Below are 72,089 nucleotides of genomic sequence, written 5' to 3' on the forward strand. Positions count from 1 at the left end.
ATTGTAAACACTTTTAATATTCAAATGTCAAGGATGCCTGCGTGCACCAATATCCTTTTCATCAGTCAATTTCTTATTTGCTGACTTAATCATCAGTAAGTCAATTGTAAGTTCCAGTGTAAGTTTTGCAATAAAACTTATTTTCAAATTATATTTGCATCATTATTTTGAATTCATAAGTTCTGCCTCATTTGTTATATCATGTGTAGGTAATTTTTGCAAACAAATTATTGAAACCATGTATTCTAGAGAACAACTCTTTGGCAATATGAAAAGAAAAAAAAAAGGCAAAGGATAACGAAATTGCCGAAAGTTTAATAGGATCTCTTAATAATTTTTTTTTCTACATAGAATAAGTCGGTTGAAAATTTGATAGAAAATGATGTTGGTGAAGAGTTACAAAATGTTGGTGAAGAGGCCTAGCCCCCCAGTTTCGATTGGGTTCCAGCCCTCACTAAATATTTTTTTAAACATATGTTTCCGTATTAAAAAATGACACATTTTGAGCTTTCACACTGGATACCAAAAAACTCTGGACTGGCTCTGCTTCCTACATGCCATACTAAATCTATTATTCATATTCTCAAGGATTACTACAGAGCTAGGTGTTTTGGGAGATTATGGGTATCCCTGGGCAACTATGCTATTTGTTTATTCTTGGTATTCAAGATTGGATGATGGCTAATCTAAAGACAAGAGCAAATAGGACTAATGGCTATGACTAGAATACTTCTTTCATTTTTACATGTTGGTTTGTGTGGAAGTGGAAGAATTAACATGTTTTTTTTAATGATTTTATCATGGCTTTGTATCCAATTGTCTATAATTTTAAGAGTTGTTTCTACTTAAAGTGTCGATTCATTCTTCTAATAAACCTAATACAAGGTTGATCTTCATTACTTGGGAACCTCCTGATACTGTTTAGTATAATCTTAATGTTGATGGTTCAAGAAGGTTTTCTTCCGGTCACATTGGTGCAAGTGGAGTGCTTAGAGATCATAATGGTGATTGGCTGGGAGGGCCTTCTGCTAATTTGGGAAAAATGGATATTGTAACACCCCGCCCCGAAATTTTTATTTTCGGCAATAATTATCGGTGATATGCCATTAATTTCCTTAAGTTCCTTAATTCCACACGTTCTATAACCTGAATTCTCTTAGCAAAGCATAACACTTATATTTGTCAATTTACTACCTTTACTACACTTAAATAAATTTACGATCTAAGAATAATTCTCAACTAAAAATAAAATTCTCGATTATTTAAGGCTGCATCTAACACTGTTAGACTGCCTACGTATCCTTGAGTGGGATCAAGCCTCTCGTAGTTCACATACACTTCCCATTAACTTTAACATCTTAATGACCAACAATCACAAATTCAGTCCAAACACTTTCACCCACCATGTGAAATATAAATTCAGTCCAAACACTTTCACCCACCATGTGAAATATAAACTATGGATTCAAAACATCAAAATTAGCATGAAAAATGGCAGAGTCGGCCCACTAGCTAGGCGCCGCCACACGCGCCGCCACGGGTGGCAGTCGGCTGCCTCGACTAACCGGAAAATCAACTTTTTCCAAAAAAATTCCAAATTTTACAGTCAAGTAGATCTTAATGAGTAGAACAACTTTCATACCTGTGGCCAAAGCTAAATTGGCCGGAAAACACCTCAAATTGTCCACGAACCGTCGGAACCCTTATTTTTAGGTGTTCTTGATTCGGCTCCAAAACAACTCTGACGTCCTAACCAAATCATGGGCTTTGTTCCTAGGTTTAAGGAAAGTGTTTTGGTAGTGGAAATGGAAAGAGTTAGTTTCAGATCGTGGCGAATTTAAGCCCAATCCGTGCACCTCTCTGTACGGGTTTCACCCAAAATCCACCCAATTTGCCTACATTTTCGAACGAAAATGGAAGCGAGATCGATGTTTCTCGAGGTAAGGATCATTTTGACACCAACCTTGTCATCAATGGTGACCAAAGTTGGGAGATTATGCCGGGTCGGGTCACGGGTTGGGGAAAAACCCGGTTTCCCCATCTTTCTCCCCTTTCTCTCCTTTCCTCCAGTCCTCCCTCTCATTGGTCCTCCTCCTTCTTATTTCTCCTCGCCTTTTGATCCCTGATGTCCACATGGCTGATTAGATTTCTCTAGAAATCTGGAGCCTTCCAAATTAATGACCAATTTACCATTTTGTCCTTAACTTTAAACGTTAATAACTCTTTCGTTATAACTCCGTTTCACGAACAGTTTGCGCCCACGTGTTTGTGAGGTCGAGGTTTAATCTCAAATATAAATTATGACCTAAAAAGGTCGACGGATTTTAAATAATTAATTTCCAACTTCAAACTTCGTAACTAGTTTAATTTAAAACTAGATTCAAATAAATTAATATAATTTCTCAATGAACAACATAAAATCTCTATAACACTTTGCGTAACTTATAATAATTTTCGGAAACAAAACTTTAAAATTTCCCAATTCTATTTCCATAATCATAAATCGATTTATTTTCGATTTTTCCCATAATTATGAATAACTATTTCATATATTAAAATTTTTCAGAGTATTACAGATACTATTGATGTCACATCCCAGCCCGGGTCCACCACATCCCGGGCCTGCTCCACCATCGTAGCACGATATTGTCCGCTTTGGGCTTACCATTCCCTCACGGTTTTGTTTTTGGGAACTCATGAGCAACTTCCCAGTGGGTCACCCATCTTGGGAGTGCTCTGACCTCATTCTCGCTTAACTTCGGAGTTCCTACTGAACCTGAAGCCAGTGAGCTCCCAAAAGGCCTCGTGCTAGGTAGGGATGGGAATATACATTTAAGGATCACTCTCCTCGGCGATGTGGGATGTCACAATTGATGTTGAAGCATAGAGTTTATGCTTTTGACTACAACTTGTGCTTGACAGAGATGTTACTAGTCTCAAAATTGAGCTGGATTCCACATCTGCTATCACTTTGTTCAAACAAAATCTGGTTGATAGCTTCCATCCTCTTGATACTATTGTGATCATATGCAAAGTACTGGTGAGTCAATTGGTTAGATGTGAGATGAAGCATGTTTTTAGGGTGAAGAATTATGTTGCTTATCAGTTGGCAAATTAGAGTTTTAATACGGATCTTGGCAACTTGTCTTCAATGATCCCCAACCTTGATTAAATCTTATGAATGATATTCTTGGGGTTGCTAAACTGCTTTTTTCTTGTGCTAATGTTAAGTTAGGTTGTTTGGGGTTTCTAACCCACTTTCTTCTCAAAAAAAAAAAAGTTTTTCAATTTCTTGTACTTTTTCAATTTTATAATGAACAATAGACTAATATTTTACCATTTTGAATGGGATGAATGTGTTCATCTCTTGTACAAATATTATGAAGTAACGAAAAAATGACCATTACTAGCCACTGCATGACCACAAGGGGTGAGGTGGTTCGGTTTGATACAAAAAATATACCTGATCCAACTAGTACTTAACAGTTCATTTTGAATCGATTTTGACCAATACTACTATTGAAAACAAACCGAACAGAACCAAACCAAATCATTGTTAATCAACTTGTTTCGGTCAGTTTAAGCCTATTCCAATACACACCAATAAGAAAACACTCAACGTTTTAAGAGTTTTAATTTTATAATGGCTTATTTACAACAACACCTCTTAAAACTCTTCATTCTCACTTTTGCCCCTTAGACTCAAATTTTCTCATATAATAAAACTCAAATTATGTCTCTCATTGCCTCCTATGATCAAGGATTGTCAACATTTCTGTTAAAAGGTTGATGTGGATTCCTGTATAGGATTCTTTAAATGCTAGTATATTATTCTTACAAGTCATCTCCTAAAATATATATAGGACCCAACTCCCAATAAGATTATGCCACATGTGCAATAAATCTGATTATAAATATTCACTATGCGTTAGTATTTAACAATCAGAGATTATTAAGTTTAAAATAAATGCATATATGAAAAAAATAAAAAATAAATTGATTAGCTTGACGCACCCAAATCAAACCCACATGACACACACGAAACACATACCAAATATATACAAAACACATGAAACACATGAAACACAAACCTGCACACATGAAACATAAACCTTTAATCATCCTTTATATAAGCATAGGTTGAATGTCTAACCATCACACAACATATTACCAATCTTCCAAGTTTCAAAGTGTTTTTGTTTCCTCAAAATCATCAATATCTCATCAATGGGTGATAGAAGAAAGTGTAGCTTGGCAATGCAGATGGTACAATACCAATCAAGTCTTGCAACTGCGGATGCAGAAATGAACAACGAAGAAGCCGAATTTGCAAACTCGCTTATGTAATATAAGCACCATGTCGAATCTAGCCATCATGAGTCTGTCACGGGCGTTCATTTATGCAGCATGATAAAAAAAAGTGTCACGACCGAATGATGAAAGATTATTTCATCGAACATCCAAGATATCTTCGGACGTGGTATCGAATGAGGATAGAGCTTTTTGAAAACATCTTGAACGCAGTTGTCCATGATGGCCACTACTTTGCAAGGAGGATAGATGTCATAGGCCGACAAAGTCTATCACCTCATCAGAAGCTCACATCTGCATTTCGGATGCTAGCTAATAGGTGCTCTGCAAACTTAACTGAAAAATATTATCGACTTGCAGAGAGTATTACTATTGAGAATCTTAAGCGCTTCTGTAAGGCAATTGAAGCCATATATGGAGACACATACCTCCGCAAGTCAAATCGTGAAGACTTGAAGATGCTTCTATGCAAGGTAGACAAAGAGGCTTCCCTGGCATGATAGGAAGTCTTGATTGTATGCATTGGAAGTGGAAGAATTGTCCTACTACTTGGGTTGACCAATTTAAAGGCCATCACAACAAGCCAACCATCATGCTCAAGGCTATAGCATCTTACGACACATGGATTTGGCATGCATTCTTCGGTGCTCCTGGATCAAATAACGATATCAATGTTCTTTGGTCTTCTCATCTATTCGATGATGTTGTCAATGGATGGGCACTGGAATAGAGGTACAAGGTAAATGGTAATAGGCATGAGCTAGGTTACTACTTAACTGATGGTATTTATCCTAGTTGGTCTACTTTTGTGAAAAGTTACTCTGATCCCAATAGTGCGAAAAATAAATTATTTTCGCATAACCAAGAGTCTTACAGGAAGGATGTGGAGAGAGCGTTCTGGACCATACAAGCTCGATGGGTCATTGTTAGAAGGGCTGCATGATTATGGAATGTGGAAGACCTTCATTCAATCATGATGACTTGCATGATTTTTCACAACATGATTGTGGAAGATGAATACGTAGACATTGAAGAAGATTATGGCGAAGATATGGATGATGACCGACCAACATATGCGAGAGTTATAGCAAGAGATGTTGAATATCTCGTTGCAACCACATACAAGACCCGACATGGTAAGGTCACAGTGAGTGAGTATATAAGACGTTTAAATAGAATTCAAGATCATCAAGGTCATGACACGCTCTAAAAGGATTTGGTTGAGCATATATGGCGCCAAGAAAGAGAACGTTGATGATGGATAATCTTAAGTGTATTAATGCGTTAGTGTTGGTGTATTAATGTGCTATGTTGGTGTATTAATGTGTTCTTGTGTTAAATTTAAGTGTGCTATGTTGTTATTTTATGTAATAATTTTAAGCGTACTATATTGGTATTTTCTAGTAATAAATTGAAGTGTCTACTTATGACTAATCTTTTGTCTAGTACGTTGTCAAAATTATTGAAGACCGTTTGAATTATTGAAAGCATCTATTGTACATCAAAGTGTGCAATAATAAGTACAATAATTATTGAAGGCCTCTAGATTAATAGAAACAATAATTAATAAACCATAAATTTAATACATGCGATAATTAATAAGTCATAAACGACAATTAATAAATCACATAAACTTAATATAATTGATAATTCATAAACTACATAAACTTAATAATGATATCCACCATCTTAACTTGGTGGTGGACTTGGGATATAGCCTTGAGATGAATCATCATCTTGAAATATACTCCTTGTGGCATGCCTTCACAAAATTTCCTTTTGCTTATCATGTAAGAAATTCTTCCTCTCTGGAGTGTATTTGTTGAGGTCTTCCATCATGAAATTACATTCGAACCTTTCTTGCTCCCTATCTCCTTCGTGCGTAATGACCAAACACATTCGGGCTGCTTCTTCCTCCCGAGAGCTATGGCTTTCAGTCAATCTTGCAAATCCAGTAGCAATTTGTGCACTAATAAGATCTTGGGACTCCTCTTTTCTCTTTGCTTCATTTTGCTTATATCTTCCCGGGGGCCTTGCAAAAGAAGAAGTTAGGGTCAATTCATCGACACCTTCATTGACATCATTTGTCTGTGCGACTTCACTATGAAATAATCTTCCCCATTGTTGGTCCGCATCGGTTCCTCACCTCGGACAATCCTTGAGGACGTTCCAAGCATGATGCAACTTAAAAGCTTAATTTTTTGGTGTAGTTCTTGTCTTGTAAATTGTCATTGCTTTGTCACCTTATGCAAGAAATACAGAAAAATAATTAGTTGCAAAATAATATTATGTACATAACAAATAAAATATCAACAAAGAAACTCACAACTTCTGCGGCGTTCATTCCACTAGCCATGTCAACCACGGCTCTCTCCAAGCTTCCCTTTCTTAAAGTGAACGCTTTTTTGATAACCTTGCACCAATTGTAAACACAACCACCTTCCCTTTGGCCGGCGTTGGAGTTTTCATTGAACTTATCAACGATTTTACCGCACAAAACCTTTTTGTTTTGATTCGTGCCAACAGCACCCACTTCGCTAATAGAAACCCATGCCAAGCAAAAAAGCAACATCTTCCTCAAAGGTCCAATTATGACCTCTAATATGCTCCTTTACCATCTTGAAAATTTTGGAAATGGGAAGAAATGGTAGAAAGAAAAATTGGAATAATTGTAGGAGAAAAGTGAGTTTTACGTGGATGTTTGAACATAAGTATTTATAGAGTTTTTGGGTGAATTTTGAGTTAAATAATTTTAGCTGTTGGATTTAAATTTGGGTCATTAGATCTTTATTTTTTTACGGTTAAATTTGATTATATTCGATCCCAGTGATTGGATTCAATAAATATATAAATATAAAAAAAAATTGAATGTAGGCCGTTGGATCAACCAACGACTTGTTTATGTAAACCGTTGGATTAAAAAGAGACTTGTTTATGTAAACCGTTGGATTAAAAAGAGCAGTTGGCTCTCTAGCGCACGTGGCTGACATGCCCACATGGATGGGGCCATGCCAGTCTCAGTCTTGGTGCGTCGCCCGCATGGGGCACATCTCCTGGGGAGTCTGGCGCTTAAGCGCCAAGTTTCAGTCTCAATGGTGGGGCCCACACCATTTTCTGGACTAAATATGGGCCGGTTTTTGGCTTTTTTTTTTTTTTTAGGTTTTAGGTTTTAGGTCCAAATTAGAATTTGGGTTGGAATGGATTGGCGGGCGGGGGGTGTGGGGGGGGGGTAAAAATAGGTTTTAAGCCATGGGTTGGAGTTGGCCTTAAGAGGGCATCTGGTTGCAACAACAAAGAAACTAAGGAAGGCATCTGGTTGCAACAGCAAAGAAACTAAGGAAGCAACTTTAAACTCTCACGCTGAGAGAAACACACTCACAATGGAGAACTCTCACACCGGAGAGAAAGGATTCTCAGTTTGCCTCATTTTAGTCATATGCTTTCTAACTTATCTCGATCTAGCTTGTGTGAGTTGATCTACTATCCCCTTTCTCTTTCTTGCTCACAGTCCCATATCGACATCGAATCATCCGACGGCAAAACGAGCAAGGTAGTCGATTTGCTTCTATTTGTTGTAGTTAATTTAATTTAGGTTTGATTGCTCTCTCTAGTCTCTTCCACCTCCCCAGCTTCTTTGCTTATGTTTTTTGCAATTTAATTTAGGATTTAGTTCTAGCTAACATGAATGATGAAGCAGCGATTTGTTAGGTATTTTCTCAAACGGTGTTTAATTGGCAATCAACGAACAACTGAAGGCTAAACACAGACTCGATTCATCACTTTGGTAATCATAGCTCTCTCTCTGAACACAGATTCGATTCATCATTAAGGTAATCATAATTCTCTCTCTCTCTCTCTCTCTCTCTCTCTCTCTCTCTCTCTCTCTCTCTCTCTCTCTCTCTCTCTCTCTCTCTTCCATCGTTAATGGTTCTACCACAACATGATGAAGCAATTTCAGTTTTGGGGTTTGAATTAAGTCTCTAATTTTAATTATTATTATTATGAGATCCATGAAGCAATTTCAGTTTGGGGTTTTCTTTATCATGGCTTGATTGGCAACGTATTATGTGAGCTAAAACCAAACATAGAAATCATTGCTTGCAAGGGTTTTGAGTGTTACACCCAATTTCTCATTTTCTTAAGTCCTCCCTCCCTGTTTTTTCCTCTCCCTTGCTCTCTCCATATGATTAATACTGTCATTGATACGAATACATGTATCTAGTGGCGGATCCATATTTTAAACTTGAGGGTCTCAATAATAAAGGTTAAAAAATTTGTAGACAAAAATAACATGAAAAAATTAAATGATAATACATTTTATTCATAAATCATACTTAAAACAACATTACAAGCTGCAAAATCCTATTTGTAAATATGCTATTCAGACCGAACATAAAACATATCAATAATGAACGTTAAATCTCCATCAATTCTCGATACACATCAATTTAATAAAAAGAAAATAAGACTTGGCCAGAACAGCGTTGTTTTGGGCCAGGTCATTTTGAAAAAACATTAAAATACATGACCAAAATGACGTCGTTTTGGGCTAAATCATTGAAAAAAAATCTATTCTTTTTTGTGGTAGTCTTCTTCCTGAAGACGCGGACGCCGATGCATAGTTGGAATTTAGAGCCAGAGCCAGAGGCAAGAGGCCCAACCTTATACTTCAGGAGCCCTGGGAAAATTCAATCAAGGATTTTGGATCGCCAAGGTCCCTTTATAGACACGCTCTACATGTGTCAGTGCATTGCATACGTAATCGATGGAGGTTGTTGGTGAGGTTAATGCTCACACGGGAGTTACGGTTGTGTTGTATCTTCTCTTATTTCCCACTATGACAAATTATCACTATTAGAGCATCAGATGAGTACCGGAAAAAGGAGAAGGATAAGAGGCTAAACAAAGTCACAAGGCTATGAACAACAATAGATATGTAGCCTGTCGTCCTTCACCAAAAAAGAAAAAGGCGGCCCATCGTAAGTATCCCACTGTGGGACAATGGCCATGGCCAAATTCCATGCTTGAGCAACAAGACCTTTTTCCTAAATGTCTTTTCTTTTGAACCTATCGTAATGGTGTTAGGGTTCCAGTGTTCGACAAGCTTGTTGACTTGGAAGCGTTTTGGGCTGAATTGGAGTGGGACAAAATTTTCATAGAGGAGAAGCTAACTCAAGTAGGTGGCTATGCGGTCGGGGAGGGAAAACCACCAGGAATGAGCTAGGAGAAAGACGGCAGCCTATCATCCCGACTTTGGAGAAGTGAACCTACCCTTGAAATAGGTAGGAGGTTAAGGACTTAATTAGTTCCATCTGTGCTCTGCTGTGGTAGTGTGCTAACTACCTACCTTAATTTCTAGCTAAATAAATAGTCCGGACTACTCAATAGTACGTGAAATCAACGGTTAAGACTTGCCTTGGAATGACTTAGAAACAAGCGTTTTGCAGCCTTCACTAGAGGAAGGATGTCGAGAAGAATGGGGGTTGTGATCACTACTTCACAGGCCACCAGCCATTTAACATTCACTGTGCAAGCACTCTGGGAGAATCACATCAACTTGTTGAAATCACTCATTCAAATCCAAGGACAATCCATCCCCACATGTGACCTCTCACAATTATCTGTATCATCAAGCTTTCTCTTCTTCCCAAAACTCTCCAATTTTTTTTCTCTAGTCTTCCAAGTACTTACCCAAGCAAAACACACCCAAGCAAAGTAACCGCATGAGTGGTGCATTCCTTGGAAACATGATCTAATGAAGGCATAAAGACTCAAGCTTATATTTATAGTCTTCGAAACTTGAATCTACGGACTTGATTACAACTACCGTTAGATGCTTTATAATGGCCTTATCCATTAACATCTTCATTGACTTCTGATTACCAGCACCTTCCTTAGTCCTCATTCGATCCAACATGGTTAGACCAGGTGGAACTGTAATTAGTTCATCAAAACATTTGTTCGTGTATAAAACTCTTATTACTCTCCAGTTAGGTGTTGGTGTGGGTATGCGTTAGCAAATTCTGATTGTCGGGCCTCCGATCCTATTATTCAGAGAATTGCCAAAACTTCTCCAGCATGATGTCGTGTTTACATATGAAGTCAACGAAAACTGCTAGAGTACCATATCACCGGACAAGGGCCAAGTCACAGATACTCTCGGTCTTACCCCGTAAGTGTAAGCGAGCCTGACCTCTACCGTCTCGGCTACCGCTTGAACATTGCAAAAGCGTTCCATCTCCTTGATCTCGTGTATCCTATTTTAACATAAGGAGAAACATATATACCTACAAAGTTAGCTGGTTTGACATGATGCACAAGGGGGTTTAGAGATCCATGAGATGAACACTCGCACGGTGTTCAAGCGGTTGCAGAGACGGTAGAGGTCGTGCTCGCTTACACTTACAAGGTAAGAGTGAGGGTATATGTGCGAGACATAGCGGTTGCAGTAGGCAATCCTTACACCTTTCGAATACAACCGCACATCGTCAAGAAAGATGAAAATACGTCATGCAATGAAAGGGAGATAAATGGTTACATACTTACCTGTCTAGTGGCATCGCTACCCCAGCAGTTTTCTTCGACCTCATATTTAAGCATGACGTCATGTTGGAGAGGTTTTGGCTGTTGGAGAATGGTTCTCTCAAAAAATAAGATTGGATGCCTGACAATAAAAAATTGTTGACACTAATACCCGACCGAAGAAGAGCAAGAGCTTTTATACAAGACTATAGATGTTTCAATAAACCCATTACAATTCCGCCGGCCTAATCATGTTGGATCGAATGAGGACAGGAGGGTGGAATCAATTCAAAGACAATGGAGATGTTAATGGAAAAGGCCATTGCTGAGCGTCCAACGGTGGTTGTAATTATGTCTGTGGATAAGTTTTGAAAACTATAAATATAGGCTTGGAGTCTATGTTCCTTCACTATATCATGTTTCCAAAAAATGGACCACTTATTTGTTACTTTGCTTGGGTGGGGAACGAAAAACTGAAGAAAAGAATGAGGTGCTATTGGATTGAGAAAAATTATCAAGGGATCTAGGATACCTTTCATCTACTATATTGCCTTTCCAATTTTTGGGGAGGAGAAAATGTGCTACGTAACAAATGAATATGTTTATTTGAAGAAAAGGTGTTGCATAAGAACTAAAGACATCAATCAAAGTGATACAAAGTAACCAAGTCAAAATGGCATCTCATGGATTATAGTTTGAAAAACAATGTTGTTTCCGAAAGCTCTTTTGATATATGTACTAATTGGATCATGATTGTTGTCAATGTTAAGTTATGACTCATGTTTAATGGTTTGTATGAAATTGAGATTGTGATGGATGGCTGTTTCCTTATGTACTGAACTCTTTTTTATTGATATTGAGACTATGAGCATCTCCTCTGCCTCTCTCTCTCTCTCTCTCTCTCTCTCTCTCTCTCTCTCTCTCTCTCTCTCTCTTTTATCGGTGGAAAATATTGATATGCAAATCTATGGAAATACCGATTGATATATCGTTATCGGTCTTCGATTAATTTAAAATGGCACTGTAATCTATGGAAATACCGATTGATATATCGTTATCGGTCTTCGATTAATTTAAAATGGCACTGTAGGGAAATTTGCTCAAGGCAACTAATATCGATATTGATTCTATAAATTTGCATATTAATATTTCTACTGATATTTTAAACATTGTATCATATATAGGTGGAGGTAGAGGAAGAGGAGATACTTACAATCTCAATGTCAATAAAAAGGAGTTAAATAGAAAAGAAAACAGCAGTCATCTCAATCTCATTTTCATACATATCATTTGACAAATCATATAATACGAGTCATAGCTTAACAATGAAACCAATCATAATGAAATCTAATTACTACATATATCAAAAAAGCTTTCGGACGCGAAATTGTTCTTCAAACTATAATTCATGAAATGCCATATTTCGACTCAGTTACTTTGTAGCACTTTGATTGATGTTTTAGTTTTTATGCATCACCTTTTCTTCAGATTAAAAAAGATTAGACCGTCTTCATATGTTACATAATACTTTTTCTTCTTCTCAAAAATTGGAAAGACAATATAATGGATGTAAGGTATCCTAGATCCCTTTATAATTTTTCCCAATACATTAGCACCTAATCACTACCCCATGAGTTCTTGATTAGCCACCAGAATCCATATCATCAAGCTTCTTCTTCTTCCCTAAACTCTCCATTTTCTTCATTCTTCTAACTTTCTCAACTAAGCAAAGTAACAACATAAGTGGTCCCGTTATTAACCAAATAAACTGAATTAGTTGGAATCAGGTGGGACTTATCTTCAAAACAGTTAGAGTTAGTTGGAGTTAGGTGTAAAGGGTAAAAGTGTAAAATTGTGCAACATAGTCTCAATATAAGCATTGTCTTAGAGACTTAGAGGTTCATGATGTAATATTTCCTTTTTACTCAAAATATATCACTGAAAGGTTTCTCTCTTATTTTCTTCTTCTTTGATTCCTTTAGTTTCTTCTTCCTTAAGATTTCTGTATTTCAATAGCGTTAATATGGTATCATCGCCAGCATTGGCTCACTGCCGTTGTCGACCCTAGTTCTTCCGCTGCTACACACGATCGAAGAGTCCGAGAGGAGTTCATCGCATCTGCTCTGGCGATTGAGGTTTTGTTCTTCGGGTATTCATTCTGGCTCCAATTCAAGTGACATTGTAAATTTTTCTGTTGAGTAATTGGGTTTCAGTCCTGATTAAAAGGTCAATTGGGTTTCAGTCCTGATTAGAAGGTTAATTGGATTTCAGTCCTGATTAGAAGATTTCGATCTCAGAATTTGGTGCATGTTGTGTGTTTGATTTTGCTTGTATTTCAAGGGATTTCGCTTGTATTTCAAGATTTCTTCAAGCAAGTTTCAATCTTTCTTGATTGCAAAGGGAGTTTCATAAGGGAGTTTCATTCTCTCTTAATTTTCTTTCTGGATAGCAAAGATTGGGGGTTTGTGTGATTCTTGAAAATGTGTGTTTTACATCAAGGAGTCATGGCTAATTCTACTGTCAAATTTGAAAATTTGTTGGGAATTATCACTATAAAGTTGAAGGATGATAATTTTGCGAAATGGGCATTTCAGTTTAAGTCGGTGTTGAAGGGGTCATAAATTGTTTGGGCATTTTGATGGCACTACTGCTTGTCTGTCGAAATTTGTAGTTTGTACTGAGGAAGGAGTTACTTCTGATCTTAATGATGCATATATTGAATAGGAGTCCACATATATGGCACTGTTAAGTCTTTTATTAGCTACTTTGTCTGATGAGGCTATTGAATATGTTCTTGGATGTGTGACTGCGTACGAGGCTTGGTCAAATCTTGTGGATCGGTTTGCTTCCGTGTCTAATTCTAGAGTTAATCACTTAAAAACAGAATTACATACAATTCAGAAATGAGGGGGTTCAATTGATAAATATCTGTTAAGATTGAAGAATATAAGGGAACAGTTAACTGCTGCTAGAGAATTCATTTCTGATAATGATGTCATAATTGCTGGTCTTATTGGTTTACCAAAAGAGTATGCTATAATTCGAATAGTGATATTAGCCAGAGAATCATCTATTTCTGTTAAAGAACTTCGAGCTTTGTTGCTTGGGGCGGAAAAAGAAATTGAAGGTGAATCAAGTGGTCCTTCTGCATTATATGTTAAAGGTTCTCAAATGACCCCAGGAGCTTCTTCTACTTCAGGGTCTAATCCTACAGGATATAGTCATTTACCTGGAATAACTAGGGGTATCCTAACTCCTAATTCATATCCCTATTCAATTGAGCCTTATTCTCAGCCATACACACAACCATACCCTCAACCTCCTCTGCATCAACAACTTCCGTCATCATTTGTTTTACCACAGCCTTCTATGCCTTAACAATTTCCTATGCCTCAACAACCATACTCACAACCTCATATGCCTTAACAATTTCCTATGCTTCAACAACCATACTCACAACCTCCTATGCCTCAAAAATTTCCTGGTACTGTTTATCCTCAAATTCATTATGGTGTTGGCTATATGGGCAACTTTTCAAATTCTAGCTCAAGACCTCCATTTATACCGAAGCCAAATTATAAGGGTAATAACAGTTTCAAGTCAAATGCTGGTTTTCAAGGCAAAAGGTACAATACAGATTATTCTTCTGGTTTTTCATCGGGAATACAAGGCAATTTGGTACGAATGTGTGGAATGGGAATACAGAAAACAGGTCTTCAAATGTTATTGAGTGTCAAATCTGCAACAGGAGAGGACATACAGCTGTTAATTGTTTTCACAGGAATGCTACTACACCAAGTATTGGTTTTCAAATGAAGTGTTAAATTTGTGGGAAACGTGGTCATTCAGCTCTTGATTGCTATCACAGAGGGAATTATGTGTTCCAAGGTTAACAACCACTTGCACAGTTCACAGCTATGACAGCCCAGCAAGCAGAACAACAAATTCCTCAGGATGCTTGGATTGTTGATACTGGTGCATCTCACCATATCATTGCTGATATCAACACATTGAATCAAGTTACACCATTCCAAGGTTCTAAAACAATTTTAGTTGGCAATGGGACAAGTTTATCTATTGAAAATACTGGTGCAACTACTATTAAAACTAACTCTCATAGCCTAGTTTTTAATAATGTTTTACATGTTCCAAAAATTGCTTGAAGTCTGCTATCTGTACAACAATTGTGTGTTGACAATCATAGTTCGTTTGTTTGTGATGATAATGATTTTTTTGTGCAGGACAAGAAGACAAGGGACATACTGTATAGAGGAAAGAGTATCGCAAGACAATTGTTTCAAATCCCTATTATCAAGCAATCAAGAGGAGTTCAGTCTGTGATTCAGCAGCCTTATGGTTTTCTTGGACAGGTGGTAAAGTCAACTCTGTGGCATCAACGGTTTGGTTATCCATCCAATGAAATCATATCCATCATGTTGAAACGGTCAAATATACCACTAAAGTTACATATGAATCATAGTATGTGTACTTACTGTATTAAAGGAAAAACGTGTAGGCTTTCTTTTTTCTCCTAGCAGTGATAGATACTTCTCACCATTTGAAAAGGTGCACTCAGATGTATGGGGCCCTTATCCAGTCAAAACAATAGAGGGGTATAGATACTATGTTACTTTTATTGATCAATATACAAAGTATGTCTGGATTTTTCCATTGTATAATAAATCAAATGTCTATGCAATTTTTGTGAGTTTTTACAACTAGGTTTATATACAGTTTGGTGTTGCTATTAAATGTATACAATCTGATGGTGGGGGTGAGTACACAAGCCATTCCTTTAAAGCTTTTCTTGCTGCAAAGGGTATTGGACAAATGATTTCTTGTCTATACACTCCACAATAGAATGGAGTAGTTGAAAGAAAACATAGGCATATAATGGAAACTGCCATTACTCTTCTTGCTCAAGCTGCATTACCACTTGATTTTTGGTATTATCCTGTGCACATGCTTTGTTTTTTTATCAATTGAATGCCTTGCAAAGTGTTGTCCATGGTGTCCCCTTATAAGAAATTGTATGGTAAAGATCTTGAGTTGCAGAATTTGAAAGTATTTGAATCAGTAGTATATCCTTGGTTAAGACCATATTCTGAAAATAAGTTACCACCTAGGTCTGATCAATGTGTGTTTTTGGGTTATTTTATGGGATATAAGGGTGTAGTCTGTTATAATGTACAAGGCCAAAAATGTATTGTTTCAAGACATGTTATCTTTGATGAGAATGTGTTTCCTTATGCATTGATAAAATGTAAAGTTGAATGACAGAGAGTCACTTCGAGTTAACTTCAATGTAGCACTGTGGTAGTACCAGTTCCTGTACAACACAGATATTCAGCTCATGTGAATACAATGCATTAAGAGGGTAGTATGGATTTATTTTTTGGTAATGGAAATTTATCTGCAATTCAAACTCATGCACAAACTCCAGTTTCTACTTCACACATCAACAGTTCTTCAGAACAATCAGGCACTGGAACACAGGGATTTGAAACTCAAGCATCCACAGACACTCTTTCCTCTTCTCAACATACAGTTCCCTTGCTTCCTGTCCTTAATCCATCTCAGCTTCAGGTAATTCTTCCTCTGTCTATTCCAAATGCACAAATTCAATCTCAGTCTCACAATCATACTATTCAAACTAGACTTAAAACAGGTGTTATTATGAGACGAGATTACACATCATGTCTAGCTGCATTACCCGAGTTAGCATATATTCAGTTTAAAGCTGATGATATTGGAGATGTCAATGGTCATATACCATGTGGTTTCTCTTTTCTGGCTGACATACATGAGGTAGAGGAACCAAAGAACTTAAGAGTTGCATTAACTATGTCTCAATGGCAGAATGCTATGCAAGAAGAGTATGATGCTTTAAAGTCACAAGGTACATGAAAATTAGTCCCTCCTCCAAGTGATAGAGTTGTGATTGGCAGTAAATGGGTTTATAAAGTGAAAAGAAATCCTAATGGGACAATGTCAAGGTACAAAGCTCGATTGGTAGCAGAATGTTTTAGTCAAGAGCAAGGGTTGGATTATTCAGAAACTTTTAGTCCTGTGGTTAGACATGCAATTTTGAAGCTTATTTTAGTATTGGCAGCCCAATACCACTGGAATTTAAGACAATTAGATATTAAAAAAGTATTTTTGCATAGGGAGCTTGAAGAAGAAGTATATATGAACCAACCCCAAGGTTCTGTGGATCAACAGTACCCAAGTCATGTGTGCAGATTAATAAAATCCCTATATGGGTTGAAACAAGCTCCAAGAGCTTGGAATTCTAAATTTACAAGTTTTCTACCTGCACTTGGTTTTAAAACCTCCATGTCCGATACAAGCTTATTTGTGAAGGTGGATGAGAGTGATGTTATTTTACTCCTCTTGTATGTTGATGACATCATTTTAACTGGATCTAATAGTGAGAAAATTCAGTTTGTCATTAATAGTCTTGCAACTGTGTTTGATTTAAAAGATATGGGAAAGTTGACATATTTCTTGGGAATCCAAATTCAATATCATGCAGATGGGTCTTTGTTTGTGAATCAATCAAAATACACAAAGAAGTTGTTGAAAAAGGCTGGAATGGAGTAGTGTAAACCAACCTCCACACCTTCCAAACCTCACTCACAGCTACTTACAACTGAAGGCACACCATTGTCTGATCCTACCCACTATAGAAGCCTGGTTGAGGCTTTGCAGTACCTGACTTTTACCAGGCTAGATATTGCACACTCAGTGAATGTAGTGTGTCAGTATATGACCAATCCTTCGGAGTCTCATATGTATCTGGTGAAAAGAATTATGAGGTATCTTCAGGGTACGTACAACTGTGGGTTGACATACATTCAGTCTTCTGATTTTCAAATCAATGCTTATTCTGATTCGGATTGGGCAGCAGTTATCAACACAAGGAGGTCCATTACTGGTTATGTTTTTTTATTTGGGATCCAATATGATATCGTGGCAGTCAAAGAAACAGGCTATTGTATCTCGAAGTTCTACAGAAGCCGAGTACAAAGCCTTGGCACATTGTGCTGCAGATGTCTTTTGGATTAAATCTCTGCTTAAGGATGTTCATCAAGTTCTTACACAACCTCCTACCTTGCATTGTGATAACCTTTCAGCTCTGGCATTGTGTTCCAATCCAATGTTCCACTCGAAGATTAAACATTTGGACACAGATTATCATTTTGTAAGGGAAAAAGTTCAAAAATGGGATCTTCGTGTTCAATACATATCAACACTTGAACAGGTAGCAGATGTATTCACAAAAGGTTTACATAGTCCAGTGTTTATTCAACATCGTCATAGTTTACATATTGGAGTCTTTGATGTTGGTCAACAATCTTTACAAGCTCGAGAAGCATCAAGTGCAGCAGATAGAGAACATGACATTCCCACCAGTTCTTCATTGCAGATGCAAACAAAACTTGGGAGTTACCAGTTCTGTTTGAGGGGGGAGTATTAACCAAATAAACTGAATTAGTTGGAATCAGGTGGGACTTATCTTCAAAACAGTTAGAGTTGGAGTTAGGTCAATGAGAGATGAACGCTATTAAAATGTTGAAGCGGTTGTCGAGACGGTAGAGACTGGGCTCGCTTACGGTAAGACCAAGAGTATCCATGCGAGGCTTGGCGCCTTTGCGGTAAGCAATCCCTACACCTTTCTAATACAACCACACCCTGCGAAGAAAAATAAAAATGCTTCATGCCATGGAGGGAGATAAATGGTTATGTACTAACTTATCTGTCTGATGGCATGGCTACTCCAGCCATTTTCTTCGACTATATGTAAGCACTACATAATGTTGGAGAAGTTTTGGCAGCTGAAGAATGTTCACACCAACACCTGACCAAAGAGCAGTATAAGAGATTTTATACACGACTATAAATGTTTTGGTGAACCCGTTATAATAGTATACAAGACTAAGGAGATGTACACCTGGTTAGACCATTTTGGATCGAATGAGGATTAAGAAGGGTGCTACAAGACTATGGAGATGTAATGGGTAATCATGTCCGTAGATTCAAGTTTCGAAGACAATGTAAGTATGGAGTTTGATCATTTACTAGATCATGTTTCAAAGAAGAGACCACTTATACTGTTACTTTGCTTGGGTAGGGAACTTGGAAGACAGAAGAAAAGAAATTGGAGGGTTTTGGGTAGAAAAGGAAGCTTGATGATATAGGTACTTGTGAGTTTTGGCTAATCAAGAATTCATGAGGTAGTGATTGGGATGCTAATGGATTGGGAAAAGTTATCAAGGGATCTAGGATACCTTACGTGAACTAAATTACATTTTTAAGGAGGAGAAAAAGTGCTACGTAACAAATGTAGACGGTCTCTTTATTATTAGAATAAAAGGTGTTGCATTAGAACTAAAGAAATCAATCAAAGTGCTACAAAGTACATAGTAACTAATTCAAATGGGCATCTCATGGATTAGAGTTTGAAGAACCATGTATGACTGGCTGTTTCCTTTTCTTTTCTATTTCTCTCCTCTACCTCTATCTATATATTGTACATGATATCCCTGTTATGTTTCGTAACAACAACTGGAGCATCTTCTTTGTTGGAAACTGGCTTAATTTGAGAAGCCCTTTTTTGGTGAGTTTTGGGATAACCATCTCTGAGTTTAATGTCACCAAATAGGTTGGCTGCACACTTTGGTTCCTTTTTCAGTTTGATAAAAGGGAAATTTCCCAGAGAGCACCATTTTTGTGATTTTGTGGTGCCGTACCATTTGGAATACGGCGATATGAGCAAGCTCTTTTGTCTATCATGACTTAGTGTACCAAATAGGGTTGGCTGCACATTTTGGTTCCTTTTTCAGTTTGATAAAAGGAAAGTGTCCCCGAGAGCACTATATTTGTGATTTTGTGCTGCCGTATCATTCGGAAGACGGTGACATGAACTAGCTCTTTTGTCTATCATGATGTTGGGAAAGAGCAACCAATTTGTTAGAGATGTTCTCTGTCCTGGTGTAAGTTGCTTCTCTTACTTTGTTCGTTGTACAGTAGATGCAAGACTGAGTTAGTTCTTCTCTTTGATCCCTTGTGTATGCGAGTTTGGTTCATATCTTTGTAATAACCCCATCTCTTTCCTGTATTTGTCTGCAAGCAACAATCTGAGACTTGTTCTTGGCTAGTCTCTGTGTGTTCTGGGTGTTTTTGGAATATGTAGTGAGAGCTTAAAAACTCTTTTGTGTTCTCCTTTGTTATTAGTGCATTTCCTCACCGTCTCCAGACCGGATGTAGGCTCTAACATAGCCAAACCGGTATTTTTACTATATGGACGATTTCTGTATTTGTCATATTTTGTCTCCGCTTATGTATTGATCTTATTTTTGTTGCTTCCACACAAGAAGTTGAATCAAGACCATGTCTTTGGTTGCTTCCGCACAAGTTGAACCAAAAGCATGTCTTCAGATGCTTCCGCACAACATTCTTCAATACTAGAACAAAATTAGAATTGCAATGACACCTGTAGAGTATCATAAAAAACAATTACAGAGCATTTCAGGATCCTATCATCTTCCTCATTTCTTTTTTCTTTGAGGGGGCAGCAACCTTATTCTATACGTCAGCTGCATCCTTCTGCATATCTAGCTTTGGCACGAGCAACCGCGCAACTGCATGTAAAATGCAGTGGACTGACCAGTTAGTAGAGACATTGCGCTTGCATTGCACCTCGGTTGATCGCAATTTCGATTACCTTTTCTTGCACACTTTTGGAGATACCATGGTTCCAACATCTATAAAGTGCAATTCCGATCAACAAAACAAAAATCAATGAATGAATATACATAATAAATGTTGATTTCTTTATTTATTTATTTTAATCACAAATCACTTCTACTCATTTATTTTGTCTGTCAGACTCAAATATCATATGGATATCTCTGTATTGCAAACTCAAGTTTTTCTTCATGTATTGAATTTGCCATTGCAGAGGAGCTTGCATGACTTGGGGCAACCATACATACGTGTGCTCGAAATGGAGAATTGCTCCACGAGAGGATTCAAGAGTGGAAGAGTAAGGGGTTTGAAGTGAATGGCTCAGTTTGTTATCTCACATCTAAATATCAGAGGGAGGAGCTCATAAAGATTGTCTCATCTGTTTTTCATGGCTAGCTTTACATCCTTTTAAGTTTATTTCACTGTCGTTGTTATCTTGTTTTCTATGAAGCACGGATACTTTAGTTTGGTCGCCTATCTGATACCTTTATACTTTAAGATGAGAATTTTAAGAGGAGAAAAAATTATAGAAAACTTTTTTAATCCTTGGCAAAGATGATTTTTTGATTAAAACCATGAGTAAGATCAAAATCTAATTTTAGTCCCTTGATACATTAATAACCTCATTTATTAATTATATTTTGATTTTTTAATTATTTATCTTTTTCTTTCTAATTTTTAATGTATTAATTTTATTTCATTATAATTTTTATTTTCATTTCATTCATCGTAATATATTTTGTTGTGAACATTTAGATAAACTAATTTTTGTTATACAATATATTTTGATGTACTTTATCTTCTTCATTTAGGTATATTAAATTCATTATAATATATTTCGGTGCATACATTTAGGTACACACATTTCGGTACATATATTTCGAATACAAATATTTAGGTACATTAATTCAATATAATACATTTTCGGTACTAACATTTTAGTGCATACATTTCGTTACATACATTTAGGTACATTAATTTAATATTAATACATTTTGGTGCATATATTTGGGTACATACATTTCGGTACTAACATTTAAATATATTAGTTGAATAATAATATATTTCGGTACTAACATTTAGGTACATTAATTGAGTCTTTCAAGTTTGAAGAATGTTAAATAAAACTAATAAATTAAAAAACTCTTTTTGGTAAAAAATAAATTAAAATTTGTGTATTAATAAATTTAAATATTTAATGGGAGACATTAAATAAAATGCACATTAATTATTTTGAATTAAGGGCACATTATCGACTAAAATCAATATTTAATCTAACACCAGTTTTTTTTTTTAAATTTTAATCTTCTTGAGGGATTAAAGTTCAAAAACCCCGAAAAAAAGTAATAGAAAACAAAGATTTAGTTGAAAGTTATGAATACAAAGAATTTGCCTCTAATTGAAACATGAATATAACTCTCATACTTGAATGAACTTGAATGTGGATGTTTTCCTGTTAAATTATGGGATAAATTACACAAAACTACCTTAACTATAGGTCGAACAACAATCTCATACCTTATGTTTTAAAAATTACAATATCATAATTCACCTTATGAATTTGTTACAATGTCATATCTTCGTCAAATTTTCTGTTAAATGCTGACGTGGCTTGAGGTGGAGTCCACTCTCTAATCCAACTGGATTAAAAAATTAATTAAATATTTAAAAATTAAAAATATAATTATATAAATATTTTTATTTAAAAAATATAGGACCCACCTCTACAAACCCTCACCTTCTTCCTATCCCACCCATCTCCACCTCCCTCTCAATGGCTCTTCTTCTCTTCTCCAGCAACCTTAGAACAAGTGTTGCTCCATCGCGACATGGGCCTTTTTATAGGCATCTCAATTCCCAAAGTTCTCTGCTTTCAAAAGGATAGCTTTGAAATTGGTTTCTGATTTTGAAAAAAAAAATTGGTTTTTGATTAAATGGGGTTTACCATTGATTGCAATAATATGCATTTTAATTTGGGGAATTTCAAATGTGGATTTTTGCCCAGATTTTCTTGAATGGAATCAGTTTTTTAGGCCCGAGATCCCAACTCGAATTCTACCTCTTCTTGCCGTCGTCTGATTTTATTTTCTTCCTCTGCCCGTCCTCACCTTCTACAAGCCTCGAGAAGGTCTTTGAAATACCCAAACCCTACAAACAGTTTCAGATTGCAAGCGAGGGTTGTTGGGCTGGTGCTCATGAAGGTCCTTGATGGAATTGACGTGTGCAGCTGCTTGCTTGAGAAGAAGGAAGTGCCCCTTTTTAATATTTTAACTTGGGTGGTGTAAACACGAAATATTCCTTAAACGAAAGAGACAAGAACACGTGTACAAAATAATATTTGTATTTGATGATTTTGGGTTACAATCTCTCTCAAATTTGATCCTTTGATTCGATCTCCGTTTGTTCTTGAATAGTTCAAAACAGTTGGTTCTTCTACTTGAATGCTTGATTCCGTATTAGTAACTATGTTTTACAATCCTTGTAAAAGTGTGACTAATAAGAAGTAGAAGATATATGAGAGAAGGAAAATGTGCTTCACATTCGGAATGTGAATAAAATATAGATCTTTGCGAAAGCAAATAGTACTTACTTCCTCATATGAACTACCAAAGAAATTGGAAAAACCAAAGATTGTCTTTACATTCCAATTTTAAGGAATTTAATTCCGTCACTATAGTAGAAATGGATAAATATTTTGTTTGACAAAACATTGTTCTTTATTAATCAATGATTGGATTATGGTAATCTAATTGATTGTCTCTATAGTAGAGATAATATGGTGGTGTTAACTGTTTAGAATATAATGATGCTTAAAACCCAAAAGGTTGCAAGGTAGTGACTAATCCCAACTAAGTTGTGATACCTCTAAAACATAAGTTACGAGTTGGTGATAGATGGATGCTTTGGATCGTTAGATCCGGATCCAATACCTTCTTGTTAAAATTGTATAGAGGTGAAATGTTCGAATCTTTATTCTTTTGGAAAGAAGAAAGAATCACAAAGTTGTTGAGGTTAATTCACTTAGATGTTAATGGCACTTGTCCACAACATAATACTACTCATGTTGGATGACATTCACCGAAGATCACTCTCGGTTGGACTATAGTTTATTTTGAATAAACACAAGTCCGAATACTTTGCAAAATGTTTCAAAGAATTCAAGAAATGTAAATTGATGAGTAAGACATCTAAAGTATTTACCTCCTTAGATTTGATCCAAGGAAAAGTAACACTTTAGATGAGTTTCCTTGAAAGATATCAAGGAAAATAGCATCATAAGATAATGTATTTCTCCATTAGGAGAAGAACGAACACGAATAAGATTTAGTTCGTTAGATGTTATCTATTACCCATATATAGGATATATACTTCTAAAACAATATGATTGTCAATTAGAAGATCTTCCAAAATTTTCATAACTCCATAAGATGTAGTTGGAAAGAAAGACAAATCTTAAAACATGTTAAGATTTGGGGTTGTGTGCTAATAAGCAATATTTGTTTGATAACAATCTTGTGGGATATCCTTAAATTAACTTTTGGATATCACTTTTATAAACCAACTAACAAATGTTGTTTTGTTGGGTAGTTCATTGTAATCCTACAATGTGATTTGCCTAAAAGCAAATGAACGAGAGATATAACTCAAAGAATGGATTCTTTGAGAGACAAGAAAGTAATCAACAAATATTAACAACCTAGTTCCTATATCAAAAGCTCCAAGGTAGTCGAGAAGGATTTATAAACCGTCTCAGTTGAATGGTTTGAACTTTATGACTATGTCATAGAGTTGCACCTCTTAATTCGAAAGAAATAAGAATGAAAATCCTTATGACTACATTGAGTGTATATATGATATATACTCAAGGAAATGGTAAAGTACCATTTGATCCGAAATAATGAAACCTTCATAAGCTAATTGGTAGCTTAAGGTGACTACAATCAAAGAGAATGGTTGACTTTGAAGAAACGATATTTGAGATAGTCTAGGTTTCAATTAATTCGAAGATTGCTAGCTACAACTAAATTGTGATTCAATAATTGGACATTATATGGGTTTCCGAAACCATTATTAAGATAGTCTTGATAATATATGTCTAAAACTATAAATCACAAGACATGTAAGTTGTAGAGATCCATCCATCATGGATCTTAGCAAGCTAGTGGGAGCTATAAACGTCTTATGAGAGAAAGGTCAAATCGTTTGATTTCTCATAAAGATGTAAATGAATCTTTTGTTTACTAGGTTTACAAAAGATTAGTGGGAGTTAATCATATTCCTAAATTTGTATATATATATATATATATATATATATGTGATATATATGAATGTATATATGATATATTAATTTTGGAAATGAAAAGAATACTTCTTCGTTAAAGTTATGACTTTAAGCATTCTATAACGATAGAATGTATATGGGAGACATAGTATATATACATGGGATGGAAATCTATATTGATAGATTTTAGGATATAATTGGATTATATCAAGCCCTAAATATAGACAAAAGATGATAGGATGTTTCTCATATGATGATGAACTTCAATCAAATGGACAACTCTAGTAAGACTAAGGAGTTGCTCTTCTCAAAGAGAATATACTCTTTGACTCCCAAAGAAATAATGCGTAAATAGAATCCTTTATGCATACGCAGAAAGGTGATTTATGTATTTCATATTGTATGAAAAACATTGATATGAGTTGTACCTAGAAAGGTGCACGACGATATCAGTGCAAGCCCAGGATCAGAACCATGGCAACTGTCAATGGAGTCCTTAAGTATTTAAGAAATACTAAAGGATAGATTCCTCAAAGAATGAGGAAGAATTAGAGTAACGTAATGGAAGCGTAAATGTATTAGATTGTGAATCTAATCCATCATTGGATGTTTCTTCATTATGAATGAAGAGATAAACAGATATCTCTTTATTATGACTAAAGAGATATTTGGATGGAAACATTAAAGTAATGACTTTAGTGTGTTCCATTATGAATGCAAAATATATTGTCATATGGAAGCTTACAACAATGTTGTTTGGATGGGAAAGTTCATTTATGAACTCTCTATTCGGTTCCAACCAGAAAGTGTATCTAGTGTACTGGCACTATGACACTAATGGGGCGATAGCTCAAGCCTGGGAATCAAGGTCTCATCAAGGTCCGAACTCAAATGAGAGACTGAACCACATGATTGAGAATCATGTATAATGGTGACGTCGTTATTCTCAAGGTTGCTTCTATGGATAACATATAGATATCCATTGTCTAGGCCTACTATTTAGCCATTTATGAAATGACTACAGAAGAGGTATCATCACAGATGATCAAGCTGATTGGCTCTAGTGCAAGTGGGAGATTGTTGGAAATGTGCCCTAAAGCCAATCATATGATGATACTTTACAGACATTTCACATGTTAAATTAATCTAGTTTAAATATAAAGGGCAAATATTATTGTTTGAGCCGTCTCATATAAATGTTATATGCTTAAACGATAAAGTCCAAGGAATATGTGATTGGGAGAATGCAATCTAATGAAGTTAGATTCATGAGACCATTCTTTCGTAGACACATCCTAAATGTTCTTGATCATAGGATCGTCAATTGGGCATTGACAGTCCGTCAAGATCGGTACGTGCTATGTCTTCTCTCAGGGAGAGTGACTAGTCTCGAGTCATTGGTGTGTGTGACATCAAGACAAGTACGTAGGTGCTCAGTAGAGAATGAGTTCACTGAACGCGATCAACGAAGAGTTCTCATACTCATGTCACATGAGAACTCATTGTTGGGATAATGCAAAGTAGTCCTTTGACCTGAGGCATCACAGTTGTCTTGTGGTTAAGTCCTTGATCTTTGATTATGTCAAACGTCATTCCATTGGAGTGTCCACGGCATCGTTGGGGTTAAGCCACTTAGCCATGGAGGCAAGTGAATGCGCAACAAGGGATCTCTAACCTTCAAACCGTTGGGGGATAATACTCTATGATATGATTTAGAATCTCTGGCCAGAGTATGAATGAGATTTAGGAATACGTTCCAAATCACATTCAAGGTAATCATATAAGCACACGAATCACATTGGATAGTAGACATGAATAAATAAACTATCAAACCAAACAATGTGGTCAAGAGTATTGTATTAGAGAAAGACCGTATTGCATTTGTAATCCCAAACTGAATAGGTTTTCTCTACCTCTTCTGATTAGCTTGGGTAACCATGATATGCTGCAAGGTGTCACTCATGGTTTGTGGAAGCCCTAAACGTGTGTAATCACTAAAGGGAGAATTGAAAGTAAGTTTCAATTCACAATCGATGTAAAATGGTTTTAATCGCCCACTGCCTCGCTAAAAGGAACCTAATGAATCGCACACCGTGTAAGGTGGAGATTGAAGAAATAATGGAGATGAGTAAGAATGATTAAATGGTTTAATCATTTATTTATGGCAAGGATTAATTAATATGTTAATTAATCAAACGAATAAGTTCGTTAAAGACCTCGGGATAGTTTTGGACCTTAAGGCCCAATGGGCTTCGAACGTCAAGCCCATTAACTTAAGTTGTATGACAACTTAATGAATAATGATTCACAAAGGCCCAATTAGTCCAAAATATCCTAATGGCCGGCCATATTGTTTAGGGTAATGAACTTGGACTTATTTACAAGTTTGCCACTCAAATGAATAAAGGTATAAATATGACTTTATAGCCAAAATTCATTAGGTTTTTCTTTTGGAGAAAATTGGTGAGAACTTGTCTCTCCATTTCTCTCTAAAGAGGCCGGCCACCTTGGGGGGTGCATCTTGCAATCCCACTACTCCAAGGTCACTCATTTCTTCTCCAATCTCTCCTTGGTGAAGAGACTTAGAGGTTCTCAATTTTGGGAACTTGGAGAAACCTATTCTTCCATCCAAATCCATAGATTTAAGATGCAAGGAATGAAGGCCCTCTCTTTGGGTGATTAGCCTTTGCTTATACAAAGAGGAATCTACAAAGGTATATTTCTCAACTCACTTTGATTTGAGTTGATTAATGGTTCACCAATCTACTAGGCTTTGAATTTCTTGGTTAATGTTTTGTTTTTAAGTGCATGCAAGCATGATTCCGCCTTTAATTGTTAATTGCATGCTTATAGATGTTGCTTAAATGAACATGTTTTCACAAAATAATCTTTCAGGTTAGTTTTGATTGCGAGCCTCAAGGCCCCTTTCAAAACTAACTTTGTCCTCTTCTTGCAGCACATCAGCAAGCAAGAGCCTGATGACACCTCCAAAGTGTCAATCCCTTGGGGAGCTGTGCTGAGAGTTGAGGAGGCCTCTCCGAAGAAATCTTCGCCCTAACAAGTGATTTTATCGAGAATACGAACCCAATTCCATATTTCCAATCGGTGGACTCTTTTAATAGTTTGTTGTATGCGTTCTACTTCCCTTTTTTACCCTTTAGCTTCAATATTTAACATTTGAATAATACTAATAAGGCAAAAGAAATCTTTGATCCCCATACGAACTCTAATCGGAAAGAATTTTAATTACTCATTATTTCTACTTAAATTTTACACAGTTACGCATACAATATATTTTTAACTACAATAGTAATAAAATAATTTCACATGCATTCCCTCTAGTCTACATTTTAAGTTTGTTCAACTTTTCTATTCCACTTCTGTATCACGGTTTCTACTCGATTTTGTGAGTATTTTTTTACATAAACACACTGTTATACTTTTTTTTGTGCAACTATCGCCCAATCAAATAGTATCTATTTATGTTGACAAAAAAAAAAAAAAAAAACCCACTATCTATCTAAACTATACTAGCATCTCACAATTGACCCAAAAAAAAAAAAAAAAATTTGCACCTCACAATTACCTTTTACTTGTGTTGTATAGGTGTTTGGACCCGCTTTTGCAGACACTCGGTCCATATACTCTGAACTGTTGAATGAGACAAGTATCAAGGATCACAAATAGTTTCCGAATAAGGGTTGAATCAATCGCATAATTAATCTAGGTTCAGTGTCCTAGTCGAAGACGGGGAGACATGGCGCCGATAGAGTTTCGGCTGAGAATAATTTCTAATAATACTCGGAGAATATTCCGAAGAATCAGAACATCAAACTAATTTGGACATTTTTGTTCTACCTTCTCATCTTAGGATTAATTTTTTGTTTTTATTTCTTTATTAAAAGAAAACTGTGAAGTGTGTATGAAGACGATTGTCAAGAAATTAGGATATGTTGTAACCACTCCGAAATAGAGAAGTGAGAATTGCACGATGACTATTTTGGCGCGTGAATGACTCTCCAAGATAATGTACCACTGTTTCACACGGTTCTGGAGGGCCTTGGTTTGAGACAAAACAATCCTCACTGCTTAGCAGTTGTATTTTAAAAAAGAATGCTGGTTGGCTGGTTCAGCACTTGATTTTGACCGTTTTCTTCATCAATCTTCTACTTTGAATTTAGCAGGAGGATGGACGCTCAATCAGTGGCAGTAGAAAATTGTCATTTCTTTAAAAAGGTTCACCAATTGCCACCAACATTACAAGGAAAGATCATTACTATTGTAGTTAAGGTGGCGAGGTCACAAATCTGATGAAGTATCCTATAGTACTAGAAAAACTAAGCTAGCCAACTCCCAACATGACTATTTGCATTGGAAATTGTGTCGACGACCTTCTTGGGTTTTTAAGTGCTGAGGTTGGTATCATAGTCGATGCTTGGCGAGATAATATAGGGTTACCTTTCATCCAATATTTGAGATGTTGGTGCAAAGGCAATTGGGATGTGTACGTAAACAAGGAGGGTGGAAACATGAAGGGGTTTTGTATGCAGCGAGTTGTTGGAATGATGTTGTGTGTTTCGTTCGGTGGTTGTTGGGCATAAAGTGAGAGGTAATGCAAGCATAATCTATATGTTTATATTGAGGTTTGCTTCTATTTTTGTGGTTTTTGTCCAACATGGTTCACCTTGATGTTTTACCACAAGAAGTTGTCATTTTGATCTGTCTGTATCTCTTACTTTGCAAATTTTCCTATTATATTTTTCTAGGATGTTTGCTTACTGATGCAATATGATTCTTTTGATAATGATATGAAAAAATGGGATGGGAGGATCCACGTATGTGTAAGGAGGTAAGAATGGCAACAACTTTCATTTTGTGAGATTGAATATTTGAACCAATCTGCCAGGTTGACTTGGTGACTAGGCTTATAATTAAGTTAGGTTTTGTTTCATGTCCAAATATCTAGAATCTGTTTTTCGTTTTGGTTTATCACCTTCAATATCTTTTTCTATTTTTTCATTATAAATGGATTATCATCTTCCTACACCCAGTAGATTTGATCATAACTTATGCGTGTTTTGAGGCATCAAATGATCAAATCTGAACATTTGATGCCTCAAAACATGAATGAGTTACGATCAAATCTACTGGGTGTAGGTACGATCAAATCTACTGGGTGTAGGGAGATGATAATCCATTTATAATGAAAAAAAAAAAAAAAAAGATATTGAAGGGGATCAACCAAAATGAAAAACTAATTCTAGATATCTGGACAAGAAACAAAACCCAACTTAACTATAAACCTAGTCACCAAGTCAACCTGGCAGATTGGTTCAAATATTTAATCTCACAAAATGAAAGCTCTCGCCATACTTACCTACTTACACATACGTGGATCCTCCCGTCCCAATCTTTTCATATCATTCTACAAAGATTTATCAGAAGAATCATATTGCATCAGTAAGCAACATCCTGAAAAAATATAATAGGAAAATTTGCAAAATAAGAGATACAGACAAATCAAAATGACAACTTCTTGTGGTAAAACATCAAGGTCAACCATGTTGGACAAAAACCACAAAAACAGAAGCAAACCTCAATATAAACATATAGATTATGCTTGCATTACCTCTCACTTTATGCCCAACAACAACCGAACAAAACACACAACATCATTCCAACAACTCGCTGCATACAAAACCCCTCGTGGTCCCCCTCCTTCTTGTCTACGTACACGTCACAATTGCCTTTGCACCAACATCTCAAATATTGGACGAAAGGTAACCCCATATTGTCTCCCCACATTAACAAGATCAGGAGAAACATCGACTACGATACCAACCTCGGCACTTAAAAGCCCAAGAAGGTCGTCGACACAATTTCCAATGCAAATTGTCATGTTGGGAGTTGGCTAGCTTAGTTAGTTTTTCTAGTACTATAGGATACTTCATCAGATCTGTGACCTCACCAGTTGAAATGTCTTTCTCAAAAATCATATGACTTGCCCATATTTTCGTTGTCACATCTGCACCACAGGCAGTAATTAAAAAACATATGAGGAAAACCAAAGCACACACGATCACAAAGGACTATGCAAAGCATACTGACCTTGAAAAATGAAACTGAGGAATTGTTCAGAATAGTTGAAGGAATAAACGCAGGATGAGACATTAATCAAAGCACCATAAGCGCCCATTTTTTCCTCCAACCCCAATTCCCAGACCAAAGACTCAAACTCCGATTTCACAAACAGCTTTCCCTCAACCTCTTCCTCAAAATTCTCTAGCATCTGATAGCCACTAACACCGGCCAACCTTTTTGACCCTTCAACCTGTTTGTGCAAGTGGTCCCTTAGAAGTGAAAGGGTCATAAATGCTTCTTTCACAGTTGTGTAGTTATAGGGGGCCGGGACAGGGTGTAGTTATAGGGTGCCGGATCATACTCTTTTTCAGCATCAACAAGAAGACCAAGACTGAATGATGGCTTGCAGCCCCTGGAAAAGGTTATGGCAGTAGATGCTCGACATAATATTGATATAACAATCCGCAATCGCTTCAAATATAGAATCATCCATGTCCCAAAATATGAGGGGTTCAAAGCATCTGTCCAAAAGACTTTCAGTCACTCCAACCATCTCCTGCAACTCGCAAGTAGTAATGCAGTGAACCGTGAACATAATATTACAAAAAGAAAAGAAAACGAAAGAAGAAAATAGAAAACAAAAACAGCAAACCTTAAACTGATGTGAACAATGAAAATTAACCCAATTCATTGTTGCACAGTTTGGAATAAGCTGTAGTTGTCGAGCCATGAAATAAAAGAGATGGAACAAAGGGGCCACCATATCTGTAGCATGAGCCAATTGAATTCTTCTCCCATCCTCGGAAGCTGCTCTTGCAAAGAGTTGAGCAGCACTTGTCAAATTCAACACGAATTGTGAGGCTGGAGTATGATACTCTTCATCCACCAGATAATTGACATTTTCCTCAAGCCGCATATCAACCTGCATAGGCTCGATAAGAAGAATATAAGCTTAAAAGCTAATAAGTGAAGTGCAGAATCTGAATGAAAGAAGCTAGTATGCATTAATTGTCAAACTGCAAATGAATTATTCTTCTTCTTCATTATAAGTGGTTGAACCTTCTATTGAAGTTTGCAGTTTCTTTGGACTGTTACGAAGAATGCATTTACTGAGATACATACAAATACAATTGTGTTTCTTTGAGTTTTTCATGGGTTTGCCGATAGGACACAATTAAAGAATTTTAAACACGTGCCTTAATAAATAAATAAATGAAGACTTAATTATGCTTAGTCTTTCAAGCATGTGCCACAATTTTGAGAAAAGATAAAGCTACACGGTGTCAAAAGAATCAATTATTTAACGAGAAGCTAATAAGAAATAGACTAAATGGTAACTTAATTGGTTTATTTTTCTTTCCAAGATAATAATAACTAAATGCATAGAGTAATTATGATTAGCCTCTCAAACACGTAATTTTATAAAGAGATAATGCTACGCCAGAGGAGATAAAAGGGTGAAAAAGAAAGAAAGCAACTCTTGATAAAAGTTGTGGAGCCAAACAATACCAAATCGACCCTGCATGTTACATTTAACTCCCAACTTGGCAACATTTGAAAATGAAAGCGTCTTGAATTGGGGATGCGGGGTATTGATCCCCGTGCCTCTCGTATGCTAAGCGAATGCTCTCCCATTTGAGCTACATCCCCTTCTTTCGGTTAAATTTGAAAAATGAAAAAGAAAAAGAAAAAAAAAAAAGAAGATATGATTTAGAGGAGCGGAGGGGTGGATTATTTGTAAATGGGTTTCCATAATTACAAAAATTAAAAAAAAATAATCCACGAATCTTGTATTATATAGAACAATTATTGATCAAATCTAGGTTTATAAACATGTATATATATATATACAAATATATACATGTATACAACAACGTGTCAGTTTACCTCGCAACTGCTCTCGATCTGTCGAAGTCCATTAGCTATATCGGCAAGTGTATCCGGCTCCATTGGCTCAGCAGCAAGATCGTTCATGGACTCCAACCTAAATAAATGCAGAGCAGTAACCATTTTAAATCCCTAAACAAGTGAAATTATTAACACAAACAAACCCTAAAGTAAGTCACTCGAAAGACGCACTTGTTAGCAATCTTTTGGATCATGTATATTTCTTTGCACATATATTTTTTCAAAGTTTCCGCGCTCATCATCCCCGTGCATATTCCTATACAAAAGGGAGAATACATCGCTGTAATTACTTGATCCTCGTTTACTACGTTCCACAAACGAGTAGCAGGTTTGTCATTTGAGTTAGGGTCGACGAATCGTCGCCCCTTCGACCCGTCCATGCTAATGTCCGTGACTAAATTCCAGAAAAAGCAAAAGAGACTCAACTGAACTCATTGGAGGTAAGGGAGGCGACGGCGGTTCATTCGCCTTTCTGCCTCAAAAGTCGGAAGGGATTCGGCTGCCCTACTGTAGAACTAAAGTTTGGGCTAAATCACCTCTCGGTGCCTAGGCCCACTTTGTGAACCAAATTTCTCAGGCCTCCCATTTGGTGGAGAAATGTTTTATTGTGCCCGAAACACGAATGACACTCCACGTTTCATTATATAAATGGAGAAAAATTTACTTTTCCTGTTGTTAATCTTTATAACATAAATATCTCACCACTTATATATTGAGATGTGATGTAACACCCAATATTCCAGGTAGGCCTGCCAATTCCTGACACAACCCGATAACCCGACACTAGGCCTGGCAATCGGATCGTGTAAGTCGTATTCGTGTCGTTTTCATGTAACACCTATTATCTTAACGGGTCGTGTCGTGTCACACCCGTTATCTTAACGGGTCCTTAACAGGTCGTGTCACTTTACCCAACCCGACCCGTTATGACCCGTTAAGAAAAATATATATTTTTTCTTAAATTTGCACATACCACACATTGCCATATAAATATTACTTCAAAACATTAAAACACATTTTTTTCTTAAATTTGGACATCCAAATACCCAAAAAAACCATTTTTGTCAGTTATTTCAAAAACAAAAATTAATACTTGATACAGAAAACTTAAAACTAACTGAAACCATGACAATAATTTGATAAAACCGATCTTAGTTAACTGTATAAAAATATGCAGATACTGTATGAAAAAAACAAAATTTTTCTGAAAAAATACCAATTAATTAGCAGCATACAAGAATATTCGAAATCCCAAAAGTCCTAATTCAGAGTCCCTATTCAAAATCCCTAATTCAGAAACCTGAATTTCAGAAATTCCTAATTCCAAAAGCCCTAATTTAGAAACCCTAACCTTTTTCAGTGAGGACTCACTGAGGAGGAGTGCGGAATGAGACCAAGAGCTCGATTCAGGAGCCGGATTTGGGTGGTACTGGTATGGACAGTGGGCGAACCGGTGAGGAGTGAGTGAGGAGACTGAGTGAGGGTGACAGTCTGGGTGAGGTCGAGACTTGAGGACGACAAGGAGAGTGAGCCGGTGAGGTCACTGATCTGAGACGAGGTGAGGCCCGTGAGGAGGGTGAGGCGCCGCGTTCGCGTGAGGCCTCGAAGACGAAGTGATGAAGTCGATCGAAAGAGACAGAATGACTTGAGTCTGAGTTAATGAGACAGAAGAGGAATAGCCTACAATGGACGGCTGAGATTCAATCTCAGCCAATCCAATGGTCATCAATGTTTTAAATTTAATTAAATATATATATGTATATATATATAATTATGAAATGGACGCCTGAGATTAAATCTCAGCCGATCCAATGGTCATCAATTTTTTTAATTTAATTTAATATATATATATAATTATTATAGTTTTTAGGGGTATAAAATTGTTAAATTAATATATATATATATATAATTATTATAGTTTATTCATACTTTTATTAAGTATAATAACATAAGATTTTGTGATATCCACTAGTGTAAATATTCTAAATTGAAGATCGAATTAATTCATTATATTCATATAGGGTCAAGGAATGTAGTTGTCAAAAAAAAATCGGAGTTAAAATGACCGTTAAATCGTGATTTTTCGTTTATAACCGTCGAAAAGTTTTGTCCCGTTACTTGCTCTCTGAATGTTTGTTTTTTGCAATTTTTGGTGTATGCAATCTCGAAGTATATACAAACATGTTTGACGGTTGGATCGTTGAAACTAGTTTCGTAGAATGAGTATCCCATCAAAACAATAGATTCACTAATACTTAAGAGTTTATTCATACTTTTATTAAGTATAATATAAGATTTTGTGGTATCCACTAGTGTAAATATTTTAAATTGAAGATCGAATTCAATCATTGTATTCATATAGGGTCAAGGAGTGTAGTTGTAAAAAATCATCAAAATCGGAGTTAAAATGACCGTTAAATCGTGATTTTTCGTTTATAACCGTCGAAAATTTTTGTCCCGTTACTTGCTCTCTGAATGTTTGTTTTTTTCAATTTTGGCGTATGCGATCTCGAAGTATATACAAACATGTTTGACGGTTGGATCATTGAAACTAGTTTTGTAGAATGAGTATCCCATCAAAACAATAGATTCACTAATACTTAAGAGTTTATTCATACTTTTATTAAGTATAACATAAGATTTTGTGGTATCCACTAGTGTAAATATTTTAAATTGAAGATCGAATTCAATCATTGTATTCATATAAGGTCAAGGAGTGTAGCTGCAAAAAATCATTAAAATCAGAGTTAAAATGACCGTTAAATCGTGATTTTTCTTTTTATAACCGTCAAAAAGTTTTGTCCCGTTACTTGATCTCTGAATGTTTGTTTTTTGCAATTTTTGGTGTATGCGATCTCGAAGTATATACAAACATGTTTGACAGTTGGATCGTTGAGATTAGTTTCATATAATTTGTATCCCATGAAGTTCAATGGTGTGTGTGTGTGTGTATATATATATATTTATTTATTAAGTAGATTTAAATCTATTTATTTTGTATGTATAATTATTATAGTTTTTAGGGGTATAAAATTTAATTTAAAAGTTAATATATATATATATATAATTATTATAGTTAATATTTTGGGTATAATTATTATAGTATATATAATTATTATAATTATTATAGTTAATTTAATATATATATATATAATTATTATAGTTTTTAGGGGTATAAAATTGTTAAATTAATATATATAATTATTATAGTATTTTTTTAGGGTTATAAAATTATTAAATTAATATTCTGCTTATCGTGTATCGTGTTACCCACGTGTATACCCGAACAAACCCGTTATCTTAATAGGTGCTTATCGGGTTACCCGATAACGACCCGTTTCGTTATCGTGTCGACCCGAACACCTGTTAATTTCGTGTCGTGTCGTGTCGGGTTATCGGGTCGTGTCAGGAATTGCCAGGCCTACCCGACACGACACGATATGAAATTAACAGGTGCTCATGTCGACAAGATAAAGAATCGGATCGTTATCGGATAACCTGATAAGCACCTGTTAATATAACGGATTGGTTCGGGTATACGCTTGAAAAACACAATACACGATAAGCAAAATATTAATTTAATAATTTTATAACCCTAAAAAAATACTATAATAATTATATATATTAATTTAATAATTTTATATCTCTAAAAACTATAATAATTATATATATATATATATATTAAATTAAATATACATACCATTCAATTTCTTAAGTGTTATAATACAAAATAAATAAATTTAAATCCACTTAATATATATATATATATATATATATTACAGAGCTACATTCTGATTTAACGGTTATCAACGAAAAATCACAATTTAACGGTTATTTTAACTCTGATTTTAATGATTTTTTATAGCTACACTCCTTGACCTTATATCAATACAATGAATGAACTCGATTTTCAATTTAAAATATTTACACTAATCGATACCACATAATCTTATGTTATACTTAATGAATGTATAAATAAACTCGAAGTGTTAGCGAATGTATCCAATAGGATACACATTCTACAAAACTTATTTCAACGATCCAACCATCAAACTTGTTTGTATATGTTTCAAGATCGCATACGCCAAAAATCGCAAAAAACAAACATTCAGAGATGAAATAGCGGAACAAAACTTTTCAACGATTATCAGAGAAAAATCACGATTTAACGGTTATTTGAACTCCGATTTTGATTATTTTTTACAGCTACACTCCTTGACTCTATATGAATACAATGAATGAACTCGATCTTTAATTTAAAATATTGAATACTACAAAATCTTATGTTATACTTAATGAAAATATGAATAAACAAGTGTTAGTGAATCTATTGTTTTGATAGGATACGCATTCTACGAAACTAATTTTGACGATCCAACCGTCAAACATGTTTATATATACTTCAAGATCGCATACGCCGAAAATTGCAAAAAACAAACATTTAGAGATCAAGTAACTGGACAAACTTTTTCGACAGTTATTAACGAAAAATCACAATTTAACGGTTATTTTAATTCCGATTTTGATGAGACTTTATATGAATACAATGAATGAATTCAATCTTCAATTTAAAATGTTTACACCAGTGGATACCACAAAATCTTATGTTATACTTAATGAAAGTATAAATAAACTCTTAGGTGTTAGTGAATCCATAGTTTTGATGAGATACGCATTCTATGAAACTAATTTCAACGATCCAACCGTCAAACTTGTTTGTATATACTTCAAGATCGCATACGCCAAAAATCACAAAAAACAAACATTTAGAGATCAAGTAAATAGACAAAACTTTTCAACGGTTATCAACGAAAAATCACGATTTAACGGTTATTTTAACTCCGATTTTAATGATTTTTTACAGCCACACTCTTTGACCCTATATGAATACAATGAATGAATTCAATCATCAATTTTAAATATTTACACTAGTGGATCATGATGATCGATGAAAATTGAGGATTTTGTAAAAGGAATAACATGCAAGCTTTGAATTTTATTGGCAAGGTTTAAACTTTTGAGAATGGCTTCACAACCTCAAAAACAAAAACTCTTTCATTTTTCATATCCTTGCACATTTCATATTTTTTAATAGACTAGTAGTGTATGGATGTTTATTTATTAGGGTCTTATTTTCGAGCGTAGATGTAGTACTTAAACGACAAATGTGTTTTAATGTTTTGAAGTAATATTTATGTGGTAATGTATGGTATGTGCAAATTTAAGAAAAAAAAATATATTTTTCTTAACAGGTCAAGTCACTTTACCCAAAGTGACCCAAGCTGTTAAGGACCCGTTAAGATAACGGATGTGATACGACACGACCCGTTAAGATAACAGGTGTTATACGAAAACGACAAACATGACTCGTTTGCCAGGCCTAGTTCCAAGCACACTGAGAAATATCTCCATTTGGTGTCCTGGTTTTCACGAAACAAACTAAAAGTATATTTAACAAATAAAACTTCAACATTTTACTATTTTGAATGTAGTTGCTTTCCAGATGCTCTCGGATGAATAAAACACATTTAAGTCGAATAAATTCAACACAATTATGAACAAACAAAGGGATACATGAGTGAATGAGGTCGATAAGATAAGCAGTTTTGCTTTTACATACAGAAACATAATAGACAATGTTTTTTAGCGAATTATGGACAAAGCTTAATATTCAAATGCAATGAAGTGGAAAACAAAATCCAATTCTAGGATGAATGGGTGAGCATGACTCTCAAAGCTGGTTTATGTTTAAATTAGTGAATCACCATAAACTTTGCTGGTTGATTTTCACTCATGGCCTATTTTTTATTCAAGTTCCTGTAAACAAAATTGGTCTTTTAACATGCTCTTTTCTAAATTTAAAAATGATCGTTATTGGTAAATAAATTCAAATCCCAAATCAAAAACTCAGTATTGGCCACACAAAAATAGCTCAAATTGATCATTTACGAACATTGACCATAAATCAAACACTAATTTACATTAAGATAACCAAATGATTGATGAAAACAAAGCACATTGAATTGAATTACACAAAGAAATGGACAAATCGAACAGAGAATACCTGCTGATACCTGCTGAGGAAAATCACCATTTTCCATCTGTGAATTGATTATCAACTTTGCTGCACGATGAAGACGTGTAGGGTCTCTTTCTGCCTGTCCTGCATGAATTAAACCCATAATAGCCCAAGCTGTGTGCACTAAATTTGATCGGTTTCTTTCAAGAGGAACGTACTCCTGTATCACCCGCAACAGAGTGAAATATTTTTGTTTAAGACAGTGAGATTAATTATGAATCCTAGAGCTAGCTTCAACATAATCCACCTCCCATATCTTACCTTTTTGGACATGAAAGGTAGCTCTCTCCCCAACCACCGTTCTCTTTCTGGATTGCGAGCAAAAAACTAATGGCTTTGCTCATGGCTGCACAATTGCTGAAAGTCTTGCCAGCAGCGGTTAGCCCCCCAAGAGCAAACCAGGTACCATATGTGTAGCAAACTCCCCAATTCCCGTACCTGTGCAAATGTTCTTAACTAAGTTATTTTTCTGCTCCAATTGTTAATCAAAGAAAATGTATATAATCAAATTTTGATTTTAAAATATGATATACCATGAACCATCTGCCATTTGTGTATTTTCCAGGTACTGTGCAGCATTGGTAATAAATTGATCAATCTCTTTCTTCCTGGGGCCAGGTCACAACTTCTTAAACAAAACTATAGCCTGAATTGCAGATGAAGTACATTCAACATATTCATGCTCAACCACAATGTCAGCGAAGAATTCTGTGGGATTCAACATGAGAAAAAAGAAAAGAGAATATCCAGTAGGTATACTAATTAATAACGCCTTCAAAAACTTTAGTTTCATACGCATCAGACTAAGTTCAACAACATGACTTCAATTCTTTAAAATTCTTACTTCTAACCATTCTGCTGCTCCTGCTGGTTCCCAGGTTGCTAAACCACTGTTCTTACTCTACAATGAGCCAGAGATTTTTAATGAGTAGAGAGACCTAATAGACCATGCAGTGAAGAATAAATGTCTTGAAATGCTAAAAGATTTTTAAAGTAAAGCAGCCATGCATTAGATCCAAATTTGATTACGGCAGGGAACCAAAATGCAACTAAAACTCATATAATATTTGCTTTTATATACATTCAAGTGAGCTGGCATAAAAACACATTGTTTAATGAGTGGGAAGAAATTGAATGTCTTTGATTAGAAAGAGATGGATTCCAAAAAAGTTCTGTTTCCTTAAGAAAATGCAGTTCACACAAATAATATGTGTCCTGCAGTGTAGGCAGCCATTTCAACAGGTAATTAAAAACATAAAGGGTTGAGGACTTGTTCAAGTAGCTAATTTTGTAACCACAACTGTTCAAAGGCAACCTGCATTGGTTCCATTATAATATAACAGAATAGAAACTCTCAGCATAAAACAGTAAGAATGCATAGGGTCTGATTCTTAGAGCATACAAAAGGAAAATTCTTAGAAATATAGAACATATAAGTTGGAATAGGTTTAGCAATAGTTTCTTTCAAAACCTGTGTGGAACATGTAAAAGAAGACAAATATAGGAAAGGAGATATGGCAATCCATAGAAATAAAAGACCAGCATAACTAAGTAATTCTAGAATACCATACCTCAACAGCAATGCGGCCTCTTAAAACCCGCCCTTTATCAATTCCCCACGTGAGACATTCAGTGTTGCGTTTCCCTTCTTTATTAGTAAAATATATATCAGGATTCTTTTGGCCAATTTCTGTCACCCAGTGAGGAAGTGGGATATGTACATCATCCCCGACATTGCCTCCACACTAGTGGAATGACATCACGACCTACACCAATATACAGTAGGACAATGCACACCATATCCAACATGCATATTCAAAGAAAATATGTAAAGCAGAAAATCTCTCTTTTTTGAAATGAGTTTAACTGATAGCCTCACAAACTAATTTACAAAAAGGAAAGCTAGCAGTAGGTTACTTTTCAGCAATCTACTCAAGACTATTATGCCCCTTACCTAAGACAACAGTCAGAATAAACTTATTTTATATACAATGCAAGCCAAAAGAAGCAAAACCCTTAGCTAAAATCAAATGAACTTGCCGAAAAGGGAAGTACCTTCTTCATCCGGGTTTTGATTTCAGATTTCTGGGATTTGTTGTAAATCCTCCTCTTTTCGGCCTTCTGATCTCTCTTCACGGCAGAGTCAGGCTTCTTCATGGCAACCTCACAAACAACGAAATGTCAAATCGGCCTCTGATGTGGGCTCACAGCCACATACCCTGAAAATAGTCAAGAACCTGCCCCAACAATTAAAAACAGACGAAGACAACATGATTGAAGAACACAGATCAGAATTAGAAGTGATCTAATTTTGGGAAAACCATATAGAAGTTACCTGATGCACTTAGGAATCGTTTTTTACCAGCTTCGACACGGCCTTCATGCTATATGAGAGAAAGCTGAAGTTATAATCCTCCAATGGTGCCCTGCAACCTCAGTTTCATAACTCAAGCCCACATGTGAATAGCCAATGTTTTTCTTCTGTATGTAGAACCAAATTGCACTGCATATTCCTATGAAACAACTTATTGCTGGTTTGTTCAAGATCTCAAAAATCAATGGCCTACCCATCTGTGCCAACCCTTATTTCTCAAGGATGTTTGAACTCAACCTATACTATCCCAAAACCACAACTTCCACAACTGTAGTAAGCTGCAGACGAATCAAGACCACTTTTGCACTACCAAACATGGCATGTATACAGCTCCTTCAAAGTTCATAAATCAAAGGGCTTCCTCAAAACTGCTTAACTGTTTTGGAAACTCAGAAAACAGTTCATAGATTTAGAATTACCCAGATCAAATACCTTCAATAAAATGTGATGATTCACAACACCCACCACCCAAAATGTGCACAAAACATCAACCCTAGAAATAGGAAGGGAACTTTGGGATTCAATTCAAAATCACCTCTCTAACGAATTTAATAACCTCTAGGTTCCTGAAATAATTAGATCAGAGTAATTAGAGTTTTGCAGACATGGAACTTACTTATTCACAATTGTATAGGGAGTGATAAAGGTCGAAAAAGACTGATTAGAACCTTAAAACGTATGAAAATAATAAGGGAAAATGTAATATTGGGGAAATTTGTTAAGAATTGTCGTGAATGAAATGAATCTGGATTCAGAGAACAATCTAAAATTAGGGTTTTTATCTTCAAGTCAGATAGAGAGTGACAGAAATAAACCAAGATCAACACATGAATGGACTTAAATTTGTAATTGCGTAAGACCCCAAATCAGTGAAATACAAGAGTAGTGAGAGTGAGACGAAGGCAGATGCTGTGCTGTGAAGAAGATCCGTGGAGGAAGCAGATGGCTGTGAACCAATTGAATCCTCAATGTTTTCTGTGAAACAATCGAATCCTCAATTGAATCCTCAATGTTTTCTCTTATATATGAATCGTATAATCATGCTTGCACGTTCAGCAATCCGATTGTCTGTTATGATACCAACCGGCGCCGGAGAATCAACCAGAACCGGTAGCTATGAAAGGGAGAGAAGGTGAAAGGATAGAGAGAGAACCAAAGAGAATTATAAATTGATTTTTCCAAAAGTTGCCATTACAAAAATTTCGGGAGCATGTATATCCCACATGCCTGCAATTCCCCAATACAAAAGTGCCACCTGGATAATGACTGAAAATTACTAAAACTTTCTACTAAGTATTGGCCCATTACAATAGAACCCCATACTTTTAACCCCTTACAATTATGCCTTTTAACTACCTTACACTTTAGTCCTCACTACTATTAACTAAAACCTCACTGTGACTAAGGCAATCACGATTAGTTCATAACAATACCTTCACCTTAGAGAACCTTGTCCACAAGGTTTTAGAGAGGAAATGAGGGATATTCGGCTTTGAACTCATTAAAATCCTCTCAGGTCGCCTCTGATTCCTCTTGCTCTTGCCACTGTACTAGTAATTGAACTCCAGCAACATCTCCTTTCTTATAGATTCTCCTTGCCAACACTGCAACAGGTACATTCCCTACTAATCCATCTTTATCAACCTGTGGCAGGACAGTCTGTGGTGTCACTCTAGTTTCCAGGTGTTTCTTCAATTGACTCACATGGAAAACAGGGTGGATTTTTGTGTTTGGTGGTAGGTTCAGTTTATAGGCCACATTTCCAACCTTCTCACAAATCTCATAAGGACCATAGTATCGTGGCAGGAGCTTATGGTAGCGGTGAGGAGATAGGGTCTGCAATTGATAAGGAATCAGTTTCAAATACACAAATTCCCCAACTTCAAATTGCCTCTCAGTTCTTTTCTTATCTTGCTGCACCTTCATGCGATTCTGAGCCAATTCCAGGTTGTGTTTTAGCATGGATAAGACCTTATCCCTTTCCATTAAACCTTGTCCCACGGCTTCCACTCTTGCAGTACCTAATTCATAGGGTAGAACTTGGGGAGGAGGATAGCCATAAACAAGTTCGAAAGGTGTGAATTTGGCAGATGAGTGGTAGGAAGTGTTAAAGCACCACTCGGCCCAGGGAAACCATTGTACCCACTTCTTTGGTTGACCCCCCACAAAACACCTTAAATAGGTTTCAAGACACCGGTTCATCACTTCAATCTGCCCATCAGTTTGGGGGTGGTAACCAGAGCTCATACATAGTTTGGATCCTTGTAATTTAAACAATTCTCGCCAAAAAGCACTGACAAAAATAGGATCTCGATCACTGACCACTGAGCTTGGTATGCCATGAAGTTTCAACACATTGTCAATAAAGGCCTGAGCCACTGTGATTGCCGTATATGGGTGGGACATTGCTATGAAGTGAGCACTCTTGGACAGCCTGTCAACCACCACTAATATCACAGATTTTCCTTTGCATAAAGGCAGTCCTTCTATGAAATCCATGCTAATGTCGGTCCAAACTCTTTGGGGGATAGGCAAAGGTTGCAACAACCCTGGTGGAGAAATGGTTTCCACTTTGTTTTGTTGGCACACTTGACATTTTGCCACATAAGTCTTGATATCTCTCTTCATTCCCTGCCAATAGAAGCCTCTCTTGACCCTTTGGTATGTTTTAAGTACTTCTTGGTGACCAGCAGAAGGAGTACAATGGTATTCTGCTAAAATGTTCCTTTTCCACTCAGAGTGAGGACTCAACACCACTCTGCGTTTGTAAAGCAAAAATCCGTTGTCAATAGTGTACTTGCCCAAAGAAGAATCACTTGTGCCCTTGAGTGCTGAGTCAAGAACTTCTTTTTTCTTTGTTTTGATCCACTCATCTTGTTCAGTGTTTCTTCTTAAGTCATCAATCCATTCATGGTATGGGTAAGAAATGGCATAGCATGCTCCCGTTGACTCCAACGAGTCTTGTAGCCTAGGCACCCCATGTAACTTGGATAAGGCATCGGCTGCTGCATTTTGGGAGCCATTTTTTAACTGTATCTCATAATCATACCCCAACAATTTAGATACCCATTTCTGTTGGATTGCAGTATTAGCTCGTTGGTGTAGGAAATATTTAAGACTGTTATGATCAGTCTTAATTATGAAATGACGGCCTTGTAGATAATTCTGCCACTTCCGTACTGCATAAACCACTGCAATTAGTTCTCTTTCATAGGTGGAGAGTGCTTGATTTCGTGGACCTAGTGATCGGCTTGAAAAAGCAATAGGCCTTCCTCCTTGTTATAGTACAGCTCCAATACCACAGCCTGAGGCATCACACTCTAATTCAAAAAGCTTGGAGAAATCGGGTAGTGCCAACACCTGTGGAGAAACCATAGCTATTTTAAGCTTGTTAAAAGCTTGTTGAGTGTCGGCATCCCAATGAAAACCATCATTCTTTGTCAAGTGGTATAAAGGCTGGCAAATCTTGCCAAAGCCTGGTACGAATTTGTGATAGTAGCTTGTTAAACCCAGGAACCCCTTGAGTTCCTTGATGTTTCTTGGTGCAGGCCAACTTTGTATAGCTTCAATTTTTTGAGGGTCAGGTGCCACTCCTTCCTTAAAGACAATGTGACCCAAGTACTCAACTCTATTTTGGCCAAATAAGCATTTAGATTTCTTGAAGAAGAGTTGATTGGTCTGTAATATCTTAAACACCATCTGCAAATGGGCTAAATGGGATTCCTAGGTCCGACTATAAACAAGAATGTCATCAAAGAAGACTAACACACATTTTCTCAAATGGGGTTTAAATAAAGCATTCATTAAACCTTGAAATGTGGCAGGGGCGTTTGTAAGCCCAAAAGGCATAACTAGGAACTCATAGTGTCCTTCATGAGTCCTAAATGCAGTCTTTTCAATGTCCCAGGTTGCATTAAGATCTGATGATATCCAGATCGTAAGTCTAGTTTAGAGAAATAGAGAGACCCATGCAACTCATCCAGCAGGTCATCAATAAGGGGTATGGGATATTTATCCTTAATAGTGAGGGCATTGAGCTCCCTATAGTCAATGCACATTCTCCAAGTGCCTTCTTTCTTTTTTACTAGTAACATAGGGAAAGAAAATGGACTATGGCTTGGCCTTATGAAACCTGCCTCCAGCAACTCCTGAACTGCCTTTTCTATTTCTGTTTTTTGCAATGGACCATAGTGGTAGGGTCGGATGTTTGGGGGTTTGGCACCTTGCACCAAAGGAATATGGTGATCATGGTCTCTCGGTGGAGGAAGCTTGGTAGGTAAGACAAATAGTGCCTCAAACTTACCCAAGAGTTGCTGCAGCTCCTGCAACTGCACTGAACTTAAGTCACAGGATTCTAGTTTCTCTTCTTCCATGAAATACAAAAGTAACCCCAAGTTAGAATTAACTAGCTCCTTGTGCTGCAACTCAGGGTGATCAGTTTCTATATTGTCTTCCACAACTTCAGAATCCATCACATCCATCATCAATAGTTGTTTAAAACCACACTTATGCCCCATTACCCATTTATTAGGGCAAAACCAGCATTCCCCTCGCGCTCTTTTCCTCTGGATCTCCTCCGGGGTTAGCTTCTTAATAGCAAGGTTGCTAGTGTGTGGCACAGTATGGGAGGAAGGTGGAACAATGGTTGAAAAGGGTTTAGAAGCTGTATGGTTTCGAGAGGGGGCCGATTTTAGCTCTGTGAGCTTGGTATCAAGCTGCACCGCAATGGCAATCGCCTCATGGACATTGGTCGGTTTTAACAATTTGACATCATAGCGAAGTTCTTTTTTCAACCCCCCTAAAAAGCAACTTTGTAACAGAAGAAGGCTAATATCAGGTGATCTAGTAGCTAAGCGGCGAAATTTAATGATATAATCACGAAGAGTACCTAGCTGGCAAAGTTTGAAGAGAACCTCGGCACTATCGTCGAAAGCAGATGGGCCAAACTCGCGACAAATGGCTTTTGTAAACCCCAGCCAAGTGGGGGTGGTGGTGATGCAGTCCATCAAACGGAACTAGTAAAGAAGCGCACCTTCAAAATGAAAGGAGGCCGTGAGAACACATTGAGCATCTGGAATCCCATAGAAGGAGAAGAACTGTTCGGCTTTGTAAATCCAAGCAAGGATATCATCACCGTCAGTGAATCTGGGAAAGTCGAGGCGCTGTTGCCACGGCGGCCGTGGATTCGGAAGGCCAGGATGAGGCGGTGGTGGGATATGAGCCAGCTCAGTAGGAACAGGTGGATCTGAAGTAGTTGGGATGGATGGACCTTCACCCTCACGACGAAAGGTGAGTTCATGGGTGAGCTCGCAGCGGAAATGCTCAAAATACGCCGGAAGGCGCGCATCGAAATACACTGGAAGGCGCGCATCGAGTTGGGCTGGAAGCTTAGCATCAAAAGCAGAGTTCACTGCCTCGCGGATGATCGATGGAAATTCAGATTCGAAAGCAGCAAAGCAGGCATCCATTGTGGAACGAGTGGTGGGTTTGGAACGGGGCATACAAGGATGGGAAAATCCAGGAACGAAGGGTGATACCAATGTTATGATACCAACCGGCGCCGGAGAATCAACTAGAACCGGTAGCTATGAAAGGGAGAGAAGGTGAAATGATAGAGAGAGAACCAAAGAGAATTATAAATTGATTTTTCCAAAAGTTGCCATTACAATAATTTCGGGAGCATGTATATCCCACATGCCTGCAATTCCCCAATACAAAAGTGCCACCTGGACAAGGACTGACAATTACTAAAACTTTGTACTAAGTATTGGCCCATTACAATCGAACCCCATACTTTTAACCCCTTACAATTATGCCTTTTAACTACCTTACACTTTAGTCCTCACTACTATTAACTAAAACCTCACTGTGACTAAGGCAATCACGATTAGTTCATAACATTGTCGGTCTTTCAACACTTTGGCAGACTTAATCAAATAATAATTTCAATTTTTAGTATAACGTGTGTTACTTGAAGTATATGCGTAGAGTATTTCTTTTTATATATGATTTCTTTTCTTTTTTTAACAAATGATATTGTCCATACTAAGGGGATGAGGTGAGTTTAACCTCACAATAGGCTAGCAATAATGTAATTTAAATTCGCTTTTGGCAATAATCGAAACTAAAACCTCTCACTCACAAGTGAAAAGAAATATCTTTAAACTATTAAGTGTCTTTGATATATGATTTGTATAATCATATGTTTGAACGTCTCTTAATCGGTTATTTTTTCTTATATATGGTTATTCGGTTATATCAAACCCATGCACTTTTTTCTAAGTTTTTAGTGAATAGTGAGTTGACATGCAAGTTTGGTATGTCCAAATTATCGATATAAAAATTAGCGTATCGGAAATTTATGTATTAGCTTACCGACGAAATTTATTTATTAAAATTATTGAATTATCGATTTAGCATTACATAATCATATTTATGTTATCTGTTCATCGTATACTACACTAGTGTTAGTACTTGTTCGGGCCAATGCCAGTCTTCACATGTATGTTCACATCACACCGTACGCTCACTTTGAATCCATTGTAGGTGTCAATCCAGTCCTAAATTGCTATAGGCAATTAGGACTCGTATATGATGCGCATAGCGCCAGTCTTCACGTGATTGCAGTACTAGAGCGTAAATCATTATTACACCCAATCATGTTCGTGTTAGAATACCTCTGCATGAGCTCGTGTGTCAGCATGTGTCAATGAAGACTCGATATTATATGTTCATTTATGCGAGATAGTGTGACTGTTAGATATTATATGTTCATGCTCATGGTTAAGACGTGGGCTTATTCGGTTTGTTGCTTTTACGTGCAATCTAGCGATTTGAGGTCGTGGTGGAATTGAGACCCTTTTTTCAACTCTTGTCACCCATTCCGTAAGCTTAAGGGTATTCTTCAACCTTAATCATTAGGGTGACTACTTTTGGTTTTTTTAATAGAAATTACATTCTCTCTCATTGCCCCACATTGCTTAATATCTGGTCCATAGAGACCCTTAGTAACACTACTAGGAATAATAACTTGGGCGACGGAGGGGAAACTGTCGCGCAAAGGGAAAAACTATCGTTGGAAACATTGGGCAGCGAAGACTCCATCGCACATATTCTGTCGCGCAAAGGTTGTGACGTTAGGCATTGCGTGACGAAGGAAAAGTATTTGTTGCGTAGAATGTAGATCGCACCACGGAAGTCATGGTCATTGCACATAACAAGCGACGAAACTAGGTGTCGACCCCCAAATTGTTGCGCGACGAACACTACTATTCGACCTTCAAACTTTTGTACGACGGACATAGAAGCCATTGTAGTGAGAATTTTAAATTCGTTTTTTAAATAATCTATTATTTATTTTTAAATTAGTTTTATAAATAATTTATTATTTATTATTATTTTTTGTTTATTTAAAAATGAATTTAATGAAAATAAAAATGGTAAATGTAAAGAAGAATATTGAATTGAAAAAATATTGTAAATGTACATACAATCGAAAAAAAATTTTAAATTCAAAAACAATTTAGAATAAAACTAAAGAAAGAAGTCCACGACGTCACAATCGCCGGCTGGTGGGGTTGTTGATGCGCGTGTGGGGGGGGGGGGGGTTGGGAGGTCGTAGTTGCTGCGGCAAGAGGCTAGGAGGTCATAGCTGCTGCGGCAGGGGGCTGAGAAGATGTAGCTACTACGGCGAGGGGCTGGGGGGGTTGGTTCTGGAGTTAGTTAAACATCGGGGAAGTGAATGCCAAAAATCTGAACTGCGCGACGTAATTGGTTCATGAAATTGTTTTAGGCCGCTATCTGAGACTATTGGGTCGCAATCCTCTCTTACAAGCCCGCCACTACAATTGTCAGTGTTTCGACCTGTCCAGTTCTCTGCCTGGAGGATAAGACAGACAGGTCCCGAAGGCGGGCTTTCCCAAGCCCCCGGTGAACATTCACATGCCGACGACCAAGGGTCTGATCAAGTGTGTCGGTCATGATCTGAAACCTAACATCTTCAGGGGGAAACACCTCCTTGATCGGGGTCTCTAGGGGAAGCTGAGAAGCTACCTCCTCCAGGACTGTCTGGCCTTACTCCACCATAATGGACTAGAAAAATGAAAAAAAAAACAAATTAATATGAATATACATGTGATTAATATTAATACAAATTGAATATTATAAATTTGAAAGAACTTACATGAAGTTACTTACTCTGTCAGCTCATCCCTGGGCCGAACGTACACCTCCTTGAACATGTCAATTTCAAGAAACTTTGACCCCCTTGAAATAATTTAAAAAGTGTTAACATAGATTACCAATTGTGTAATAAAGAGAAAAAGATTGAAAACTTAAAATAAATATATGGTTATCTTACGTTGCTCCTCCAACATATAAGAGAAGCGTCGTGACCCGAATCGGTGAAGAACTTTCTTCTTCGACCGATTGATTAAGTTTGCCTTCACTTTTTTCTGTTGAATTGAAAAAAAAATGTATTAGTTTAGATATTTATAACAAATGAATGAAAAAAATGAAATGTTCCTTTAAAATTGTAATTTTTTTTATTAATATATTATTGAAATATAAATTATACGTACCAAGTATTTCTCGTCTTGAAAATGGCTGCAGAGCCACTCCCATTCATCCCAACAATCCAGCAACTCTTTAGGGCACCCAAATTCTAGAGCGACCTCTAGACCATCATATAGCTCATAATGCTTGTGGAGGTCGCTCTTCCATTGAGTAAACCTACTGGAGCAAAGGTCGTTGATGTACTCCATTTGGTTGGAATCGAGGTTGGATAGCTCATAGTGATGCTGCAAAACTCAACAAATAAACAGTTGTTAAAATTTATAATCTTTGTATACTTTAATAAAAATTTAGTTTTTGAGGTTGAAAATACTTACCGATAATTCATAAAGCATGGCGTCCTTGGTTTCTTATGGCACAACTCTCTATGACTCCCACTTGAGGGGGCAATGGTTTCGGATAACGGAGCCAACGTCGGTGGCCAACGCACTATGCTACTCCTTTGTTACAGCCGCACGATGTCGAGGATCCCACGTAATGGTGATCTTCTAGGTCGTGGTGCGTGTGGTCTGAGAAGTCTTTTGGAGTCTACAAGGGCCCCTGGTCTTTCGGCAAAACCTCCCCTAAAACTATAACATTTCCTAAAACTTGCAAACAATATAACATAAACAAACACATCCACCCAACAATTCAAACAATTTATGCCAAATGGGGACTTTAAAACAAAATTTACAACTTGTTAATATGACTTCTCAGTGCTACTTAACAATGATTAATCTAAATCACAATTCAAAATAACTAGCTAGCATGCATGTTATTCACTTCCCCTATTGAAATGCAGAAATGAAACTAAAATGCTCTAATTTTTGTTAAGGTACTTACAAGATTGCACTGCACTGCATTGACTGTGCAGATTATGGTAGCTATCGGTGCAGATTATGAAATTTGACAATGGGAGGAGCAGTCCTTAGTTAAGTTGGGTAGTTTCAACCTACGCTCATTCTCTAACACATACATGATAATATGCTCTTTATATATAAATTTGTATATGCGTAAGGCGGCTGCTAAAGAAGAGGCATTTTGTATAAACATATTCTACAAAGGATGAGAGATTTGTGGTTAATGTTACAGTGAACAAAATTATACTTACAACAGCTAATATATGCTTCCTTTTATATCACATTTGGTTGTTTAAGGAGGTGTGTTTAGCTCTTATGAATCATACAAGTTTCTTCAAAATTCAAGAATAGTATTTAATTATGATGCTATTTGAAAACAAGCTAAAAATGATTATTGTGCTTGAAGTACCATAAGCTGGTGTGTACAATTAGGGTGGGCAAACAGGTATAGGAACCGCAGGTCAGGATGGGTACGGGTTGGTTTCTAATATTTTAGAAAACAAACAGGGCGGGTCGAGCCGATCCCTTTTCATTTATGGGGTAGGCCGAGTCCAGACACTTAGAAAAACGGGTACCCAAACCGACCCGTTTCTAATTATAATGAAAGGGCGAGATTGAATGATAACCTATCATCCAATTTCAACCGTTGGTTTCTACCCTAGTTTCTACCCGAGTCCAAGGTTCCAGAATTTACTCTCTCAGTTTCAGCCACATTTCCATCTCCCACAATCTCTCTCTCTTCTCTCTCCTCGAACCTTCTTCTTCTTCTTCAAGTTCTTAATCCCAACTAGGGTTTTCCACAAATCATGCATTTTTAGCCTTTAGCCCAAAACCCCAATTTGGATTTTGCTAATTTTCTCTACATTTTCGCCGCGAGGACTGGACCTATGAGAGCGTCATCTTCTCGACGTTGAGGAGGTAAAAGCCTTCATCGTCATCTCCATCGAGTAGTTGCAGGAGGTCCAAGACGAGCTTGAGAAGGTTGTACCTTCATACATATCTCTAAATATCCTTGTTGTGCCTGCATAATTGAACCAAATGGAAATTTTTACATATCCTTCTGTTTCGGAAATTTCTGCATATCCTTCTATTTGGGAAATCTCTGCATACCTTTCTGTTTGGGAAATTTCTGTCAATTCAGTGTTCTTGTTTTTGAAATTCAATTGATTTCGAAGGCATGCATGAGTCGAAAAGGGATTCGATTTTTGGGTTTTGGTTTTTTAGATATAGGGAAATTAACCTAGAAATAGATAAATATCAGTGAGCGAAGTTACTAGAACTTCTTCTTTGAAGTGTTTTCAAGTTGCAATGATAGGGAAGTGGACGATCCCTTCCATTCTACTTCTGCTCTGCCTTCTCTCACTCCTCCCTAGGTGAACGATCCATTGTTATGAGTAAATGTTTATGAATTTGAAGTTTGTATCGGAGATTTGATATTGATTTGGGTCAAGTCAAAAATTACAAGCCAATGCGGAGGCTAATTCCGACGAGCTCATGAAGCTTAAGGAGTAGACCGGCGCCGTTCCAAAACCAAAAAATAAAATAAAATAAAGTAATAGGACTTGTGGACCTGTCTCGAACCAGCCTGTTTCAAACGGGCCGAGTTAGGTTTGATTCCTAAACTCTAAATCCTTTTACCCGGCCCAGCTCAGCCCGTTACATTTTAAAACGGTAGGGCCAGGTTCCTTCAAATTTAGGCCCAGCCTGGCCCGTGCCCAACCCTAATATACAGTCAAGGATATATAATCAGTTTAAATGAGCATGTCCATAATTATATGGTCCCTATTTTTTTTGGTTAAATGTGTTTGCATATAAGCTATCTACACTAATATACACCAGAAGAAGAGGAGAATGCGGAAAGGATGGAGGGAGCGAGCTTACCTGTTTGGGACCCCTCTTCATAGACAGAGGAAGCGTCACCAATCAGCTGAGCCTCCTCAGAAGTCCGAGCCCGTCGATGAGTCTGTCGGGCGCTTCGGACAAAATGCATCACCTAAAAAGTCGATGACGTAGCAGCTGTAGACACTGTTAACCCCAAAGACGCGACCAGAGGGACACCCGTCATGGCCATATCAGGTGTGGAGGTGGCAGCAACATTACCTTCTAGAAAAGGTATCTCACTGCCCCTACTAGGTGCCTGCCGGTTTGATATTAAGTTTGACATCTACAAAAAACGAGCATGAATTTGTTTATATATCATCTTATTATATGCATTTCATTTCACATATATAAAGTGAATGAAAACAACATAAGAACACCAATAAAACCACAAACCATCATTTATTCAACACTTGAAGCCACTAATTATAACTTATTCGATCTTTCAAGCACACAAACATCACACTAGATGCTTTATGTATCCAAAGAGTGATAGAAGCTTAATTTTATTTTCTGAGTTAAACAAATACCAAAGCATTTCACATAATAGGTTCCAATATGAAGGCTTACTTTGTAATGTATGTTAATTATAACCATCTATTCATAAAGACAATATGAAATCCCCAAAAAACTGTATAACACATGGAATTTCTAGAAGATGTCATTGTAATTTTAAAAAACCTCATCTCTAGAGGGTGGAGAATGTGACATATCATAAAACAAATAAAGCTTACAACCAAGTTACATTGGGTCAAAGATTCATATGAATGATAGAGAGTATTATTCATTCAACTAAAACTACACACATTCTTCCCTTACATGCATGTATGGTTATCTACATGTACAAACTATGGAATTTGAAGGATAACTATGAGAAGAAACTAATCCCTACCCTCTTTGTTGTGTCTTACTCCATAACTTACATTGATCCATGCCCACAACCACCCTCTCCTCCTTGTTATGATTCTTGACTTTGATCTAGTGATGTGATAAAAGAAAGGATGAAGAACAAAGAATTGGGGAGATTAACAATGGAGAGATTTCGAAAAGAAATGTTGCTCTCTGCAAAATCTAGCAGAGCATATTCTATTACTTCTCTCTCTTCAAAACTCTCACACTCGGTGCTTACATAACCGTTAGAATCCATGGTGAATTCTCTCTCATTACTAAACAATCTCAGCCCTTCATCTAGCTAGTTGCTAGGATTACAACACCTAGCATTATTTGCCTTACACCGTATACTCCTGCTATAAATTTAGCAAGAATCACAGATTATGTAGCACCGCATCTGAAACTGAAAGGGGCATATGCTTCAAATCGTTCTCATGTCTTACAGTAATGCATGATCACCGAATGCATCTCCCAAATGGAAATCTCTATAAATGCTAACCTTCTACAGAATTTCATTTCATGGACCTCCTACTCCTAGAAAGTATTGTCATGTTACGAAATTTAAGAGATTTCGAGTGTGAAATTCCATTCCTGGATTCCACTGTTATAATATATGTATTGGTATTGTTAAGATTTTATATTATTTCTTGAGAATTTATTTTAATTTGTTTGAATTTAGATTTTAATTAAAATAGTTACGAAGTTTGAAATTTGAAAATTAATTATTTAAAATCCGTGGACCTTTCGAGGTCACAATTTATATTGTTGAATAGATTCTGAGATCACGAACGCATAGATGAAAGCCGTTTGCGAGTCTGGATTATAACGATATAGTTATGGACATTTGAAATCATTTACTAAACTATAGTTGTTAATTAAATAAATTTCGACTTTGTGGGAAAGAGGCCCAATCTTGTAAGATTTAGGGTGGACCAATAAGACAAAAAGGGTAGGGACTTAGAGGGCAGCAGGGGGAGGAAGGAAAAGAGAGGGGCAGAAGAGGAAAAAAAAAAGAGAAGGGGGGAGACCGTTCTTTCACATTCTTCCTGGTTTTGCGAGGGAAGAAAAAGAAACGGGGATGAGGTGGCTCTTCCATAGCTTTTGGAAGAAAATCCTTCTTTCTTCAAACAAAAATCGAAGAGAGAGGAGTTAGAGAATGTGATTGTGAAGGAAGGATTCAGAGATTTGAAGGGTAAATTCCTTGTTCCTTCATTATCTTGATTTTTGAATTTATTTTTCTTAAGTTGAATTGAAACTGCCATGATATATTTGGAGTTCTTAATTTTATTTAGGGTTTTCTATCATTCAATGAACCAGCCTGAACATGAATTAGAGTTGGGTAATTTGGATTGGGTTTGTAGATCAAATTTCTTGATCAAGGGTTTGGTTCAAAAAGGTCAATTTCTTGTTAATTTTGAGTCATGTTAGTTTTGGATGTTGTATACATGACTTCTGGACTACCTGGAATTATTTTGGGATTTGTTATATGAATTAGAGATGGGCTGTTACGTAAGTTGCAGAAAATTGATTTCTTGGCAAACAAAACTCAAGTTTCGAGTAGTCTTCTTTGGCTCTTAATTTCTAGGTCTTTATGTGCTCCTTTGAAGAAAATTTTTAGTGTGTTGAAAGTACATATGTTCATGATCGTAACCCAATTGTTTTCACTCAATTCCATTGAGTTTTGGTTAATCAAAACCTTATTTAAACTTGGGTCGCGAGCTACCAAACAGCAGCAGAAAACTGGGTTTCCAGTTTCAAGACTTCATTTTTCTTTTTGGCATAACTTCCAATTTAGAGCTCCATTTTTCTACAAACTTTGTATGCTTTTAAAGTACATAACACAAGCTTCAAAACCCATATAATATTACGCGATTTGATTTAGTTTTGAATGTTCCAAAGGGAGTCTAAACTTGGTCCAATGGTGCTGTTTTCTGTAGATTTTGAGGAGAAGCAGAGTACTGTTTTTGCCACACCTATTTTCTTTTCCAGATTCCTTTCTAATCTTCTTTACTACTATTTGAGTGATATTATTTGAGTAGGAGAGAATTAGTGTACTTTCTTTACTTAATATTAATTTTATGTTTAAACACTTAGTTTGGTTATTAAGGTGTGTTACTTATATTATACTTTTGATTGTAATTCTATGTTCCGATTAGGTTCTTCAAAGGAACAAAATTAATCAAATTCAAGGTAGGGGGTTTTGGGAAACCTTATATGTATTAATCTAATTACTACTTACTTTTGGTCAATATGCTAAGAATTGATCTAGAATATTAAATTCAGTATTACTAGAGACTATGTAGGGCTTAATGGGCCTATATTGGTTAGTGAGTTATGCAGATAATATATGCATCGGTTTACGTGTATGGATCATCATATTGTGATATATATGTGCTTATTTATCTTCTTAATAATGTGAATGATAAGTATGATATGTTATGACGATGTGAACCTAGAATCTTATGCGAAGTATTATGTAGAACTTTTATGCTTGTATGATAAGATAGTTAGTGGTCATGAGAAGTTGATGGTGTGGTGACTACGTTATAACCCATAAGGGTTGAGTTGTGGGTAGGTTGTGTGTTGAATTTCTTGCACCATGTAGCAGTGGTACATGAATGGTCCTGCTTGGTTAATCCGCATTGGGGGACCATACTATATGTGGATCGCGCTTGGTTAATCCGCGTAGGGCGATCCTTATGGCCATTTATACTTAGGGGTGATCATGCTTGGTTAATCCGCGTTGGGTGATCACTGCCTAACAATTCTGTAGGTGTGACTCTACTTGGTTAATCCGCGTTGGAGGGTCACTACCTACCTGATTATCTTGACCCTGCTTGGTTAATCCGCATTAGGGGGTCACTAGTGGTCCTACTTAGTTAATCCGCTTTGGGGGACCATGCTATATGTGGATCACGCTTGGTTAATCTACGTTGGGTGATCTTTATGGCCATGTATGCTTAGGAGTGATCATGCTTGGTTAATCCGCATTGGGTGATCACTTCCTAACAGCTATAGGAGTGACTCTGCTTGGTTAATCCGCATTGGGGGGTCACTGCCTACTTAGTTATTTTCTCAGGGGTGGCTCTGCTTTGTTAATCTGTGTTAGGGGGCCACTTCATGTTTGGTTACTTATGTATGCTTCGGCCGAACTGCGTCCCTCTAGTCCTAGTTTTTAATGTACATATGAACGATGGTTTTTGAGAATCTTGGTGGTTTGAATGGGAAAAGCTGTTGGATGTCTGGGTGACTCATTCGGGGTTGTTAGAGACTTGACTATGTTTTCATATTTACGAACTTATGTTGAGGTTTATAAACTGTGATGGATGGTCTTTCCCTTTATTGATTATCACATACTTTGTATTATTGTCACTCACACAAGCTTCGCAGCCTATTCGAGTTCTTTATGTCGATGCACCATTCCCATGGTGTAGGCACTGATTGTACAGATGTCAGGTCTGAAGAGATTACAAGAGGTCGCTTGGTATTTTGGTTGGATTCTGTTGAGTGGCCTGGAATCCCTATTCTTGCTCATTTCCATAAGGGTAGTTCGACCTTAGAATCGAGTGAATATGAATTGTTCATAGTAGACATTGTGTATAAATTAGACTTATCATGTTAGTACTTGGAATCCAGGTGGGGAATTATGTAGGGATCCTTTATTAAAATTTGTGAATTGATATGGGACCTTATTGATTGAATAACATAGTAAATGTTGATATCATGCTTCTTTGATTTTAGAATTGATTAATTAACATGATTGCGGAATGATGTGGGATATGATTATTATTATTATGATTAGTCTCGTTGCTCATTGTGGCTTGAGAATAATACTGTGCTTTGTTGGTTCTTGGATATGTTACATGTTGTGGATTAAGGTTTCATGTTGAAAACATAGTGATTTATATGATGGATGAAGTGGAAATGTTGATTGTCATATTGGATTGCTATGTAGCCCTGAATCTAGTATTTCCATACTTGTCAAGTTTTAATGATTGATTGAGGAGTGTTATATCTTTCGGCTTGAACGTACTGTGGTAAATGTAGATGGGTAGTGAATGATGAACTATGAATGGCTTGATCCCTGTGTAGGGTGCGTAGGCTGTCTAACGAGGAAGTTAAATGCAGCCATAAAATGTACGAAAAATTACTACGTAGTTGGACCTTAAGTTGTGTTTACCATTTCCCAAAGGCGGGGTATGTTAGATGTGCAGGTAATTGGTGATGTCACGTGTCGATCCTGGACGTATGTCAGGATCGGGGCATGACATCGAATCTCTTAGACAAGGCGTTTTCAGCAACACAAAAGCCTTCAAACTACTTGAAACAAAATGGTAAAAGAGTCCATCAACATACAACTGTCGCAGGCATAGTGTTTGTTGCAGACTGCAATTTTACTTGGCATAATGTTGCAGCATAACATGTAGCTCATTGCAAAATCACATAAAAAATAAAAAATTAATCAAAAATCACAGAGAAATCAAATGGGGTCAACAAACAACATTTCTCCTTGCAACAATTTCCCATCTTTCAATCGGATTTCTAACCTCAAAAAGTAGGTGTCTTTTGCATAAAGCAATCAAATCACAAACACCCAGATGGTAATTTCACATATTATCATACAATTTCATCGTCAAAGATCACAAAATTCCCAGTACCAACATCACATACATGCATTCATCCATACATACATGCATAGATATATACACACATACATACATGATGGAGACAGAAAACAAACCTCCCAAAGAAAAGAAGCTTGATTCCTGCGCAAAGTTGAAAGCATTTTTATTGTCTGCAAGGAAAATTTGGGAATTGATGGATAGAAGAAGGAGCTTAATTAGTGAAAGAGAAAAGAAATAAACACATTTGGAAAATAAACATTTAACTGAGAAAACAACTACAAAACTCGAAATTAAAACACTTCCCTACTAATTTCTCAAAATTAAAACCCTAATTAAAAAAAATTCCCTAATTTGTAAATTTGTAATTCGAACCCTAATTCAAAAACCCTACATTGTGAGCAACTACGATTTCCAATTCCAACCCTAAATCCTTAACACAAGATTCCCAATTCCAGCCCTAAATCCTAGGATTCCCAATTCCAACCCTAAATCCCTAAATGTTGTAACTAAAACAATTGAAGAAAAAAATTCATAAAATTGTACTTTTAAGCAATTCAATTAAGGGAGATGAATTAAAGGAGACTAGGTGCTTACCTAGTAAAGTTGTGTGCGGCAGCAGGGAGAGAGTGTAGCGTCGGAGTGCGCCAGAAGCGAGACGGAGAGTGACAGAGAGACAGAGAAATCGAAGGAGTGCAAGAGAGGGAGAGAGAGAGACACTGAGATTGAGTATGAGATATAGAGAGATAGAGTAAGGAGGTTAACAGAATCGAGAGAGAGAGAGAGTAGCTCCAGAGAACTGAGAGAGAAAGGAGTTTGAGTCTGAGAGAAGTTCAAAATTGAGTGAGTGAAATGAATTGAAGGTGCCGAAATACAAACGTGCCCAATTGTGGGAAAAAAATCAATTTTTTACATGTTTGCGCGACAAATATGTTTAAACTTGCATCGCGCAACTAGTTATATTAAATTTTTTTTTTTTAATATTTGCCCAACAAACATTTATAAAAACGTCGTCTCGCATAACTGTAAATTTAATTTATTTTTTGGTTTAAATAAATAAATAAATTTTTTAAAACTTTAATTATGTTACAAATTTTAAAGGAAACTTGTGTTTGTATACAACATTTTAAAATATCATTCAATACATTTAATTAATATACATCACGATTTTTCATTACTCCTCGTCTGAACTAGATGAATAAAGATCATCACTATCGTCAGATTCGGACTCCCATTCTACCTCGTCTGTAGGCACATCAACATTGTTGTTCGCGCGCTAGGGTGCATTGTATCATGGCAGATCCCCGAGGTCAATCGTAATGGAATCAATCGGTATTTCGATTTCAGGACCTCCAGCTACCTGAAATGGTTCTTGTACAATAGTCATATCCCGTAGTGTATCTGCACCAAATGTCATTAAAGTGTCCAATTGTTGGTTAGCAACGTCACCATAATCGTCATTAGCAGCAGGATCTCGGTCCGCAATATCATACACCCCTCTGTGCTCAATCTTCTAAACTACTTTCCATCCCCTCCCAGCCTTAAGGTAATCTATATAGAAAATTTGTTTAGCCATCATTGCCAAAATGTAAGGGTCGTCGTTATACCAACATCTGTTAGTGTTGATCGATAGCAAACCATCGTCTCGCTTTCAAACCAATGACACTTAAAGATGATAACTTAACACCTGTCTTTGTAAAACAATTGCACAACTGTCAGTTTTCCATAGAAATCAATGTCTGCAATGTCGCCCGCACTTGGAACATGTACCCCACCATTTTGCGCACAAAGCTTGTCATGACGATCAGCTGCCAAAAACTTGATGCCATTTACATGACAATCAGAGTACAATTCTGCGCTTAGGGGCCCAATCGCCAAGCTGTACAATTCTTCAATGTAAATGGGTGAACTAATTTCCTTCATTTTCTTCACCTAAATAAAAGAGAAAAAGATGTCGTGTTAGTTTAACATTTACAATTATGCACAAAACCCAAACACGAACAACATACGTTTTCAAGAAACCATCGAGGAAACAATTCATGAAGCTTTTTGGCATATAAATGTGAAGGATGTTCCCGCTTCATCAACTCTTCATGCTCATCTAGGTACGTAATTGTCTCGTCACAATTGTTAAGTACAAACCAATGTGCTACCTCCATGTCCTTTTTGTCATACGCCTCCCCTCTTATTGGTTCGCCAAATGGTCGTGCAATTTGGGAAAACATAGAAAAATTTTCACTTCTCACACCGCCGTCATTATTGCGTTTTTGTCGGTTGAATGTAGTCTCAACGTCTTATAGGTACATTGCAAAAAATTTAAGGGACTCAAAGCCGACCCATGCCTCCACGATTGATCCTTCGGGCTTTGCCTTGTTCCGTACACTTTTTTTTAATTCACCCAGTAGTCTGCATCAATAAAAAAATATTGTATAAAATTAGTGTAATTATACATACATCACGAACTAAAGTATTTGTGGGGATTATATACCTTTCAATCAGATACATCCATCGATTGTTGACAGATCCGGCTAGAAGTGCCTCATCTGGCAAGTGAATCATGACGTGGATCATGCTTGTGAAGAAAGTTGGAGGAAATATTTGTTCAAACTTGCATAGCACTTCAATAATATTGTCACATAACTATTTAACATTGGACTTCCGCAAAGATTTTGCTGTTAATTGAGAAAAAAATCTTTCTAACAACATAATCGGCTTCACCACGTCTTCAGGCAAGAGGTGTCGAATTCCCACTGGGAGAAGCCGTTGAAGTATGACATGACAATCATGACTCTCGCGTGCCAACTAGACGTCGTGTCCTCTTTGCAAACTGGGCATGCATAGTAGCCCTTAGTGCTCCACCCAGACATCATAACGTACGTTGGAAAATCGTTTATAGTCCACACCACGGCTGCTCTCAAAGTGAACATCTTCCTAGTAGATTTATCGTACGTGGGAACACCGTTTTCTCATAATTCTTTTAGTTCATCGACCAACGATTGTAAATACACATCAATACATGTGCCCGGATCTTCGGTTATTAACAACGTCATCATCATAAACTCTTTTTTCATGCACTTCCAAGTCGGCAAATTATACGGAATTGCAAAGATTGGCCAAGTGTTGTGGTATTGATTTAGCACCCTGAATGGATTAAACCCGTCCGTCGCAAGTTCCAATCTAACGTTCCGAGGCTCACGTACAAATTTAGGGTACAACCGATCAAACTCTTTTCAGGCCTCTCCATCTACAAGATGTCTCATAACATTGTCATCTACCAGTCTATCCTTATGCCACCTCATGTCGCTTGTAGTGTGTGTCGACATATACAATCACTGCAACCTAGGCTTTAATGGGAGATAACGCATAACTTTTTGTGGAATCTTCGTTTTTCTATTATGAGATGTCAATTTAAACTGCGACTCATTACATAGAGGGCATTTATCCAACGCTTTATTCTCTTTGTAGAACAAAATGAAACTATTTTTACACACGTGAATTTTTTCATATCCCAATCCAAGACTACTCAGCAACTTCTTTGCACTTTTATGATCTTTAGAAAGGCAATTGTCCTTTGGAAGCATCCTCTTGAAAACCCCCAAAAAGTAATCAAAACACTGGTTCGACATACAAAACTTTGTTTTTCCATGCATCAACTCAACAATGGTCGTGAGCGTCGAAAATCCTTCAAAACCTAGGTATAATTCTTGCTTGGCATTTTTTAATAGTTTTTTATATTTTCAAATGTCTCTATCCATGGTGGGAGGGACACCATCTTCTACTTCCACATTCGTATTCGAACTAGCTGTTGGAAAAACATCATTGATAATGTCCATAATTTGATCATTTGGATCCACAACAGAGTCAATTGTATCCACTGCTCAGGTAATGTGGGAAGATGAAGCATTATGTATTTCTTCTCCATGATGATTCCACGTAGTATAGGTTTCCATCATCCCATTTCTCACTAAATGGTATCGAACGATTTCAAAATATTCAATCACTAAGTTGTTACACTTTCTACAAGGACACCGAATTTAAGTTGAACCCTGATTGTTTGCAATTGCAAAATTGATGAATTGATTTATTCCATCCAAATAATCATGAGCACATATGTTAGGATTTTTTATCCACTGTTTGTCCATTTCACCTGCAAAAAAAAAAAAAAAAATTACAAGGTTACAACAACTTCAATTATGACATGCCACCTTATGCCTCCAATATGGGTCCTATCTCATTTGAGAATGCATAGTTAAGTGCTGTAATTTATGGCTCCAACACATTAGAGTTCGAGCGTGGGAAAAATTCAGCAGGATCTCCCTGTAGTTCTTCAAGTGCACCACGTAGATAAAAAAAACTACGAAGCACTAGAAGAACGCAAAGAGATGCTACCACATTTCCCACGTTCAAACTCTACTGTGTGAACCACAAACTACGACATGTAAATGTGCATTCTCAAACTATCCAAAATTTTGGGACAATTCAAGAATTAATTGGATTGCAATCATGCTTTGAAATCCATTCGCAAAATCCAACTAATTCTCAAACGAGAAATTAAGCTCATATGAACATTGCAAACCTTTTTTTTTGTACATCCATACAAAAATGATTGCATACAAATACATAAACTCACAATACCTATAAACTACATACAATACAATTTAAATGAATGGAAAATAAATAAGTTAGTTAAGAAAAATTATACCTCAAATCTGTAGCAAATTGCACCAGGGGAATGCAGCTGCTGCAATTGTTTTGCAGATTCTGCCTTCCTGCAATTTGGTGAGGTGTATTAAAGGCAAGAACTTTGTGCAATGAAGCCATCGTCGCGCAAAACCTTGCGCTTCAGCTTTTTGGGCTCCAAATGAGTACCTTTCTCGGGTTTTTTAACCCCTTGCGCTACGAACCATAGATCGTCGCGCATTTTATTTTTTTATTATTTTTTATTTTTGGACAATTGCTTGACCTTCAACTTTGTGGGATCTATTTTAAACCCATTGCACAACGAAATGATGTTTGTCGCGCATTTTTTTATTTTTTATTTTTTTAATATTTACAACATTTTTCCATTGCCCCTTCAAATTTTTTCAACCCACATGCATATTTAATAAATAATACGATTTGTACATATTTAATTAATATACATATTTGTCAAAATGCATTAATTTCATTCATACTTAATAAAAATATTAAGTACATATTTAATGTGCTCAATTTTCATATTAAAAAAAACTTAAAATTCATATCTAATTATTAAATAAGCAATAAATTAAAATAAGAAACCCTATTCTACTCATTCGCAGGTAGTTCTGGTTCTTGTTATAGTGATGCAGTGTGTTCATTATCAAACTTCCATTCCTGAAATCTCGACTTGAACACGTTGTTGATAGCCTTCATTAGATTTGGATCACTTTTGTCAATGTCCCAATTCGGCTGTCATGCAAATTAATAAAATAAAATCTCACTATTACAGTATATTTAACAAACTTAATTATTATTTAAATAATGAAATTAACACATGTAGCTAACTCATCAATCATGTGCATCTTCAGCTCCTCGGGGATGGCTCTCCAAGACTCCCAATCCTTAGCACATTTGGTACGCACCATTGCTCCTATGTCGGCCAAAAAGCTGGCACGCTTATCTGACTTCACTACCCTTACTATTTCGTCACCAATGATTCGGTAACGGCTCCTACCATAAGATTTTTGGACCCGTACCTCAACTCTTTTCTTCTTGTCTATCAACATAAAATATTTTCATAATACTAAAACCTAAATGCAAACTTTATACAAAATGCAAAAAATTGAGCGCAAACATTTTCCAGAACCTTCGCCATCCGTTGTCTTTGATGAACGCGCACCATCGTCGGCCATCGTACTAACACTCAAAGAAGGAACTGATTATAATCGTCAGAAGGTGTTTCAGAGCGTTTCTGAAACGAACTATGAAAAATAAGAAGAGCAGATTTTTTCGCGACGAAGCAAACGTCATAATTATAAACAAATTTTGAGTTATAATATGTATTCTAAAAATAATTACTACCATAAATAAATTGATATTATATTTCATTCAATTAATACCTTAAATAGATTGATATTATATTTCTTTCAATTAATACTTTAAATAATTAATACCTTATATAAATTGATATTATATTCCATTCAAATATTTAAATAACCAAACATGAATTAAAACACAATTACGTCCAAATACATATCTTAGAAAAAAACCTTAAATTTCAATATTTTCATACAAAACATAAATTTAAAACTACTTTTTCGATGGTCCTGGTCCATTATGCAAGACATCATAACGCCACCTATTGTAACCTCCCTCCAACACATCCTCCATCAACTTCATCAACAGTTCATTCGGCTCATCATCAAGAGTATACTTACACTATTACACATATATGCAAATAATTAATTCTAACATATAACAAAAAATTTCACAAAATTAATTATTGATCCATCAACAGTATACTTACTAATAATTCATTCTCCACCGCCTTCTTTGCATTCTCGGGCACATCTTTCCAATAACGCCACTCAGCAGTAGGACAATTGTTCCCTATGGCTACAGCAATCGTATGAGCGAACTGAAAATGCTGCCGCAAATCATTCAGGTCGGCGTCGATCATGCTATGTTCCTTGTTTTTATCCTCCATCTCCACACGAACAGAATTGCGAAGAATAAGACGAATAGATTTGTGAAGGAAAAGGAGAGTAGAAGCGCATATTTATAGGAAGGCTACACCTTTTGCGCGATGAAGGCTTTGTTGTGCAAAGACCTGCACTAAATCCAGTGCAGATTCCTTTCCTTTTGATTCAGATACACTGAATGTTCTGACTGGAAATTGACTACAACTTGCGTGACGAAGCATTTGTCGCGCAAGTGTTCCTCGGTTTCCCAATCGTTGAATGTTTTGCCCTAGAAAATGTTCTGACCTAGAATTTGCACGACAAAGTCTTTGTCACTCAAGTATTCGGCGGGAAAATCTTCGTCGCGCAATATTTTCCCCCCAAAAATAACAAAAATCGAGTTTTTTAATTGGCTTTGCTCAATGAAGGTGTTCTTGTTGTCACGCAAATAGTTTTGCGTGACGAATATCTCTGTCGTGCATAGTTCACAACCTTTGAGTGACGAAATTTTCTTTGTCACGCAAATACTTTTTCCTACTAGTGTAAAAACATCAACCACTTGATCTTTGGTTGGGATGTTAAGTCACCCTTTTGAACTCATTCACATACAACATGTACATTAGTTTCCAAATGCTTAATTCGAGAATGTTGAACATCAGCCACTTTCAAGGATATGATTAATTCCAACATGTACACAATTTGTGGGGTGAAGCTTTACTTGCTCCAAATGTCACATTGAATAAGATCCCTCATAAGAAAACCGATGAGTAACCTTATAAATCGACATATAAAACCCTCAAAGTGTGGGGTTGCCCAACAAAAGTGCAAGTTCAGTTACCAAGAAAAACGAAACTAAGACCTAAAACTATTCATCATGCATTCATTGGATGCGCAAACAATAGTGCTACTTATAGGTTCATTGTAGTATGAAATCTTCGATTCTTGACATCTAGTTCAAACAAAAAGAAGATTCATGATCATAGTCATGATGACGCCTCTTCTTTAGATGTCCAAAAAAATAATGTGGAACCAAAGAAAGTAAAAAGGAACAAAGATTGTTTAAGGAAAAAAAGACACCATTCAAAGGCATCCCATTTTGATTAAAAAACCAGAAAATCTATAATCTACCATCATCTTGGAGCGCATAAAAGGAAATGAGTATGACAAAACCATTGGAAACTAGTTTGACAAGTAATAAGCAAAGAATATAGAACAACTCTACCCAACAAACTAATTTCATATAACTTTGTGGATGATCATGTAAGAAGTTGTCAGGTTTAATGTAACGTAACAACATCACCTTCGCACCAAGGCCATCAGGCTCTTTCTATCTCTCTCCGTTCATTTCCCTACCACCCCACCGTCACATCACCCTGGATTTTCCCACCCAACATCTCTCTTCATACACATTTTGTTAATCTACCTACAATTTGACTAATATGTTTTGAAATTTTTTATTGCAAAAATTAGAATCAAATACTTTTTCAGATTAACATTTGTTACTTTCCAACTTTAGATTAAAGTGCTTTCACTTTTGATTAAACTCTATATTCCAAGTTTTATTTATTTATTTATTTATTTTAAATTCTATTGAGGTGGAAAATATGCGTTTAGAATTATTTTTTATTTTATTGAAGTAGGCGTTTGCGGGGCTGAAAAGCTGAAGCCTATTTTATCTGCTTGATACAAATTTAAGGGGTTTGTGGATGGAGTTTTTCCTATGATGAGCCCCACTTATCAACATATTCTAGACTTTGTATTAAATGAGTCGATTGAATTAGTATCTGGGAAATTCTTGATACTCTTCCAGCATCTCATACCATATGGGACGATATCATTAATGTAGCCGTTCAACTTGGTCTCAACAAACAATAGGGTTCGATAATCTTGGTGAGAAACTAGCATTTTCCTTCTTGATGATATTTGTTTGATCTTTTCAAAAAATTTCATTGGAGACTTTCTTTGGACACTCGATATTTTTTAGTATAATATTGTGACCATCTGTCCAGATATGTGATTGAATATTGTACAAACGCTTCCTCAAACCAACAAACCAGCACACTTATGCATCGCCATTATCGGTTTATTTTGCAAATTGTTATCTCGATTGGATTTCAGGTACAAGCATTCATCTTCGATTGTGGTTTTTGTTTGAATTTTGAATATTTTTTTTGCAATTTTTATGTACGATTGCAAGTGTTTTCGATCTTATTTATCTTCGATTCTTCACATATGTTAAGAAATCTCAGTTATATTTGTTCTAGGGTTAGTGGATATAGATATTAGAATGATTAATATTTTTGTATTGGGTCTTCTGTTTTTTGAAGTTCTATTTACTTGAGTTGGGCGATAATTAGTATTGAAAATTGAGCTATGGATAACCCTTCAAAGTTGATTGTATAATATAGTTGTTCACACCCTATAATAATTTTGGATTCGTATAAAGCTTGTTACTTTGAAGTATAAATATAGAGTACTTTCTCTTATATATGAATCGTATAATCATGCGTGTTACTTGAAGTATATGCATTGAGTATTTCTTTTTATCTATGATTTTTTTTTAACAGACGATATTGTCCACACTAAGGGGAGGGGATGGGCTTAGTTTCACAATAGGCTAGCAGTAATGTGGTTCAACTTCTCTTTTGATGAGAATTGAAACTAAAATCTCTCACTTACCAATGAAGAGAAATATCATTAAGACTATAATATTAAGTGGCTCTTATATATGATTTGTATAATCATATGTTTGACCGTCTCTTAATAGAGTATTGGTGAACTGAATGCTTTATGTTGTTCTTTGTAATTATTTATGGTCTTCATTGGCATGCTAATCATATGCATATGACAGAGCGGATGAAAACAGAGGGAAATAAATATTTCATTTGCAACTTTAGGATCACAAATAAGCTCTGTCTCAGCTTTATTATAAGGCCAAGCGAACGCCAAAGTGGTGTACTGGATTCACACTAGTTCATGAAATGGATCTTTTTTTTTATTTTTTCAAAAAGGAGATGTGTTATCGAAGTAGAGAAGTTTGGTATTGAAATATGCCAAATGTCCTTTGATTTTTATACCAAAGGGAATGTGATGGTTGTTTGATTCTAATTTGAAATGAAGATGAATATTCATTTATTTATGAAGAAATATCATGAATGAACAGTTTGAAAAGAGAACTGTGAAAACACATGCAGAAAACCACACAAGATGGTACTAATGTGATTATTTTTACAAGCCTATGCAACTCTTTGCAAAATGTGTTATTAGTGCTATAGAGAAACAGTTTCAGACTAGTAAGTAAGTACAAGTACTAGCAAAAGAAGACGATCAGTTTTATAGTAAGCATCATAAACGGAATCTTGCAGTGCCCATGTTAGTCATGGATGAAACCAAAGGAAAATCCTTTGAGAGGAATTATACATTGGAAGTATGGGGGTCTTTGGAAAAGGAAAAGACAAGAAATAAAATGTGAGAGGAATTATACATTGAAGTGTGGGGGTCTTTGGGAGAGGAAAAGACTAGACATTAAAATGTGGGATTTTTGGAAAAATGTATTAGACATGATGATGCTTATTAAGTAAGCATATGAATGGTCATGCATGTATTGTGATGGCTTGTCAAATAAGGCAAAGAACAATGTCTAAATTAGGAAGAGTAATTTGCATTTAAAAGATATTATAAGCAATATCTCTTATTATGAATGACTTTTAAGGTGTGAAGAGGCTAAAGGCATTCTTTCAAAATACCTTAAATGTGAGGGAAGTCTACTTCCTAGTGTTAGCAAATTATTGAATAAGTCATAATCCATGTTTGAGGACCTAATATTTTAAACAACTACTCTCGTATGAAATATAATTTCATAAGATGGATTATGCACACCATTAAAGATAGTCAACCTAAGTGGTACCAATTATTAAAGGTTAAACTAGAGAGTAAGTTGATCATTGAGGGGAATGAGGCTAAAACTAACATAACTAATGAATCAGCCAGGCGGAAACCTAACTTAGTTGATTGGAGATCTCATGGTCTAAGTTAAATAGGCAAACTGGTTGGGCGTGATTCAAAGAAGTTAACACACCATATAACTCATTTCTACGATGGAAGAAGTGTGTTGTCTACAAATGTTTTAGGGTTTATATTTATACTTAATGACAATGGTATCTTGTAAATAAGAGGAATAGAGCAGACTATTCTTAATCAGTGGTCACCTATGTGAAAGCAGAAGTGGTCGCTTCTATGAGTATGAGATGGTTAAATTATCTAAAACTCTCATGAATCTGGGATTTGTTCAGGACCAAAATGAATACAACCGTATGAACCGTAATATATTAGTATTAGTGATGTGTGTTGTTTATTGTCTCGGTTTACTGCTGTGGTGAATAGTTCCAAATCTTCCATTGCGTCACCAAGTAAATTTGATAAGTATTTATTATGGTAGGTTGAAGTCCAAAAGACACCTCTCCCGATGCATCTCTTGTCCTCCTGTACTCTCAGATTCTTCTAATTTTTCATTTATGTGGGGGATTGTTAGAAATTATTTGTTATAATATGGAATATTGTAATATATAATTTTAATAATTGAATGAAAAATAGTGTTAACCATATTTCTTAGAAAGGTTATGATGTTTAGGTGCATTCCTTTGCTAAATGATGGATACTAATAGATGAAAAGTTACATCTATTTAATAAGTAATTGGGTTAATCCTTGGTATTAAATATACAAAATGAGTTAATTTTTTATTCTTGAGAAATAGGTTTCCCCACTCTGTTTCTCTCATTCTTTAATGTTGAATTTCGAGTCGTGTCTTGATAATACGAAATATATAAAGTTCGTTTGAGTTTGAAGATTGAAATGCTTTGACTTTGAATTACAGATTGTTGAATCCTAGGAAACAGACGCCTACTGAACTACAAGCACAAGAGTATGGGTGAAATTTTGTCTTTAGGTTCTCTAGTTGTTTGTATTAATCTCATACATAATTGATGTTGTGAATTTCTTTATGATTATTGTTATTAGAATTCTTGTGTTATTTTCATATTTGCTAATATTGCTCCAACAAAAACCACTCTCATAAAGAGAGCAATCAAAACCAATATCAGCAATCTCCTAGTATTTTGAAAATCATTAAACAAAATCAAAACTAAACCCTAGCTTGACGCAATCTAATGAATCCACATTTCAACTCCAATTCCATATCAAAAGTGTCAACTGTGGATAAAATCTCGTGTTGGTTGTGTGTGTGAGCCAAAAAATGGATACTATCCCGACGATTATAGCGTTTTGAGACAGCAATAAGCACCAAAAGTAAAAGCAAGGGGAGAAAAGACGCTAAAAAGGATTGTTAAGAAGCGTTGCTGTCGACCTCAAGATCAAAGGCAGCGGAAGATTTTCTTTGCTTTTTTTCTCTGTGCTGCTAGGGTTTTTTAAAATGACTTAGTCCTATAATTTTATGGTTTCACTACAATGTGTGTTCTCTTAATTTATAGATAGACGGGCCACACAAATTGTAAGAGAATTGCTTCTTAAAATGAATTTAAAAGGCATAAATGTTTAATTAAAAACATGTGAAACAAGGAATCTTAATCTAAAGAGGAAATTGGCAATAGTGCATGAATTATCAACAAATTGTAACTTTGATTCCTGAACTAAAAATCTATTCAATTTGGTCCCTAAATTTGATTAAATGTAAAGCATTGGTTCTTGCTGCTAACTCATGTTACATTCTTGAATTTTCTAACAAAAACGATTTACTTTAGTTCATATTACATAATTGCCGCCACAATTCAACTGTTTAAAATCAGGGACTAGAGATTTAAAATTGTCTAAATGATTGCGATGTGTGGATTGCTACAGGAGTTTCGGGCTTTCGTATTAATCTCAATGCACCTGAGTCCAATCGCTCCTCTATTTGGAGTTTGCTTAGTTTAGAACTCTCTTCGACTGATATCACCATCATATGGTGCGTTTGACAATGCCTAATCATAACGTCCATAAAAATAAATTTTCTTTACGAAAATTTAATGACTTCCCTATTGAATACCTGTCTAATCATTCCCTATATCCTTTGCTTCCGGAAGAAAACTTGATGGCTCTAACTTGTGTCATTATTATACCAGGCATAATACTCGGATACAGGCCAACATGCCTAAAAAGAGGGCAACCCCAAACTAATAAGGCTTCCCACTCTCCGAGGGTTAGAAGCAAAGTCTATCATACGCAGTCTTATCCTTGCTCTGCAAAGAGGCTGCTTCTACAACTTAAACCTATAACCTTTCAATAACAAAGAAGCAACCTCAGACACAGCCCTAAACTTAAATATTCATCCCACTACTATATCCTAAATCTACAGAAAAAAATGAGTCACCAGAAACAAAGGACAATCCCCTTCCTCTGGAGGAAATACGATAGAAACAAAAGTTGAAGAATTCCCTGCTACACTTCACTCATACATGTTTTAAGTAATACGTAATATAAGAATCTTACATGAACGAGCATTTAAGTCTTCATTCAGTCACTTCTCCGTCATCCTCTTAAACCTTCATTGTTAATACTTGGTCACCTTTAATTTCTCTGGGTAACTTGCCTTGACAAAAGCCTCAACCTCGGACCTGAATTACTCCATCATTCTCTCATTTCTTTGAAAAGGAACTGCGTATATATACATATTGAGACTTCGACACTCACAATGACAGAGAAAGGAAACAGGACAGTACAAGGCGATGTAAAAACAGAAAAAACATGAAGAATAGTTTCCACCGTAAATGAAAAAATATGACTCAATATATTCTTCTTTCATTTGCGTAGCTAGCAGCTCGTGTAGCACCGGATGCAAAGCAAAAGGTTCTGCGTATTAACCATAGTCATTAGTGATGACATGGTTACTTAGTAATGAAGAATATAGTTAGTTGAAATGTGTTGGTAGGTTGTCATAAGGATAAGATTGGTTAGTATAGTTAGAAGGGTATTATTGTAATTAGGTTATATGGTTATATAAGGGATTGTATAGCTATCATTTCCTTAAGTTCTTTTGTATACATTTTCTCCATTTTAATCAATACAATCTTTCTAGTTTTTCTCTCTATCATCTTCATCTTCCTTTGTACCAATTCTTCATCTTTTACAATGTAGTTAATATGGTATCAGAGCCATCAGGCTCACGCCATGGATTCTGATGGTTTCTCTTCATAGTAGTTTACAATTTTTTTTTTTTTTTGTTGTCTCTTCCTAGTTTAGTTTCTCTTCAAATTTCCATTAGATTCAGCGATTGTTCTTGTGTTGATTTTCTGTGCTCCGTTCTGTTCGCCATTTGCAACGACGCTGTTGGGCTGCGAGAGAACCT

At 36.3% G+C, this 72,089-nt stretch overlaps 1 protein-coding gene, 5 long non-coding RNA genes and 2 pseudogenes across 7 annotated transcripts in view; 3 read left to right on the forward strand and 5 right to left on the reverse strand.

Moving 5' to 3' along the window:
* Positions 1-19,709: 19,709 nt before the first annotated feature.
* On the forward strand, positions 19,710-21,184 carry LOC126582367 (uncharacterized). Its single transcript, XR_007609484.1, has 2 exons — positions 19,710-19,829; positions 20,798-21,184. It is a non-coding gene; the product is annotated as an uncharacterized LOC126582367 (long non-coding RNA).
* A 9,662-nt stretch (positions 21,185-30,846) lies between these two features.
* On the reverse strand, positions 30,847-33,548 carry LOC126582359 (uncharacterized; annotated as a pseudogene).
* Positions 33,549-36,278: 2,730 nt separating this feature from the next.
* Positions 36,279-42,293, reverse strand: LOC126582360 (uncharacterized; annotated as a pseudogene).
* Positions 42,294-48,753: 6,460 nt separating this feature from the next.
* Positions 48,754-49,567, reverse strand: LOC126582368 (uncharacterized). The gene is made up of 2 exons (XR_007609485.1): positions 49,490-49,567; positions 48,754-49,398 (listed from the first exon to the last, which is right to left on the reverse strand). It is a non-coding gene; the product is annotated as an uncharacterized LOC126582368 (long non-coding RNA).
* Positions 49,568-49,667: 100 nt separating this feature from the next.
* Positions 49,668-58,988, reverse strand: LOC126582366 (uncharacterized). 2 transcript variants are annotated; one of them, XR_007609483.1, is made up of 5 exons: positions 58,706-58,988; positions 58,228-58,252; positions 50,196-52,881; positions 49,887-50,105; positions 49,668-49,753 (listed from the first exon to the last, which is right to left on the reverse strand). It is a non-coding gene; the product is annotated as an uncharacterized LOC126582366 (long non-coding RNA). The 2 variants fall into 2 exon arrangements; XR_007609482.1 differs by having other exon boundaries at positions 58,228-58,281.
* A 5,255-nt stretch (positions 58,989-64,243) lies between these two features.
* LOC126582362 (uncharacterized) lies at positions 64,244-65,395 on the reverse strand. The gene is made up of 2 exons (XM_050246502.1): positions 64,596-65,395; positions 64,244-64,507 (listed from the first exon to the last, which is right to left on the reverse strand). Exons 1-2 carry the CDS (start codon positions 64,773-64,775, stop codon positions 64,379-64,381), a joined length of 309 nt encoding a protein of 102 aa, XP_050102459.1. The 5' UTR covers positions 64,776-65,395; the 3' UTR covers positions 64,244-64,378.
* Positions 65,396-66,485: 1,090 nt separating this feature from the next.
* LOC126582365 (uncharacterized) lies at positions 66,486-69,785 on the forward strand. Its single transcript, XR_007609481.1, has 3 exons — positions 66,486-66,639; positions 66,759-66,867; positions 69,624-69,785. It is a non-coding gene; the product is annotated as an uncharacterized LOC126582365 (long non-coding RNA).
* Positions 69,786-71,743: 1,958 nt separating this feature from the next.
* Positions 71,744-72,089, forward strand: part of LOC126582364 (uncharacterized) — a 2,477-nt gene continuing 2,131 nt past the window's right edge. The window contains exon 1 of the long non-coding RNA XR_007609480.1: positions 71,744-72,089. This exon is cut by the window's right edge and continues 1,595 nt beyond it. This is a non-coding gene — a long non-coding RNA (uncharacterized LOC126582364).

This window comes from Malus sylvestris, chromosome 9 (assembly GCF_916048215.2).
Source record: "Malus sylvestris chromosome 9, drMalSylv7.2, whole genome shotgun sequence".
In the NCBI taxonomy this organism is placed as follows: Eukaryota; Viridiplantae; Streptophyta; class Magnoliopsida; order Rosales; family Rosaceae; genus Malus; species Malus sylvestris.

Excerpts from the sequence above, each read along its gene's own strand:
- LOC126582362 (XM_050246502.1), bottom strand. The coding sequence starts at position 64,775 with ATGGAGGATAAAAACAAGGAACATAGCATGATCGACGCCGACCTGAAT. Across the intron at positions 64,508-64,595 it reads CGGTGGAGAATGAATTATTA|TGTAAGTATACTCTTGATGA; the intron begins GTAAGTATACTG and ends TATGTGTAATAG.